The sequence below is a fragment of the Leucopleurus acutus genome (assembly GCF_964270905.1).
Source record: "Leucopleurus acutus genome assembly, chromosome: 5".
NCBI classification, from domain to species: domain Eukaryota; kingdom Metazoa; phylum Chordata; class Mammalia; order Artiodactyla; family Delphinidae; genus Leucopleurus; species Leucopleurus acutus.
The window spans coordinates 96,666,793-96,738,881 of record NC_139147.1 but is presented as its reverse complement, the minus strand read 5'-3'; the positions used below and the strand labels follow the sequence as shown (position 1 = coordinate 96,738,881).

The 72,089-nt window shown below is 40.8% G+C and overlaps 1 protein-coding gene across 1 annotated transcript; it reads left to right on the top strand.

The window, feature by feature from the left end:
* Nucleotides 1–36,918: 36,918 nt before the first annotated feature.
* Nucleotides 36,919–55,294, top strand: SAMD7 (sterile alpha motif domain containing 7; the record flags this gene model as incomplete). The annotated part of the gene is made up of 8 exons (XM_082839107.1): nucleotides 36,919–36,985; nucleotides 39,063–39,189; nucleotides 40,942–41,066; nucleotides 44,841–44,919; nucleotides 46,026–46,654; nucleotides 47,672–47,793; nucleotides 51,806–51,916; nucleotides 55,100–55,294. The coding sequence occupies exons 2-8, from the start codon at nucleotides 39,089–39,091 to the stop codon at nucleotides 55,292–55,294; spliced, it is 1,362 nt and encodes a 453-aa protein (XP_082695233.1). The 5' UTR covers nucleotides 36,919–36,985; nucleotides 39,063–39,088.
* Between the last annotated feature and the right edge of the window lie 16,795 nt (nucleotides 55,295–72,089).

Genomic DNA, 72,089 nt, shown 5'->3' with positions numbered 1-72,089 from the left:
GTTTGGGTATGGGAGCAAGGAAGGGAAAGTGTGAAATAGAACTAAATGCAAGTGATTTGGGGGTTATTTGGTATTATGCTATTTTTGTATGCATACTCAAATGAACTGTATTTGGATATTCAAAAAATTTTAGTTTTTCTATTAGCTTGTTATGGGTGCTCTAACCCTTTTGTTTTGAATACATACAATTTTCTTTTCTTTTTCCTTCCCCAATTTTATTGAGGTACATTTTATCACAATAAACTGCACATATTTAGAGTACATAATTTAATGGGTTTTGACCCACGTACATACCTGTGAAACTATCATCACAAGTTAATAAACATATTCATCATCCCCTCCAGTCTCCTTTTATAATTCACCCCCACTCCTCCACTCATCAAACACTAGTCTGTTTTCTGTTTAGTATAGATTAGTTGGCATTTTCTAGCATTTTATATAAATGAACTCATTGCAGTATATACTCTTTTGCAATATTATTTTGAGACTTAATCGCGTTGTATTTATCATTAGTTTGTCCATTTTTATTGCTGAGTAGTATTCTACTGTATAGATTCACCAAAACCTGTTTATTCTACTCACTCATTGATGGACACTGGGTTGTTTCCAGGTTTTGGCAATTGAAAACAAAGCTGCTATGTCCACTTGCGTACAAGTCCTTGTGTTACCAACCCTCCCCAGTCAAGCCCCAACAAGGGTCCTCCTGCCCAGTGTCGCCAGTGCCAGTAGAAGGAGACTGAGTTCGGTTTAGAAGCAAATGGAAGCTTTATTCTTTGATTAGAGAATGCAGAGATGAGAGCTCGGCCCGCAGCACTCACTCTCCCCAACAGGCCGACAGGCCCTGGGCGTGGCTGCTTTATCGGGATCTAGTGGAGGGGGCGGGGTGGGCGGGGTGGGGTGGGGGAGTCCTCACTGGGCAGGCGCAGATGTGCTGCTCGTGGCATTCATTCGTATCAGTGCCAGGTGCAGCTCCTCTGCACCCAGCCCACCACCGCCATCTTGGATTAAGGTGTCGTGCGCAGCGACTCTGCACACGGCTGGAGCTGAGGTGTTGGGTGCTGCCGTTTTGCAGTGGGAACTCTGCTGAAGTGCTGGGTGTGAGGTCTCTGCTCGCGGCTCCCTATGAACAAGTGGAACTAGACTAAACACAAAGGAAAAGAAAAAGGTGAGACTTTTTTTTATTATCCAGCTTCTGTTTTTATTTTCTGGGAATTGTTAATGGGCTTTGGCAGTGACGAAGCCCTCCTGTGTCTTTTGTCCTGCTCCTCATTTTTGAGGGACGCTTGTCTATCTTCTGTAACCCTTTTTATTACTGGAGTCTGGGAGGTTACAGCATATCCTGCCAGCCTTTTTCCCTCCCTCATAAAACTACTCCTGTCCATGAACCATTCCTCTTTAGGGTTTGGGGAGGCTTGCTTCGTAGGTTGGGGGAACTGGCATAGACTGTATCTATTGTTTCTACACAATCACGTTCCAAGGACTCTGTTTCTGTAGGTAGTAAAGTGGCAGGATTTAGTGTGTGGCAGGTTTTTATAGTAACCACTGGGTTGTCTAATGGCTCTATGAATGCCTGTTCTTGGGCCTTCCCTGTTACCCCCATAATTTTACAACTCTTTTTAAAACTAATTTTATTATATTTTATTAATTTTGAGGGAAAATAACTGTTGGCCTAGAATTCTACATCCAGGTGAACAATTTTTTTTTTTTTTTTTTTTTTTGCGGTACGCGGGCCTCTCACTGCTGTGGCCTCTCCCGTTGCGGAGCACAGGCTCCGGACGCGCAGGCTCAGCGGCTATGGCTCACGGGCCCAGCCGCTCCGCGGCATGTGGGATCTTCCCGGACCGGGGCACGAACCCGCGTCCCGTGCACCGGCAGGCGGACTCTCAACCACTGCGCCACCAGGGAAACCCAGCAATTTTTTTAAAAGTATAGTTGATTTACAATGTTTCATGTGTACGGAAAAGTTATTCAGTTATGCATATGTATATGTATTCTCGTTCAGATTCTTTTCCATTATAGGTTATTACAAGATATTGAATATAGTATATATTCAAGTATATATAGTATATACAAGGCCATATAGTAGGTCCTTGTTGTTTGTCTGTTTTATATATAGTAGTGTGTATATATTAATCCCAAAGCCCTAATTTATCCTTCCCCCTTCCCCTTTGGTAGTGAGTCAGTGAGTTTGTTTTCTGTCAGTGAGTCTGCTTTGTCAGTGAGTCTATTTCTGTTTTGTAAATAAGTTCATTTGTATCATTTTTTAAGATTCCATATATAAGTGATATAATATGATATTTGTCTATTGCTGTTTGACTTATTTCACTTAGAAATTTACAACTCTTGTAATCGAGTTTGCCTGATCTGGTCTTCAGAACCAAGTAAGTGACACTGGTGTCGACTAAGAATTTGACAGGCTTTCCCCTTATGTCCAGTGTTAGCCGGGGCTCCTCGGGGGCCAGTTGGAGCACCAGCTTAGGAGCCCCATGGCCCCATCATTCTTCATCTGTTTGGACCATCTGCCTTCAAGGGTAGTGGCCAGGATCTGCCATTTCTGTCTCCCTTTGGGAGTGGCAAGGGCATTCTCCTTCCAGTGTCCCTCTTGTTTACACGTGGCACACGGGCACTGATTAGGTCCTAGTCTCCTTGGCCTGTTATCCCTTGGTGGGGACTTGGGGTCACTCAATGGAGTCTGGGCAGTTAGTCCAGATTCCCGTGTGACCAGTTGACATTGAAGGGCAACAGCCAGGACATGGGCTTGCCTCCACACCTTTTTATCTTCTGACTTTTCTTCCCCTATATCTCAGTTATTAAACACCTGGTAGTCAACCTCGACCAGGCAAGGGGTAGAGGTATCTGGTTCTAGTTCCAGTTTCTGAGGTTTGCACCTAATGTTGGGGCATTTTGGGAAATGAAACACAACCTCAGGTCTGCGTTCCCTTCCAATGACCCAGGGTCAGTTGTAGTATATGTTCAAAGGCATTCCCTGAGGCAGTCTAGGAATGTCAAAGGGTTTTCCCATGGCTCTTGATTGATTTCCTTTATCTTATTCTAATTGACAGGTGTCTTTCCTGCTGCTTGGATTCCCTTTAGGATCATATTTTTATAATTGGTTAGCCTTTGCCTTCTACCCCCTTATCCATTGTCTCAGTCGTCCCAGTTGTGTTTGTTATCTGGGACCCCTTGACTTCCTGGTCTGAAAATAACATGACCTACATTGTTTCTATTCTTTGTCTGCTTCCTCTCAGGCTTTTTAAAAGACCATGGCCTTTTCTTCCCCCATTAGGAGTACATTGAGGAGGCTCTAGATGTCAGCCCATGTGGGTCATGGGTCTAAACGATTCCACTAATCAAATTCAGGAACCCCTCTGGATCTTCCCTCAACCCCTTACTATGACTTTTTTCCAACTACCATCGGGGCTCTTGGAGTGATTGGCATGCAAACGCCATAAGATTTGACCCAAATAAGATTTCCAGTTTGGGAAATTTGGAACCAGAAGCAAACTGTTAATGGATTCCTCAAGAGACCCAAATAGGAGTGAGCTCTTATGTGGGGGTTCCCCTTGACTTTCAGTCGGTGCTTGAGGATGGGACTGCCTCCAGGCCAGAGCAGCTTAGCTGAGGCGGGCGTCTTTCCTTCTTTCAGCTGGAAAGGAGTTTTAGACTTCCTGCCAAGTGAGAGCTAAACGCATGAGGGATTCCCCCCCAATCAGGGTACTCACCAGATCACGAGGGTTGATACCAGGAGGAGTGTCCGTGGAGCCTCAGTTGATAAAGACTCATCCAAGGCTTGCCTCACAAGCAGTAGGGGGAAGGAGCTTGGAAGATTAGAAGGAAGAGAGATCAGGGAGAGGTCAGACGGTGGGTGTTTCCTGTTCTTGCCAGCAGCTCACAGGGCTTCCTGATAATGGGGCTCCTGGTCTCGCGAGCCGCTCATGGGGCTTCCCAGCCCACTTCAGGGAGACTGTCACTAACCAGAAACGGTCAAGTCACCGGTCTTGTACCCAGGGCCCTTTCATACTCAGGCGTCCCTGGTGCCTGTTCTTGAACTCACATGCTGTGCCCTCATTCCGTTTTGTCAGGCAGTCTTTATTACCTGGGTGTTTTCCCCATCTAGCCTCTTGACTCACGCGGCAGGCCACTTTCCTTTACCAAACTGTGATGATGGAGAATGCATTGTTGACCCCTGGAGGTTGGCAAGGAGGGCAAGAAGCCCTGCTGCAGCTGCTACTGCCTTGTACAGGGGTCAGGAGGCCGGCACTACTGGCGAGACAGTGAGCAAGACTGCCTGGCTCCGTCTTGTCTGGTAATGTGGGAAGCCAGCCAGAGGCAGTGGGCAGACACGTGTGAGTTTCAGTCTCCAATCCCCAACACTGCCACAGTATGATCCCCTCAACGAGGTGCAGTCCAGATGACTCTGGGGGCCAGCTGTGTGCTTACCACACCTGGGTATTGGGTTGCTGGACAGAGTTGCTCTGAATTTGGCCAAAGGCTGCCGCCATTCTACCCCATCAGGGTGAACTCAAAGATCAGAGTCTGTCATCCTTATGCAAACCTCCCAAAACCTCTGCCATCCTCCCTCTGGAGCCGGGGTGAGCATGGAGCCTGGTGGATAGGTGCGGCTGAAAAGGCCACAGTCCATCCTTCGTGATCGCCAGAATTTGTTTCCAACCCTTTTCGGTTAGGTCTCCAAAAGGATCCTCGTGCCTGGTGTACTTCATGCCAGTAGAATGAGACTGAGCTTGGTTCAGAAGCAAAGGAAGGCTTTATTCTTTGCTCAAAGAATGGAGAGGTGTGAGCTCAAGCTCTAAAGTCCATGTTCTCTCTGAAAGGCCTTTGGCTGGGTTGCTTTCTGGGGTTCTCATGAGCAGAGGGAGGGCTGGAGTGCTTGCAGGTCGGGCGAGGTTCTGTGGCTCACGGCACCTCACACTGAAGTGCAGGGGCAGCATGTCTGCGCACGGTCCACATTCACTGTCTTGGATTGAGGTGCTGTGTGCAGCACTTCTGTACACAGCTTGCCAAGTTGGGGTGTCAGGAGCAGCAGTTCTGTGCTGGGAACCCTTATCCGATGTGTGAGGCGCAAGGCCACTACACACGGCCCCCAAAAGCAAGTGAAACTAGACTAAGCACAAAAGAAAAGGTTAGACCTTATCCCGTAGATACCATCTTATTTTTCTCCAGGGACCCACTGGGCTTTGCCAGTAACATATATATTTTTATTTCTCTCAAGTGAATACTTGGCAGTGCAATGGTTGACTCATATGACAGATGTGTGTTTAACTTCATAAGAAATTGCCAGACTGCCAAACTGTTTTCCAAAATGATCACACCATGTTACCTACTGACCAGCAGTGTGTGAGAGAGTTCCGCTTGTTCCTACATCCTTGCCAACACTGTATGGTCAGTCTTTTATATTTTAGGGAATTCCCTGGCAGTCTCGTGGTTAGGATTATGAGCTTCCACTGCAGGGGGCCTGGGTTTGACCCCGATCCAGGAACTAAGATCCCTCAAGCTGCAAGGCACGGCAAATAAATAAATAAATAAATAAAATTTAGCCAATTGAAGGTGCATAGTGATAACCTGTTACTTTTTCTCTATCTCCTTATGCCCTGTAACACCACTATTTTCCTAATTTTCTAAATATTATTCATCATTCGAGGCCAAGCACAATATAGTATGTCCTTCAATGAAACATTAAGCAATCGTAAATAAGAGTCCTCTGTTTATGCTGATAAGGAACAAACTCCAAGACATATTATGTGAAAATAGTAACGTCTAACATGTTACAGTGCTTTCTACATGCTAGGCAGTGTTCTCAGCATTTAATATACCTTAGCTCATTTAATCCTTAACAACCTTAAGAGGCAGATACTCATACTTTCCTCCATTTTAGAGATCGGTGAACTGTCTCAGTGACTTTTGCCCAAGGTCACACTGGTAAAAAACGACAGAGCCAAGACTGGAACACAGGCTCCAGAATCTCAGCTTTTTTTTTTTCTTCCAGTTTATTAAGGTACAGTTGGCATACAGCACTGTATAAGTTTCAGGCGTACAGCATGATCATTTGACTTAGGTCCATCGTGAAATGATCACCACAGTATATTCCGTGAACATCCATCATCTCATAAGGATACAAAAAAAAGAAAAAGAAAAAAAATGTTTTTCCCTTTTGATGAGAACTTTTAGAATATACTCTCTGAACAACTTTCATATATAACATGCAGTGGTGTCAATTATGTTAATCATGTTGTACATTACATCCCTAGGACTTATTTATCTCATACCTGGAAGTTTGTACCTTTTGACAACCTTCCTCCAATTCCTCCTCCCCCCATCTCCCACCTCTGGTAACCACAAATCTAATCTCTTTTTCTGTGAGTGAGTTTATTTGTTTCTTGAAGAATAATTGACCTACAACACTATGTTAGTTCCTGGTGCACAACATAGTGATTCAGTATTTCTGTACATTATAAAATGATCACCACAATAAATCTAGTCACCATCTGTCACCATGCAAAGATATTACATGATTATTGACTCTATTCCCCGGGCTGTGCATTTCATCCCCATGACATTTATTTTGTAACTGGAAGTTTGTACCTCTTAATCTCCCTCATCTATTGTTCTCAGCCCCCTACCCAGAGCCTCAGCTTTTGATAGCTTGCTACACCATACTACCTCTGTGTTTCAAGGCACAGACTAGCTACAATTTGTAACTCGAAAGGGAGAGAAAATATCTACTCACATTTATTTATATATGCATGAGATATCGCTGAAAAAATATACAAAAAGGCAGTAATGTCAATTGCCTTTGAGGAGGAAACTTGGAGTTGAACGATAGGGGAGAGAGGAAGATCTTTGAAACTTTGAATTTGGAATTTTGAATATTTTTACTCAAAACAGAAAATAAAATTTAAGTAATTAAAAAAAAAACCCCACAAGTCCAGCGTTTTTCCAGAGTGTCTCCCAGATACTCAATTCCAGATCCATGTTGTGTAACAACTGACATTTTTCACGTACTCACCTTTCTTTCCCAGGTTATAAACACTTTGAATGAAATATCACCTTCATACTTATAAGTCTTGGAGTTCCCTGCAGTACTCAGCACAGTACTGGACATTAGCAAATGCTTAATACAAACTTGTTTATTAACTGGTAAACCCATTCCCAAGAAACTGAAATCCTGACACGAATCCAGCTTTATGTAGCAAGTTGTCTTCTGTGACGAAAACACATGGGACTGGGTCAGCCGAGGGGAAGAAGAAGAGGCACATGCTGATCAGCAAAAAGAGAAGCAACAAAAAACCTTTTTTAAAAAAAATTTGATATTTTATATTTGAAAAATAAATTGAAGTGGTCATCATGGGAAATACAAATGCTTTGCTGGATTCCATACAAGTATTTTATAGTTTGAAATTGTTTTTACTTGTTTACATAATAGAGCACAGTTGTCTTTTCAACGTCTGTCTGCCCGCCCAGGGCCTCTAAGTACTTAATCCAGCTGGGAAATCACACAGAATAGATTTTTCCATGATGATGTAGTTTACTTGTGTCCTTTTTGGATAAATTAGTGATGGTGAGCATTTTTAGAGGTATTTTATAAATGAGGCAGTAAGGGTGGTGGGTTATCATCACGTAATTGAAGAGCTAGCCAGCCCTCCTGAAGGTGAAGGTGAAGGTGATTGTGACGAAATAAAAAGCTCAGGCCTTTTGTTTCCAACTTTGAGAACTGAACTTTTGGGATAGATCTCTAGTATAGATGCTAAAATTGGTCAAATTTTATTTTTCAGTAAGAGTGGTTGGCATTACAAAAACAGGGCTTAAGTGTTTGTACAGAAAAAAGTCAGTAGGTGAAAAAATTTCCCATCTCTTGAAGAGATTGTCACAAAAAATTTGCAAACTCTCTCTGCCTGGTCCCTTCAATCAGTAGGAAAACTGACTGATTCACCCAAAATGTTAGCAGTACTATATTCTGCTTCCTAGACATATTTGCATTCTTCTAGGGTTAGCAACCCTTAACTCATAGAAATGAATAACTTAGAGTAAAACTTCAGGTGATGAACCATTTAGAAGTTTCTGCTGCTTCTTAAAGATGATCTTACTCTCTCAGGTCCTTTCAGCTCTTAACTTTCTTTGCCACAATTGCAAATTATGAGTAAAATTCCATGTTCAAATTTAGAAACTGTCAAAGGAGAAATTTTTCTTTTATCCAGGTTTGCTTTTAAACTTTTACAAAAGAGAGGCAGGGAATGTGGGTACCATTTCAAAAGCCAGATGCTGTTCTGACTTTTTTAAATTGTTTTGGAGAACAAAAGATTGTTTTTGTAAATATCAGAGTTGATTTTATATTCAGACACCTTGAAGAGATAACAATAGGCTCCTTGCATAAACCACCATTACTTCCAACACCAGCCTTACTTATTAATGTTTAACAATTTCTAAACATGTTTCAGAGTTATTGACAAGCATGAAGGTTTGCAATTTAGTGGAATATCAAAACAATTTGGCAGTAAGAGAGTCCTCATAAACTGAATATCATAAAAGCACAACTGAGGAAATCTGTTACTCATGATGGAGCAAAATCTTTGAGTCTTTGAGAGTTTGTCTCAACCAGATTACTTCAAAAAGTCCTCTGTTTAGCAGCCTGAGTCATAAATATTTGTTTATCCTTTGGCTTTGTTTATCAGCATAGGAAGGCAATGAAAAAGTACTTTTCAGTAATTTGCTTTATCAATTCTTTTTAATCAGCTGATTCCTTTCTCAAAGGAAGTCATACTTTCTAACTTAAAATTTTTCCTTCTCGGAGAGTTGAATATGATTCTGTTTCCATATCTGTGAAGCCAGCCTGTGTGTCTCCTCTTCTGAACATTTACCCAACTCAGGCCTGCTCACCAGATTGTTGGACATTGAAAGAGCCTGGTGGGGTGCCAGGACACTTTAGGAATCTCAGCTGTGCTCAAGGCCAGACTCTTGGCAGGAAACTGGGCTGAGCTTTCCAGGCCCCAGTATTGGAGGCCAGCAGCCTGGTCTCTCTTATGATGGCTGGCTTTCACCAGACAAAGGTGGAGCGCTCTGCCATTGCCAGGATACTGGCTAAGAGAGCCATATCCAGTGATCTCGTAGGTGGCCATCATTTTTAAAACATTATTTATTTCAGCCTTATCTCATCCTTTAAATTTTCTTTTTGGGGTGTTATTATGCACATAATATATAAAATAATAGTACATGTGTATAATTTATAAATAAACATACATTGGTGATTCACACTTGAAAATATTTTATAATGGGAGTTAACAATAAAAAAGTTTGGACACCACTGCTCTATGAGTGAAAGTTCTGGAAAGAGTGTCTATGCCCTTTCCCCAAAAGTAGTTAAAAATCTTATGTGCAAGACTCAAACACCAGCTTGAAACAGCACCAACTGGCCAAAGATGGAACAATTTGAGCATTAAGACAAACATTAAGTAAATTTATTATAAAAGTCATAATGACATTTTAACAATAATCTCATTGGTCACCTTTGGAGAATGTTAGTGAACCAACTAAATATTTGGGAAAGAATAAAGCTTGAACCTGCCTTTCCTGTATGAGCTGTATCCTTACACTCAAGGAATAGTAGACTTAAAGTATCATCATCTGGCAAACCTCAAATGAAATAAGATCTAGGCTCTGACTATCAATAGCACTAACATCACAAGAAGAGAGAGAACTGAACATGATGTGCCTCCTGGTAGGAGATCCAACACCAGCTTTGACGAAATATCGAATCTGAATCAGATCAAGGATCTAAATCTCATAACAAGGTTTCAGGAAATACAGAGGCCTGTGAAACATATTAACACCACAGGAATGCAGTAAGCAAAACCAGACTGTGGGAGACTCGACAGAGATAACCTGTTTTCTTAAACAAATATATTTTGAAGAAAAAGAAGGGAGAGGAGAACCTACAGCTTAATAGAAACTCAAGGCACATAAACTAAATGCAACAAGTGGACATTTTTTGGATTCTCATTCAAACAAATCAACTTTTCAAAAAGTGATGAGAGGGACTTCCCTGGTGGCACAGTGATTAAGAATCCGCCTGCCAATGCAGGGGACACAGGTTTGATCCCAGGTCCGGGAAGATCCCACATGCCTCAGAGCAACTAAGCCCCTGTGCCACAACTACTGAGCCCGAGCACCACAACTACTGAAGCCCGCGTGCCTAGAGGCCGTGCTCCACAACAAGAGAAGCCACTGCAATGAGAAGCCTGCGCACCGCAACAAAGAGCAGCCCCCGCTCACCACAACTAGAGAAAGCCCGCGTGCAGCAACGAAGACCCAACGCAGCCAAAATAAATTAATTAATTAAATAAAAACAAAAACACTTTAAAAAAAAAAGTGATGAGACCGTCAGGGAAACTTAACACTGACTGGGCAATAGATGCCACTTAGACTTACTATTTTAGGTGTGGTAATGGGGTCATTGTAATTTTTGGAAGGTCTTTCTCTTTTAGAGAAATATTTGGGGATGGAATCATATCATAGCTAGCATTTACTTCAGTATAAAACAGTATGGGGAAGGAGAAGTGGACGGCATCACTGAAACGAGTAGGCACGAGTTTGTAATTGTTGTAGCAACATAATTGGTATACTCAGGATCATCCTTCTAGTCTGTCTCCTTTAGTATATGTTTGAAGTTATCCACAATAAAAAGATTTGTTTAGGGCTTATGTCCAACCACCATCCCCCTTTGTATTTCTAAACCACATACCAAAGAAAATGTTCTTCAGAAACAAGAATTTCAAAGGCTCTAGTGGAATCCAACAAAATTACATGAAATGGACCAATCTCACCTCTAAGGAAAAGCCAAGAAAAAGAGGCCTTGATTATCTTGATTATTGTTCTATACAGGATTTCCACTCTAGAAAGGGAAATCCTGTAGCACTCAGTGCTCTCAGTTAAGTATTCCATACAGGAACCATAAAGTGTTGTTGAAATAAATGAAACCTTGCCGTTCATCCAGATGTGCTGAGTCAGTGCCCCTCTCCATCCCTATCTGACCTCTGGAGGCCTGGCCAGAGCAGCAATGCTGGAGACAGGCTTCAATGGATCCATTCATCAGAATATTTTAAAAAGGAGACAACTGAGTGTTTAACCCAATTTTATTAGTCATGTTTTTAAACTGATAATGGTTGCTGAGCATATAATAGTGCCTGTAAGTGTTCATTGAATGAATATTTGTGTATATAGTATTTTACAGGATTTACACTTATACTTCAGGGGAGAAGACATTCTAGTCATTCACCAAAACACGGCCTAGACCGAGAACACAATTTATGGGGCATAACCTCATCGTGATAGTGAGAACTGCTGTCCCTTTCATTCCTTGATATTAATGTTCCAGTACCTGGTGCTCTGAGGGCTTAACTGGATGCATTAGTTTCCTACAGCTGCCGTAACAGATTCACAAACCGGGTGGCTTAAACAATAGAAATTTATTGTCAGTTCTGGAGGCTAAAAGTCCAAGATCAAGGTTTGGGCAGGCTTGGTTCCTTCTGAGGGCTGTGAGGAAGAATTGGTTCCATGTCTCTCCCCTAGCCTGCAGTGGTGTGCTGACAATCTTTACTGTACCTTGGCTGGTAGGAGCATCACTCTGATTTCTGCCTTCATGTTCACATGCTGTTCTCCCTGTGTACATGTCAGTGTCCCAAATTCCCTTTTTATGAGGACACCAGTCATTGGATTAGGGCCCATCCTAATGACCTCCTTTTAACCTGATTACTAGGCCCTGTCTTCTGGAAGGCCACATTCTTAGGTACTGGGGGTTAAGGCTTCAACATATAAATTTTGGAGGGATGTAATTCAACCCATAACATGGGGTGACTCTTATTTTCCCAGGCTCCCTGTCCTTGGGGATGAAAACTCTTGAGTTTTCCAAGGAAGCCACTGGACTCCAGGGCCCCAAGCTTTCCTTTCTTTTCCTATTAGCTATAAGGCAGGCTTCCTGGTCTTGCTCCTGAAGCTTTCTCAACAGATGAAGCTGTGGTTCATGTTGCCTGTTCCAGCTTTTGGTGGCCTGGGTTTGTGGCTGCTACTTCCCTGTCCCTGGAATATGATTCTCATCTCTCTCCTTTCACTGCAATAATCCTTAAAGCTATAGAAGAGTTTCTCCCCTGCCAGCAAACACAGTTTTTTTGGCCTAACTTCCAGTGGCCTGGTCTTATACTGGCTATTACATTCTTTAAGCCCTCCTTCAAAAGGTAGCCTACTTGTTTGAGGGACTTGGGATATATCTCCCAGATCTAGAGAAATGTGGGCCAGTAATAATGCACCTCTCCTCTATTGCCCTTGAACTCTTCTCCAGGGATCAGTTTTCCTTCCTTCATTCAAGACATGATACATCCTCTGCATTTCAGGGTACCGCAGTCCCCCTAAATCAAAGGCAGCCTTCATCACATCTTTGTTTAAGACTCATCTTGGTGTTCTAGGAGTTTGTAACTTCCCAAAATTCACTATCCCACTTCCCAAGACCCCAGGGGGGCCTCATGCAAACGGGAGTCCTAGTAACCGGCCAGGATATTCAAGATTTCCCATGGCCAATGTGCAAACCAGGTGTCCATTCAGCTTTCAGTGTGTGAACAACATCTTCACATAACCATCATTCCTGCTGTTTGGAATCTGTGCTCAGAGCAAACAGGCAAAGGAAAGCCTCACCCTTTCAGATATGTAAAGTTCCAGCTAGATTGGCTGCATTCTTAAATCACAGTGCTTCCAAAACTAGAGCTAGAAAGATGACAGCTATGGACTCATGTTCCTTTGGCCAAAGAGTGTCAAGCATCATTAGCAGAGAACTTCAAGGAATTTATGCTCACCTTGTGTTTTCAAAGAGTAGACGGTTATGCTCCAGGTCACCACACAATATTAATAATTGCATACTGAGACCTCAATTGCAAGAAAAAGATGAGTAACCTGGGGAGACAGGACCAGGGGCTGGATAACCAGGAAAAGGCCCAGAAATTCCAATGGCTCAGACCTGGGGGTGGAGATGGGGAGTGGAAGAGGGAGTTCTGCTCCAATCCACTCAACTCCCACCTAAGGCTGTGTGTGAAGGTGAGAAGCTTGTGAAGCCAGGCAGACTTGGGTTCAAATCCCCGTTCTCTTACTGGCAGTGGGAGCCTAACTGTATCCTTGCCTCAGCATCCTCATCTATAAATTGAAAGTAATAGTAGTACCTGCCTCACAGGTCTGTTGTGATGAATACATGAGATAATGTGTAAGAAATATAAAGCATAGGGCTTCAAACAGAGTAAGCACTCAGTAAATGTTAGCTGTCACCATCATTCTTGTATTAAGTCCGAGGCATCCTTGTGTCCTAAGGCTCTGTTCTGCTGAAGGAACATTGATAACCCTTTTGGCCCTAGCTGCCTGCATTTATGGACAAAGAATTTCCTCTCTCTAAACTCAGATTGGCACCTTGAGGTCAGTGTTTTCCATTGAAAAACACGCTGGCATATTTCTCCCAAAGTCCAGGGCAGAACTGCCAGATTTCTTTGGCATTTTGTAAGATGGGGGTGCTTTCTCCAATGTTACATTTCATAGTCACCCTCTTTTCACACCTCCCACAGTTTGACGAGTATGGCTAGCTCATCCGTCTCACCACATAAGACAGAACGTCCACAGAATTGGAGTTGTGTCCCAAAATGCACGGCTGGAAAGACTTGGATCCGAAGGAGCTTTCTCTAATTGAGAACAGGGACACAGGCAGCCTTTTACTCCTGAGTGATAGGGTGAAACACTAGCTGCAGATGCCCAGCTAGAAGGGCTGTTGCCATGGTTGCTGAGGCAGGCCTAGAGAAGCAATACCATTTTGCACTAATAGATGGAAACGATCATATCTCACCCTTGTTTCTCACAGTGTGTCTTTAGAAGGGCAACAGCAGTTGAATAGAAAGTAGGAAAAACTAGTAACAAGAAAAACTGATGCATTAACCCTAGGGACAAAAAGGCAAAATTACTTATTTTTCTATTATATATGTCATCCCAGAAAAAATCACTTGACATGCCAGCAGTTGCTTGTATTCGCAATTCACTTCTCCTCTTCTTGACTGACTGGTCTTGGCTCTCTGGCTGGTCCCTGATTGCCCCAGAGTCTCCTCTGGGCCCTCCCTATGTGGGGAAACTGGACGAAATCACGGTCCCTGGTTAATCACACGGAGACCAGCTGCAGCTTGTTTTCCCTCTGAAGCATATTTCTTTTTCCGTTTGAGAGCACCTGGGTTTATGACCCCAGGATATAGCACAAAGCACCTATCTTTGGTCAGGGGTTGTCCCTGTTGCGTCAAGGGTGATTTTGTTTAGATAAAAATTGGGTACATTTGATTATTAACTTTTTGGTGAACCTCTGCTGCATTTTTGACTGGAAACCTGAGAGGGGGACACTGCAAAGAAATGAAAACAGAACAGCGCTTGTGCAAAATGGTGACTAAGGTGTTTAAGTGTTTGTGTGTGTTGGTGATGGGGCAGGGGGTGGTGCCTGGGGAAGCTGCAGTGGTGTGTGTCAGCTGAATAATAATAAGGGCCAGGCTGTTTTTCCCTCAACGCTTCCTACACATGTTTTCAAGCATTTCGTCTCTAATCATTTTCCAAACCTACTCAAAGCTACAAAGTATTTAGAACCTTCCCTTAGGTGATGAATTTTAAAACCTCCCTTCTGTTGTAGGAGACACGGTTCTGACACGAGCAAGCAAGGACAGGAGGCACTAAAATGTAGCTTGATTCCCCTGCGGTCTGAGCCTCAGTTCTTAGAGCTACACCCAGCACCAATGACATTATTTCCTTTAGTCATTATTATCCTTCCAAGATACTGTCCTTATGACTATATTTAAAATTACATTGTAGGTGACATGTCAGGCAAGCTCTCGCTTTATTTGCCAAAATTTCTGTTGTGCTTTATAGTTACCATGATTTCGACATCCATTTCACCATGCATGTTGCTACCTGGCTTCAGTGTGCCTAATGCTCTCAGATTCAAGAGAACACAGACCCTATCCCAGGGGTGCAGGTGCTCTCAAGGAGGGCAGGAGGGCAAGCAAAACCCCACAGCAATGAAACAAGGGTCACAGCAGAGATAGAAACACTTGGAGTGATTGGAGCGATCTCATGTCTGTGTGGTCCTGCAGCTGCTGTGCTCACCCTCATCAGACCCGAAGCCCCCTTCTCATAACAAACATTTTGGAACACCCCTTAACATCCTGACGTGGAATTCCTAGATTATATAACCTGCTTACACACTTCCAGAAAACGAAGGTAATGTCCTAAGTGTAATAGGAAGGAGAAAAGCAAGGAAAATAACATTAAAAAAGTCATATGTATTTTAACATGCAAATACTCCAGCACAACTACCCTGTAAGATACGTGAAAAGTCAGCTGCTTATACCCACTTATATTGAAAATGTTTTATTTAATTTTTATGTGTGCTTACATTATTTAATACTTTATTATATCAACATATTTAAATTATATCTAATGTTATTTATAGTCAATGTAATATTTTTGAGTTTTTAAAGTACTCGACTTTTAGAAATCAGGACTAAGTTAGTATATTGTACAGATTAGCATGTTGTAAGATTTTATAGAGAGAGATGTAGACATATAATGACTAAGAATGCAGAATGATACGATGTGTTGATTTAGTGACTCAAATAGCATGAAGGACATTGCTGTTTATGATATGATTATTTTTGGAATGATGAACAACTCAAAAAAATTTGGAATGGAAGAAAGCAGTTTTCCCTCAACTTACATCCTAGTTGAATATCTGGAAAATTCAGTGTATGCCAAAAACCATATAAGAGAAAGTTCTTCATGTAAAGTGGAGTTCAGTTCGAAGTTCTGCTAATTATAATTCATCTTCATAAATTCCCAGCAAAACACTTTAAAATTGTGTATGAAACAATGTGATTCTTTGTTGAGCATGACTGTCCACACATTGCAGGATGTTGCCTATCCCTGGAACCACCCAGAAATGCCATAGCATTCTCTAAACAACCTAACAACCCAAAACCCTCCATTGGGTTCCACAGAACCCCTGAGGAGGTACCACTGTCCCCATTGAGAATCCCTGGTCTAAGATCCCTGCTAGCTCTGAAATTCAGTGGTTCTATTTATATACTTTACCCCCAAACTTAATCTAATTAATTATTTTTATTTCCTAGTGTGTGCCTTGTCAACGAGGTAGGCAAAGATAAACTTGTGTCTTGATCCTTTAGAAGGACTTTTACAAATTTATCCCTAATGCCTAGCATAGCCCGATATATGGTAGATGCTCAATGAATATTTTTGAGTATATGCATACATATAGGAAGGATACTCAGGAGGTATAAAACATGAGTCTTTTCCTTACATTCTAATCGAAGATGTTATACAGTTCCAATACATTCTAATTGGGAAATTAAGAACAACATGTGACAACAATAAAAGATCAGTACGAAATAATACTTCACTAAGAGGCGCGTCTTATGGTAGAAGCTATAAGTATAATAAAGTGGTAAGAGAAGTTACTGAGGTAGCCAGAGAATTCATAGAGTCAGTGGAATTGGAGCTGGCCCTAATGGAGGGATTGAACTTGTATGAGGATAGGGGAAGGCTTTCCAGAGAAACTGAGAGGATGCAGGGCCCAGAGTCAAGAATGTGCAAGGGCTGTGTGAAGACAGGGCTGGGAGGCACCCGGCTCCACTGGAAGTGCAGCAAGGTTCACGTTAACGAGGTGTGGGAACATTGTGGTTAGGTGTACAGGGCCCAGATTTAGAAGGACTTGGAATGCCAATTAGTTGAGACTTACTTGAAAGATTTTAAGGAAAGGCTAAAGTTATACACTGTTTTAGAAACCCAAACAAAATGCTTACATTGTTGGAGGAGGGAAGGACTCTGTTCATGGCTGAGAGCAGAAGTGGTCTAAACAGAGATGTGCTGGAGCCAGCTTGCACCAACTCACAATAGTGATTATTAAATTTGTAGGAATTTTCTAGGTTTGCTGTTAAGCATAGCTGTTATTAAAAATCAAGTTATGTACACACACTATTGAATCAATTATATTAAAAATAAGGTAATACGTACTCAAAACTTATCACTTGCTAATTATTTTACCACATTTTACTATTTTGTATGCTTCTGAGGTTGTTTACGTCTACTTATTAGAATGGTGGAAGCAATGTATAATGCTGCTGTGTGTCCCTTCAGAGATGGAGGTGGCTTGAAATCAGTGGTGGTGAGAGTATGAACGCCATGGAAATCAGAAAATGCTTTGTATCAGTGCTCGATATGTTTTGTTGATTGTAGACTTAATAAGATGATGGAGAAAATGTTGTTAATCCAGACGAAAACTTTAGAAGTGCACATCATGTCTCTAAGCCATTGCTTAGAGAATAGCATAAAAAATTGAGGGAATATTCTTTCAGTATTTATAAATGTTTTTTCAGCTTTATTGAGGTATAAAATTTCCTCAAAAAAAGTAAAAATAGAATTACCTTATGATCCAGATATCCCACTCCTGGGTATGTACCCAAAAGAATTGAAAGCAGAGTCTTAAGGAGATACTTGCACACCCATTTTCACAGTTGCATTATTCGAAATAGCCAAAAGATAGAAGTAACCCAAGTGTCCCTCAGTGGATGAATGAATAAACAAAAGATCATATATACGTACAATGGAATTTTATTCAGCCTTAAAAAGGAAGGAAATTCTGATACATGCCACAACACAGATGAACCTAGAGGACATTATGCTAAATGAAATAAGCCAATCACAAAAGAACAAATACAACATGATTCTACTTATATGAGGTACCCAGAATAGTCAAAATCCTAGAAACAGAAAGTAGAATGGTGATTGCCAGGAGTTGGGGGAAGGGGAATGGAGAGTTGTTGTTTAATGTGTATAGAGTTTCAGTTTTGCAAGATGAAAGGAATTCTGGAGACTTGGTTGCACAACAATGTGAATAACGTTGCTACTGAACTGTATACTTAAAGATGGTTAAGATGGTAGATTTTATGTTATGTGTATTAAACCACAATTCAAAAAAAGATATTTCATGCCATGTGGCACTCATAAAACTGATTCATTATTGACATCTGATATTGCTTTGAAACAGGATAAAATATTGACATCTGAGATTACTTTGAAACAGGGTACTGCTCAAGCCAGGAGTCAGAGCAGTAAACTGGAGGGGAGTCAGGGAACCCAAGACCGCTTCTGGTTTTATCAACGATACGCCATGTGTGAAGTACAGTTACTGCACCTTTGGAGGATTTGATCAAATGCTCTTACTGCCTTCTAAAAAAAAACTAGATGTTTTAAGTATGAATGGGGTAATATTTGTAAAACTACAGAGGCTCTTTACCAAAAAGAAGACTTTAAGAAAAAAAAAGTATCACTAGTGTTATTATGCTAATTCTATAAACATTGTTACATTGTTAAAAGGAATCTGTCCATTTAATGGTCTGTGCTAGATATCTATTAATGATAGGCCCTTTGTCACAGCAAGTAATATTTAGTTTCCAGAAACCAATCTTTAAAAGCCTGCTTTGTACAACTGTTGAAGTCTATCATTACGAGGATTTATTTTTGGCACTGGATCCTGGAGCTTTGGCTAATAGCAGTCAACTGAGGTAATTCTACCTTAATTTTGCAAGTGTTCTAATGGCAGTAAAAATATATTACCCGTGAATCATGGTGACACTCAGCACAAGAGCTCAACATTTTATAAAGTTATAAGAGCACAGTAACTGTAGTTCTCATTTTTCATGGTCATTTTTTGTTGGAAATACTTTTATTATTTAGAGAAATGCAAATAATTTGGGGGGGATCGAATTCCATTACAATTAATATCCACATAACAAAAATGTGTTCAATTCCAGAAGTGTTTGTGGTATGGTCAAGTAATCTAGATTCAAATTCCCAGGAGGAGTTTTTATCCTGTGTTCTTGGTACCAAAGAAAGTATCACCATCAACAAACAAGTGCAATTGTTTTAATGATCCTTTTAAGTTAATTTTCCTGTTTGAAGATGAAATGCCATTCCTTTCTGTTTCCTAGACTACTTTCTTTCCTATACCTTGGCAGTTATTTTTCATGCTTGTTCTTATGCTATATCAGTAGTGAAGAGGGAGGAACAGGGGACTCATGTAGCAAAAAACAAGGGTCTTTTGATAAAAAAAAAAAGTCATAGATTATAAGCCAGAAGCAAGAACCATGTTTCCAGCATACAATTCTCATCGTGTTTGTCATTTTATGGCCATGAAAAATCACTATTTAAGATCAAATGATATTTTTAAGGTACTTTGCAATGCAGGAGATAATATTTTAGTATTATTTTTATTTTCAGGGTTCATGGCTTTCTAAATCTTAGTAAGATTTTATGTAATAAGATAATAAGTAGGGGCTTCCCTGGTGGCGCAGTGGTTGAGAGTCCGCCTGCTGATGCAGGGGACGTGGGTTCGTGCCCCGGTCCGGGAAGATCCCACATGCTGCGGAGCGGCTGAGCCCGTGAGCCATGGCCGCTGAGCCTGCGCGTCCGGAGCCTGTGCTCCGCAACGGGAGAGGCCACAACAGTGAGAGGCCCGCGTACCGCAAAAAAAAAAAAAAAAAAAAAAAGATAATAAGTAATCTTATTTTTGAATGGGAATATTAAGGAAAGTGAGACTTTCTAAAATTAGGGTAATTGGGACTTCCCTGGTGGTCCAGTGGTTAAGACTTCGACTTCCAATGCAGGGGGTACAGGTTTGATTCCTGGTCGGGGAGCTAAGATCCCACATGCCTTGCGGCCAAAAAACCAAAACATAAAACAGAAGCAATATTGTAACAAATTCCATAAAGACTTTAAAAATTGTCCACATCAAAAAAAACTTTAAAAAAATAAAATAAAGTTAGGGAAATTAAGGAAAATAACAATTAAAACTAGTATTGAAAGAAGCAAAAACCTTTGCTGATTGTCTTTCTTATCTTACCATTTCCAAACTGTTACCCACTTGTATGATATACACGAGCAAGAGGTGAACCAAAGCTCACTGACTGAATGAAATTGCCATTATAAAAATAATATACTTTATTGATATGAGTATATGCAAATTGATGGAAAATGTTTGTTATTTCCAACTCAGTTATTTCCAGAAGCAAATACTTTCATTTATTCAAAGCTTATACCAAATACAGTATTCTATTAATTGTTAAAAGCATTATAAAGTAGCACATAACAATTTCAGAAGAACATATCTAATGCTATCTTTTTCTTTTTTTAAATTTGGCTGTGCCAGGTCTTCGTTTTGGCACGTGGGATCTTTAGTTGTGGCATGTGGGATCTTAGTTGCGGCATGCGTGTGGTATCCAGTTTCCCGACCAGGGATCGATCGAACCCAGGCCCCCTGCATTGGGAGCGTGGAGTCTACCCACTGGACCACCAGGGAAGTCCCAAGTCTCCATATTTTTAACAAAGAATCACAATCTTATTAAGCTAGAGTTTCCAGTTTTTTACAAACTCAGTAGATTTGAAGTTTTCACAATTTCCTTAGATCATGAAATAATCACTATAGAAGTTCTGGGCAAAGAAAGGGAAGAACAGATGAAGAAGGAATGTTTCCTATGCTTTCTTTATAAGTCTTTTGTTTACATGGAAAAAGTATCCTTGAAATTAATCGTATTACATTCTGTTTCTATACTTAGATGCTTATCTTACAGAAAAAGATCTCTCAGCACTACAGGAGGAAATAATTTCAAGTGCATGGTGGATCAGAAGTGTGTCAGTATCAAAACAAATGAGGTTATAAAATAGTTCTAAAGCAATCTTTATTTTTCAGTGTATCCTCACCACAATTAGATAAGTCACTGACAGTAAGTCAGTGAGAACTTTAGTAATAAACAAAACCTGAAAGCTAACTTTATATTTTTTTAAATAGATGGAGGTGATACAAAAATGTGAAGCTATAAAGCCAGCAGCCACTTATGACCCCTCAGCAGCAGAGTCATGAGGCTCATGGCCACAGGAATGGAACGTGTGTGAGAACTCCCATCACCAAAGAGGCTAGGGTGGTCTGGCTTTGAGTCCCACACTTCCTTTTTTCATCTACTTAGTTGAGATTTTTATCCTTAAAACTAGACTTTGTGGAGAGAGAATGGATAACTTAATTCCAGATCATCTCTGTTGGTTAGCATAACAAGAGCCAGGACTGGAGGACCTGCTCACGGTTGTATATCAGGAAAGTCACAGCAAGGCAGGAAGAGAGTGGCCTAGCTTTTGATTCTGGGAGCACCCAGAGTACTCTAGGGTCCAGGAGAGGAGAACAGTGTTGGATGAGTAGAGGGGAAGCTAAGCACAGAAGCACGCTTGCCGCACATCTCGTGTGGTTTCCTGGAAGAAGACTTTCCAGCAAGGTGCCCTCGAACAACCTCGGAGTGCCAAGAGGCCAGGCAGAGAGAGAGCCTGAGTTAGCTTTCCTGAGGAACCCAGCATGGTGTGGAAGGAGGTGCCTGCCTCCCCTTAGGCAACATTAGAGTAGCAGAGACTCTGCCTGAGAAGCTTGTTAGGGTGGGTCACCAATGCCAGGGCAAAAATAACTCTGTGGTCAAGGGCTATAGCGAGGGCCACCTAAGCCAGGGAAGGGACAGCCAAACCTCAGGGGCTCTGCTGTGTCAGATGTTGAGTCAGCAGGTGGGGAATCTGGGTGAGGAGACCATAGGATGGTGTCCACATGGGAAGCCAACAGAGCCTCCAGCCTGAAGCGGCATCAGGAGAACCAAAGGGCAGTATGTGGCCCTTCAGTACTCTCCAAGATCCCTCCCCCAATTCCTCCACCACAAGGACACTGCAAACTGTCCACTCCCGGACTCCCATGCCATCTCAAAGAAGAAAAAAAGAAAAAATCAGGAAGAGACCATTGAACTTGGAAGAAACTAAGCTACCGGAAAAAAAGAATTATAAAAGGTAACTCCATATTGTTTTTTTTTTTTTTTCATTTTAACATCTTTATTGGAGTATAATTGCTTTGGTAACATACAATGGTATGTTAGTTTCAGCTTCACAACAAAATGAATCAGTTATATATATACATATGTTCCTATATCTCTTCCCGCTTGCGTCTCCTTCCCTCCCACCCTCCCTATCCCACCCCTCCAGGCGGTCACAAAGCACCGAGCTGATCTCCCTGTGCTATGCGGCTGCTTCCCACTAGCTATCTACCTTACGTTTGGTAGTGTATATATGTCCATGCCTCTCTCTCGCTTTGTCACAGTTTACCCTTCCCCCTCCCTATAGCCTCAAGTCCATTCGCTAGTAAGTCTGTGTCTTTATTCCTGTTTCACCCCTAGGTTTTTCATGACATTTTTTTTTCTTAAATTCCATATATATGTGTTAGCATACGGTATTTGTCTCTCTCTTTCTGACTTACTTCACTCTGTATGACAGACTCTAGGTCTATCCACCTCATTACAAATAGCTCAATTTCGTTTCTTTTTATGGTTGAGTAATATTCCATTGTATATATGTGCCACATCTTCTTTATCCATTCATCCGATGATAGACACTTAGGTTGTTTCCATCTCTGGGCTATTGTAAGTAGAGCTGCAATGAACATTTTGGTACATGACTCTTTTTGAATTAGGGTTTTCTCAGGGTATATGCCCAGTAGTGGGATTGCTGGGTCATATGGTAGTTCTATTTGTAGTTTTTTAAGGAACCTTCATACTGTTCTCCACAGTGGCTGTATCAATTTACATTCCCACCAACAGTGTAGGAGGGTTCCCTTTTCTCCACACCCTCTCCAGCATTTATTGCTTCTAGATTTTTTGATGATGGCCATTCTGACTGGTGTGAGATGGTATCTCATTGTAGTTTTGATTTCCGTTTCTCTAATGATTAGTGATGTTGAGCATTCTTTCATGTGTTTGTAGGCAGTCTGTATATCTTCTTTGGAGAAATGTCTATTTAGGTCTTCTGCCCATTTTTGGATTGGGTTGTTTGCTTTTTGGTATTAAGCTGCATGAGCTGCTTATAAATTTTGGAGATTAATCCTTTGTCAGTTGCTTCATTTGCAAATATTTTCTCCCATTCTAAGGGTTGTCTTTTGGTCTTCTTTATGGTTTCCTTTGCTGCGCAAAAGCTTTTAAGTTTCATTAGGTCCCATTTGTTTATTTTTGTTTTTATTTCCATTTCTCTAGGAGGTGGGTCAAAAAGGACCTTGCTGTGATTTATGTCATAGAGTGTCCTGCCTATGTTTTCCTCTAAGAGTTTGATAGTTTCTGGCCTTACATTTAGGTCTTTAATCCATTTTGAGCTTATTTTTGTGTATGGTGTTAGGGAGTGATCTAATCTCATACTTTTACATGTAGCTGTCCAGTTTCCCCAGCACCACTTATTGAAGAGGCTGTCCTTTCTCCACTGTACATTCCTGCCTCCTTTATCAAAGATAAGGTGACCATATGTGCGTGGGTTTATCTCTGGGCTTTCTAGCCTGTTCCATTGATCTATATTTCTGTTTTTGTGCCAGTACCATACTGTCTTGATTACTGTAGCTTTGTAGTGTAGTCTGAAGTCAGGAAGCCTGATTCCTCCAGCTCCGTTTTTCGTTCTCAAGATTGCTTTGGCTATTCAGGGTCTTTTGTGTTTCCATACAAATTGTGAAACTTTTTGTTCTACTTCTGTGAAAAATGCCAGTGGTAGTTTGATAGGGATTGCATTGAATCTGTAGATTGCTTTGGGCAGTAGAGTCATTTTCACAATGTTGATTCTTCCAATCCAAGAACATGGTATATCTCTCCATCTATTTGTATCATCTTTCATTTTTTTCATCAGTGTCTTATAATTTTCTGCATACAGGTCTTTTGTCTCCTTAGGTAGGTTTATTCCTAGATATTTTATTCTTTTTGTTGCAGTGGTGAATGGGAGTATTTTCTTGATTTCACTTTCAGATTTTTCATCCTTAGTGTATAGGAATGCCAGAGATTTCTGTGCATTAATTTTGTGTCCTGCTACTTTACCAAATTCATTGATTAGCTCTAGTAGTTTTCTGGTAGCATCTTTAGGATTCTCTATGTATAGTATCATGTCATCTGCAAAGAGTGACAGCTTTACTTGTTCTTTTCCGATTTGGATTCCTTTTATTTCCTTTTCTTCTCTGATTGCTGTGGCTAAAACTTCCAAAACTATGTTGAATAAGAGTGGTGAGAGTGGGCAACCTTGTCTTGTTCCTGATCTTAGTGGAAATGCTTTCAGTTTTTCACCATTGAGGACGATGTTGGCTGTGGGTTTGTCATATATGGCCTTTATTATGTTGAGGAAAGTTTCCTCTATGCCTACTTTCTGCAGGGTTTTTATCATAAATGGGTGTTGAATTTTGTCAAAAGCTTTCTCTGCATCTATTGAGATGATCATATGGTTTTTCTCCTTCAATTTGTTAATATGGTGTATCACGTTGATTGATTTGTGTATATTGAAGAATCCTTGCATTTCTGGAATAAACCCCACTTGATCATGGTGTATGATCTGTTTAATGTGCTGTTGGATTCTGTTTGCTAGTATTTTGTTGAGGATTTTTGCATCTATGTTCATCAGTGATATTGGCCTGTAGTTTTCTTTCTTTGTGACATCCTTGTCTGGTTTTGGTATCAGGGTGATAGTGGCCTCGTAGAATGAGTTGGGGAGTGTTTCTCCCTCTGCTATATTTTGGAAGACTTTGAGAAGGATAGGTGATAGCTCTTCTCTAAATGTTTGATAGAATTCGCCTGTGAAGCCATCTGGTCCTGGGCTTTTGCTTGTTGGAAGATTTTTAATCGCCGTTTCAATTTCAGTGCTTGTGATTGGTCTGTTCATATTTTCTATTTCTTCCTGATTCAGTCTTGGCAGGTTGTGCCTTTCTAAGAATTTGTCCATTTCTTCTAGGTTTTCCATTTTATTGGCATAGAGTTGCTTGTAGTAATCTCTCATGATCTTTTGTATTTCTGCAGTGTCAGTTGTTACTTCTCCTTTTTCATTTCTAATTCTATTGATTTGAGTCTTCTCCCTTTTTTTCTTGATGAGTCTGGCTAATGGTTTATCAATTTTGTTTATCCTTTCAAAGAACCAGCTTTTAGTTTTATTGATCTTTGCTATCGTTTCCTTCATTTCTTTTTCATTTATTTCTGATCTGATTTTTAAGATTTCTTTCCTTCTGCTAACTTTGGGGGTTTTTTGTTCTTGTTTCTCTAATTGCTTTAGGTGCAAGGTTAGGTTGTTTATTTGATATGTTTCCTGTTTCTTAAGGTAGGATTGTATTGCTATAAACTTCCCTCTTAGAACTGCTTTTGCTGCATCCCATAGATTTTGAGTTGTCGTGTCTCCATTGTCATTTGTTTCTAAGTATTTTTTGATTTCCTCTTTGATTTCTTCAGTGATCACTTTGTTATTAAGTAATGTATTGTTTAGCCTCCATGTGCTTGTATTTTTTACAGATCTTTTCCTGTAATTGATATCTAGTCTCATAGCGTTGTGGTCGGAAAAGATACTTGATACAATTTCAATTTTCTTAAATTTACCAAGGCTTGACTTGTGACCCAAGATATGATCTATCCTGGAGAATGTTCCATGAGCACTTGAGAAAAATGTGTATTCTGTTGTTTTTGGATGGAATGTCCTATAAATATCAATTAACTCCATCTCGTTTAATGTATCATTTAAAGCTTGTGTTTCCTTATTTATTTTCATTTTGGATGATCTGTCCATTGGTGAAAGTGGGGTGTTAAAGTCCCCTACTATGAATGTGTTACTGTCGATTTCCCCTTTTATGGCTGTTAGTATTTGCCTTATGTATTGAGGTGCTCTTATGTTGGGTGCATAAATATTTACAATTGTTATATCTTCTTCTTGGATTGATCCCTTGATCATTATGTAGTGTCCTTCTTTGTCTCTTGTAGTAGTCTTTATTTTAACGTCTATTTTATCTGATACGAGAATTGCTACACCAGCTTTCTTTTGATTTCCATTTGCATGGTATATCTTTTTCCATCCCCTTACTTTCAGTCTGTATGTGTCTCTAGGTCTGAAGTGGGTCTCTTGTAGACAGCAAATATATGGGTCTTGTTTTTGTATCCATTCAGCCAATTTGTGTCTTTTGGTGGGAGCATTTAGTCCATTTACATTTAAGGTAATTATCGATATGTGTGTTCCCATTCCCATTTTCTTAATTGTTTTGGGTTCGTTATTGTAGGTCTTCTCCTTCTCCTGTGTTTCTTGCCTAGAGAAGTTCCTTTAGCAGTTGTTGTAGAGCTGGTTTGGTGGTGCTGAACTCTCTCAGCTTTTGCTTGTCTGTAAAGGTTTTAATTTCTCCATCAAATCTGAATGAGATCCTTGCTGGGTAGAGTAATCTTGGTTGCAGGTTTTTCTCCTTCAACACTTTCAATATGTTCTGCCACTCCCTTCTGGCTTGCAGAGTTTCTGCTGAAAGATCAGCTGTTAACCTTATGGGGATTCCCTTGTGTGTTATTTGTTGTTTTTCCCTTGCTGCTTTTAATATGTTTTCTTTGTATTTAATTTTTGACAGTTTGATTAATATGTGTCTTGCCATATTTCTCCTTGGATTTATCCTGTATGGGACTCGCTGTGCTTCCTGGACTTGGTTAACTATTTCCTTTCCCATATTAGGGAAGTTTTCAACTATAATCTCTTCAAATATTTTCTCAGTCCCTTTCTTTTTCTCTTCTTCTTCTGGAACCCCTGTAATTCGAATGTTGGTGCGTTTAATGTTGTCGCAGAGGTCTCTGAGACTGTCTTCAGTTCTTCTCATTCTTTTTTCTTTATTCTGCTCTGCAGTAGTTATTTCCACTATTTTATCTTCCAGGTCACTCATCCGTTCTTCTGCCTCAGTTATTCTGCTATTGATCCCATCTAGAGTATTTTTCATTTCATTTATTGTGTTATTCATCTTTGTTTGCTTCATCTTTAATTCTTCTAGGTCCTTGTTAAATGTTTCTTGCATTTTGTCTATTCTATTTCCAAGATTTTGGATCATCTTTACTATCATTATTCTGAATTCTCTTTCAGGTAGACTGCCTATTTCCTCTTCATTTGTTAGGTCTGGTGGGTTTTTATCTTGCTCCTTCATCTGCTGTGTGTTTTTCTGTCTTTTCATTTTGCTTATCTTACTGTGTTTGGGGTCTCCTTTTTGCAGGCTGAAGGTTCGTAGTTCCTGTTGTTTTTGGTGTCTGTCGCCAGTGGCTAAGGTTGGTTCAGTGGGTTGTGTAGGCTTCCTGGTGGAGGGTACTAGTGCCTGTGTTCTGGTGGATGAGGCTGGATCTTGTCTTTCTGGTGGGCAGGTCCACGTCTGGTGGTGTGTTTTGGGGTGTCTGTAGACTTATTATGATTTTGGGCAGCCTCTCTGCTAATGGGTGGGGTTGTGTTCCTGTCTTGCTAGTTGTTTGGCATAGGATGTCCAGCACTGTAGCTTGCTGGTCGTTGAGTGAAGCTGGGTGCTGGTGTTGAGATGGAGATCTCTGGGAGATTTTTGCCGTTTGATATTATGTGCAGCTGGGAGGCCTCTTGTGGACCAGTGTCCTGAAGTTGGCTCTCCCACCTCAGAGGCACAGCACTAACTCCTGGCTGCAGCACCAAGAGCCTTTCATCCACAGGGCTCCTTAATTTGGGATGATTCGTTGTCTATTCAGGTATTCCACAGATGCAGGGTATGTCAAGTTGATTGTGGAGCTTTAATCCGCTGCACCTGAGGCTGCTGGGAGAGATTTCCCTTTCTCTTCTTTGTTCTCACAGCTCCCAGGGGCTCAGCTTTGGATTTGGCCCCGCCTCTGCGTGTAGGTCGCCAGAGGGCGTCTGTTCTTTGCTCAGACAGGAGAGGGTTAAAGGAGCCGCTGATTCGGAGGCTCTGGCTCACTCAGGCCGGGGCGTAGGGAGGGTCACGGAGTGCGGGGCGGGCCGGCGGCTGCAGAGGCCGGCGTGACACCTCAGAGGCCTGAGGGGCACCGCGCGCTACCCCGGGGAAGCCGTCCCTGTATCCTGGGACCCCGGCAGTGGCGGGCTGCACAGGCCCCCCGGAAGGGGGGCATGGACAGTGACCTGTGCTCGCACACAGGCCTCCCGGTGGCGGCAGCAGCGGCCCTAGCGTCTCACGCCCGTCTCTGGGGTCCGCACTTCCAGCCGCGGCTCGCGCCCGTCTCTGGAGCTCCCCCCAGCAGCGCTCTTAATCCCCTCTCCTCGCGCACCAGGAAACAAAGAGGGAAGAAAAAGTCTCCTGCCTCTTCGGCAGGTCCAGACACCCCCCCCCCCCACTCCCTCCCGGCTAGCCGCGGTGCACTAATGCCCTGCAGGCTGTGTTCACGCCGCCAACCCCAGTCCTCTCCCGGGGCTCCGACCGAAGCCGGAGCCACAGCTTCCAGCCCCACCTGCCCCGGCGGGCGAGCAGACAAGCCTCTCGGCTGGTGAGTGCCGGTCGGCCCCGATCCTCTGCGCTGGAATCTCTCCGCTTTGCCCTCCGCACCCCTGTTGCTGTGGTCTCCTCCGCATCCCTGTTGCTGTGCTCTCCTCCGCGGCTCCAAAGCTCCCCGACTCCGCCACCCGCAGTCTCCGCCCGCGAAGGGGCTTCCTAGTGTGTGGACACTTTTCCTCCTTCACAGCTCCCTCCCGCTGGTGCAGGTCCCGTCCCTATCCTTTTGTCTCTGTTTATTTTTTTCTTCTGCCCTAACCAGGTACGTGGGGGGTTCCTTGCCTTTTGGGAGGTCTGAGGTCTTCTGCCAGCGTTCAGTAGGTGCTCTGTAGGAGTTGTTCCACGTGTAGATGTATTTCTGGTGTATCTGTGGGGAGGAAGGTGATCTCCACGTCTTACTCTTCCGCCGTCTTCCCGGAAGTCTCCGGTAACTCCATATTGAAACAAGCACTGCTATTACACTGTTAGACAGGTGCTTATGCCTTGGCTGGGAACCTAATTACCCTTTAGGAAGTTGCATGAATAGAAGCAAAGCATTTATAAGTTCCCACTGAACAAAGTATAAACAAGCCTTTCAGGGACAAGCTCTTCTAATTTTTTGAAAATATTTATTTGTTTTAGGCTGCGTTGGGTCTTTGTTGCTGCATGCGGGCTTTCTCTTGTTGCGGCGAGCAGGGGCTACTCTTCGTTGTGGTGCGAGGGCTTCTCATTGCGGTGGCTTCTCTTGTTGTGGAGCACGGGCTCTAGGCTTGGGGGCTTCAGTAGTTGTGGCACATGGGCTCAGTAGTTGTGGCTTGAGGGCTCTAGAGCGCAGGCTCAGTAGTTGTGGAGCACGGGCTTAGTTGCTACATGGCATGAAGGATCTTCCCGGACCAGGGCTTGAACCCGTGTCCCCTGCACTGGCAGGCAGATTCTTAACCATTGCGCCACCAGGGAAGTCCCTCTTCTAATTTTAAGACTACCAGAGTGATGAAAATCTATTGTTGGCAGAAACTTCAAAATATGCATATAGTACAATAAGAAAACACTTTAGTAAAGAAATCAAGGCAAAACGAAAATAATGTTAGGAAAAACAAGATGAAGCCGTAGATAATTTCTAGTTTTAAAATGCATGCTTAAAAGCAGGGCACAAATTTGGCCCTGAGCTTCCTAGCAGTTAATGCAAAAAAATAAATCACGTTACATGATTCTTGAGATTTTGTTTTGGCCGGATTTCTCAGGGAAAACTCAATTATTCCTAGTACTGTGGGCTGAGAAAATTGTCTCCCATGGATCCTCAACAGAGGACTTCATGTCATGTAGTTTTCTAATACAATGGCTAATGCTCAGCGGGAGCTATCCAGGTAATTTTTCTATTTTGTCACCTTCACATCTCAGAAAAACGCTATGAGGCCCTTCTGAGATAAGGAAACTGAAGCTCAGAGAAGTTTAATACCTTTGCCAGGTCATACAGTTCATACACGGTGGGCCTGGGACTTGACTGGGTCTGTTAGTTAGTCATTTTAAGTCCCTGTTGTTGATGACTGCTTCATGAACAATCACCCTAAAATGCAATCAATACGTCCCATGTGGTATTTTTTATAATGATCTCAATATCCAATGCTAAAAATGTGTGTCAACAAAGCAGCAAGTTATCGTCACACTAGAAGCCGAAAGCATTACTTGTAACTCAACTGTAATTTTTTCATACTGTATTTTTTTTTTAAAGAAGATGTTGGGGGTAGGAGTTTATTAATTAATTTATTTATTTTTGCTGTGTTGGGTCTTCGTTTCTGTGCGAGGGCTTTCTCTAGTTGTAGCAAGCAGGGGCCACTCTTCATCACGGTGCATGGGCCTCTCACTATCACGGCCTCTCTTGTTGCGGAGCACAGGCTCCAGATGCGCAGGCTCAGTAGTTGTGGCTCACGGGCCTAGTTGCTCCGTGGCATGTGGGATCCTCCCAGACCAGGGCTCGAACCCGTGTCCCCTGCATTAGCAGGCAGATTCTCAACCACTGCACCACCAGGGAAGCCTTTTCATACTGTATTCTTATTTCGTACTTTCCACCAGTAAAATTGTTAGAAATAGAAAAATATGGATATTCTTTTTCAAGGTTTCAACTGTTTCTTTAGTAAATAGAACAGGTCTATTTCAAAATTGCATATTTTCTCTTTTATATGGATCATAGCTCTCGCACAGATTATGAAAAGTTTCTTTCACTGTCTATAGGAATTAAAGTACAGTTGTCAATCCTAGAAGCTTCTTCCTTAAATATACTGCCATCTTTTGTTTAATTTTGCAGCTCTGTGGAAAATAACTTTTTTTTTTCTACTTGCAAAAGGAACTTTTCCACTCAAAATCTGTTGGAAATATAAAATAGTTCTATTTCTATCAAAGAAAACCTTATTACTTATACGCAGAGTATTTTACTTTTGTGTTAAATTGAAGAGTGGCATTAACTGAATGCCCACAAAGCATCTTAAAGGCTAAGGAAGGATTAAAGTAAAGGCTAAACTCTGAGACAGGTTTATGTACACTGTGGTGCACTTTCCTGGGGCTTAACGTCTTTTCTCCTATCTGTAGAGGATATAGAGGGCAGCGTTTCTGTCATGAAATAGGACTAATCAACTTAGTTGAGTTCGTATTTAAGGCAAGGTGAATTAATTAAGACAGTCTGACACAGTTGTCCGATGTGTTTTTCAGCCTGCATTCAGAGAAGCTTCTGCAATTGAAAGACAAAAAGTCTTTGGATGGTTCTTCTTTGAGCAATGTCTAAACCAGGAGGTCTTCACAGTGGATGTAAGTACACAAATCTACACGTTGATTAGTCCAAACTGAGGATAGTTACTTTCAGAAAACATGTTTGCACATAAAAATAAAGGGAAAATTTTATCTTAAAAGGAATACAGTTCTGTATGGGTCTAATGAAAAATGAAGACGTAAGGAAATATTCTTGTATTATTCTTGTGTAAATACCATCAACAGCATTCCTCCCTACTACCGGGTATACATTCCTCCCTACTACTGGGTATACTATAAAACATGATACTGGGCTTCCCTGGTGGCGCAGTGGTTGAGAGTCCGCCTGCCGATGCAGGGGACACGGGTTTGTGCCCTGGTCCGGGAAGATCCCACATGCTGCGGAGCGGCTGGGCCCGTGAGCCATGGCCGCTGAGCCTGCGCGTCCAGAGCCTGTGCTCCGCAATGGGAGAGGCCACAGCAGTGAGATGCCCGCATACCACAAAGAAAACAAACAAACAAACAAACATGATACACTTGGGAAAAATAAATATGTATAAAGAAATACTTAGATTTATCTATAAATTTTATTGGCTTCATTACTAACAGTATGTTAGCTAGTAAATTCTTATTTGGCTGAAGTTACTAAAGAGTAAAGATTTATTTGACAGTAAAGTAAAGATTTATTTGCCAAATAAATAAGTAAATACTGCCTTGCTTTAGTTTTTTTAAGTAAAAGGAAGTTTATTTGAAATAGTCATTTCAAAGTTGTTATATAAAGTTATTAAGTGTTTCATTATCTTTAAATAGATTAAGTACCTGCTTCTCTGTGTTACAGCTATACATTTACTCCCCATTCTTACTTTAATGGCCTCCCATTACTGCAGATAACTGTATGCAAAAAAATTGTCACGAGGTATGGACCATGAAATGACAGAGTAGAAAATTTGGGGGAAAAAAATTGAGGAACAATCAATGATAATCATGAAAAACATCTCATTTTAATATTTCTTCACTCTTTCTTTAAAAAGATCTAAGTGAAATATCTAAAATTCGGTTCAATTGAGCATTACTAGAATTTCACTTTAGTCTATGTACAGATTTATATATAATGGGTTTTGCTTCACAATCTTTGGAAGAAAGTGAACACAATGTATACAAACTGTGGTAGCACTTAAATTATGTTGATTTCAAGAAGAAAAGAAATTACATAATTTCTACTTGCTTATTGATGACAGAGGCTTATCCCTTTTCATTATAATACTTGCAAATAGACCTAGAACTTTTCATTTCAAGAAGACATGGGTGGATCTGACGACAATGAGCTTCCACAGTGAAAAGAAATAGGAGGTGAGGGAAGCACATGCAAGCCATCTGTCATCAACAACACTTTCTAGGGAATGTGCATTTAGATGCATTTAGAAGAGTGCTGAAGCATGTGCCTTCAGTAAAAGTGAAATATATTTTAGGGCCACTACCAAGCGCTTCAGTATTAACTGTCTTTGTTGTCAATACTACTTGCCACTGTAGTGCTAACTCATTTATAATGTGCTTGTATAACAGGGAAAGTGCTTATTGTTATTTAAAACCAAAATTAAGTCTAGCTGCCTTCTAAAGTGAGATGTTAGTGGTGTAATTCAAACAAGTAGAAATCTCTAAACTCCCCTACCCTCAGCAAAGATGGAGTTGGGGAGGAAGATATGAAGAGACCAGAGTCAAAGGCCCACTGAGGAAAGGCTAAGAGTGGACTCAGGGAGAGGGGCTAGAGTGGTCTCTGCAAAATAAAGTGGGAAGAATTGCTTTAGAGTTATTGGGGTAGCAGCTGAGAGAAGGTTTTTTTTAAAAAAAAAAAAAAAAGAAAAGAGCAAGAAGCCAGAGCCTGCATTGTCAAAATTGCCCAAAGGACTGTTTCACAATGGAAAAGTCTGATGTTCAGTTTTAAGATGTATTTGACACACACGCTCCCCAGTCGGCCAAGACCTTGGTAAAGTCAGCTACACAACGTGTTACCTTGTGTTAGTGGTTTTATATGGATATCGAGGGAAGTGGACTGCGTTCTGCGTCAGTGTAGAGCAGAGAGGAGGGAAAAGCTTAAGGGAGTAGACTGGGAGGCCCACAGTGGCGTAAACTCAGAGCCCGAGCACCCACGAAGATGAAATCTCCAGGATTGGGCAGAGCCTTGTAGAAGATGTGGGATAGGGGCTGAAGGTGATATCAGCTGCTCAGATTTTAAGGAGTAATGTCATTTGTCCTGTTATAAATGACCATGCTGCACATTTGGGTTGAAGATATTTTAAATGTAACTATTTCTTCCACTTGAGATAAGTGCTCGGATAATTTTAGAATTCCCGTGTAATCTTCTCAGGAAATACATGTATCTACAATTAGAAACAGTCAAATATTTTATGCCAGTTATGCATCTAGTCTTACCTTAAACTTTATTTCAATTAACAAATGTATTTTGAATATCAGTACAATTATTTTTATTTTATACAATTAACATTTATATAATTTTTAAAAACTTTTTTCTTGTAGGATATAAAAATAGACTTTTTTCACACTTCTAACTATAGCAATGAAAAACTGCCATGATGTCTCTTCTCACAGCTAGTTTTTCTGCTAAAAGTATTTGATCATGAAATGCTTTGGGGCAGCTCTCTTGGCCTTCCTAATTTAAAAAAAGATTTCCCATTTATTATTTTAAAACACTGAAAATATACTTAAGGACAAGTGAATTACACTTTAGCATTAACATGCTTTGGAGCACTCACATTAATACAGGATACTTAGAACAGTGAATATGTGAAGCTACTAAGGATTGTTTTATAACTGAAAAACCTTTAAGAATATCTCCCTCTAGTTTTAAGAATTTATTTTTCTCAGAATTATAGAAATGTTTAATTCTATTGATCTACCTTTCAAATGTAAAAACTTACCGAATACAGCAGTTACTTAAAAATTAATTTATCTTAATGAATATAATCCCAGAATTCATGCAGCATACGTGCAATAAGTATTCTATATATAATTGCTTAAATTCAGGGTTGGCCAAACTCAAATTGTACTGACTTTAATGTATGGTCATAGTAAAGCCATGTAAAGAAACGGAATGGAATTGGCACTTGGCTGCGATGCATAAGACAGGCAAGCGTTCTCCATAGTAGCAGTCGGTACTCAGTAAGTATCTGCTGATTCGGCAAGGGCTTTGTTTCATGGTTCGGCAAGTTCATGGAGTTCATGTCTTACTACTATTGCCCTAATCAGTTGAGACAGAATTAGCACTAGCTAAATCTTCTATGTGCTGCCTGGAAGGGTTTGTTGAGGGTAAGAGTCTGAAGACAGAGATTAAGGAGTCTTCATCCTCCTAAAGTGCTGGGCATCCAGGATCAGAGCCCTAGGTCAAAGAAATCCAGCCTGAATGCAAACCTAAGCACCAGTGCATTCCTGCATTGGGGATCACCAGACACGCTCTGCATTCAGAACGGATATCCCAGTCTACGCTTTGACTCAGGAGCATTTCATGTGCCACGGCAAAGTGACCTTGGTTCAAAAATTGTCTACATGTTTCTAAACATGTAGAAGAGGATACCCTGAAAATGTGAATGTTAATGTTTAAAGACTCACGGGTTGATCCATGACTGAGGAACTCCAAAACGGTGAGTTTGTAGAAACACACATTTGGAGCTTCAAGTATTTATCTACCTAGCTGGTAAAGTGAAAGGTCTGGTCAACCCCAGAGTACTTCCATGGAAGTGTCTGATGATATTTGCTTTAAAATATAATTTGGTTTAGGGCAGTGAAACTATTCTGTATGAGGCTGTAATGGTGGGTACATGTCATTATACATTTGTCAAAACCCAAAGAATGTACAACAGAAAGAGTGAACCAACCCTAAGGGAAGCCGTGGCCTTTCAGTAATAGTGAGGTGTCAGTGTAGGTTCATCATTGTAACAAATGTAAGACTGGTGCAGGATGTTGATAGTGGGGAGGCTATGCGTGTGTGTGGGAGAGGTACATGTGAATTCTTTGTACTGTCTACCCAGTTTTGCTGTGAACATAAAATTGCTCTTAAAAATAGTCTATTAAAAAAAAAAAGAACAGTATGGAGGTTCCTTAAAAAACTAAAAGTAGAACTACCATATGGCCCAGCAATCCCACTACTGGGCATATACCCTGAGAAAACCATAATTAAAAAAGAGACATGGACCACAGTGTTCATTCACTGCAGCACTATTTACAATAGCCAGGACATGGAAGCAACCTAAGTGTCCATCGACAGATGACTGGATAAAGAAGATGTGGCACATATATACAATGGAATATTACTCAGCCATAAAAAGAAATGAAATTGAGTTATTTGTAGTGAGGTGGATGGACCTAGAGTCTGTCATACAGAGTGAAGTAAGTCAGAAAGAGAAAAACAAATACCATATGCTAACACATATATATGGAATCTAAAAAAAAAAAATGTTCTGAAGAACCTAGGGGCAGGACAGGAATAAAGACACAGATGTAGAGACTGGACTTGAGGACACGGGGAGGGGGAAGGGTAAGCTGGGAATGAAGTGAGAGAGTGGCATGGACTTATATACACTACCAATGTAAAATAGATAGCTAGTGGGAAGCAACCGCATAGCACAGGGAGATCAGCTCGGTGCTTTGTGACCGACCACCTAGAGGGGTGGGTTAGGGAGGGGATATGGGGACATATGTATATGTATAGCTGATTCACTTTGTTATAAAGCAGAAACTAACACACCATTGTAAAGCAATTATACTCCAATAAAGATGTTAAAATATATATACATATGTATATATATAATTATAAAATATACATATATAAAATTTGGGACATTCAAAAGATAACAGGCACAACATTAAAAATTGCCTTCCTCCATTCAGGCTGCTATAACAGAATACTATAATCTGGGTGGCTTATAAGCAGAAATTAATTTCTCACAATTCTGGAGGCAGGGAAGTTCAAGGTCAAGGCACTAGCAGATTCAGTGTCTGGTGAGGACTTGCTTCCTGGTTCATAGATGGCCTTCGTCTCACTGTGTCCTATGTGGAGGAAAGGCTGAGGGAGCTCTCTGCTGTCTCTATTCTAAGAGTACTAATTCCATACATGAGGGCTCCACACTCATGACCTAAATCACCTCCAAAACGCCCCACCTCCAAATACCATCGCTTTGGGGATTAGGTTTCAACATACGAATTTTGAGAGGAGACAGTCTATAGCACAGGGCTATAATTTTTTTTTAAGAAAATTTGGGCACTAATAGATGTTGTGGTAAGTAAATAAGCACTTTCTCACAGGTGTAAAGATGAAAAGAAACTAGGGAAGCCAGGTGGAGCCCAGAACTGTAACATTCAGGTGTGGTAGGTGCCAATGACTCATTGTCCTTCCCAGGGACCTTCATGGCATAGGGACATTTCTGTAGACTTGGGAATAATTTACATTTTAGGAAAAAATTTGGTAGACTGATTAAAAATAATAAATTACCATGTCAGAAGTGTAACAGAATTTCATAGATTACATTCAGTTTCCCTGGCATTGCAAAAAGAAAGAAAGTCAGATTCAGGCACCATGGAATCCAGGACAGGTATGGTACCAAGGAGGGCTTTAATGGTCAATTAGATGAGGCTTGTCTCCGATGCCTCATTTCTTCAACTCCATTGGCTCAATAGCCTTAAGTCCCCCACTCATTTCACTGAACACATGAAAAACAGCGAAAAAAATCCAGCTGTGTTGTTGCAGACAGTGGACCCTACAGAGCCTCGTAGAAATATGCCTATGCCTGGCAAACCTGGTAGTCCAGAAGAAAGGCATTTGTGTCGATCAGTGGAATGACATTAGAAAGTAATCACGTGGCCTCAACAGTTCTTGCTGCCTTACCCATACCCCCTTTCTGAGTTCACCTGCAACCATAGAGGTCATTTCCCATCTCAAGCACGTGCATTTCTCTGCTTCCGACTGAAGGCTTTCTCCGGCACTGTAGGAGCTTGTTGGATCTAGCTCCGGCATAACCCAGACGCAAGGGAGAACGTTGCCCTCCACCAGTGGCTGACAGAAATCAGTGGGTACATGGCCAGCTCTGTGTCTTCCACTGGGACAGTTATGAGATGTGTACTACAAGTTTTCTTAGAGGGTCCTCAGAAGGTTGTCCATAGTGGTAACTCACAGATTAGCTCACCCCTTATTGGCTTTTTTTCCCTTCCTGGTCTCACCCACTCCCTCATGTGGGCTTCCTGGGATTACCTCCCAAATAAATTACCTTCATTCAAGTCCTTGTCTCAGGCCTGCTTTGGAGGAATCCCAAAGTAAGATAGTCTCATCCACTCTTGGTGAGTAATCTCCACGGTACTTCCCTATGGTGACATGTGAAGTAGCGGGGTGGTCAGCCTCTAGGCAATGCTTGCTCTGGAGGGATTCTGCACTCCTTTTCTTCCTTCTCCTTCCTCCAGATTTGTTTCAGGCATCACATAAAATGCAAGATGAGCACTATATGTCACAGCTTCAAAGTTTCTCTCTCTCTCATAGGTAAGTTCAAACTTCTACCAGAGACTGTCAATTCATGACACAAATCAAAGTTCAACAGTATTTCAAAAGGAAACCCCACGTTGTGTCCCACACTGTTCTGTTGTGTAATGGACGAGGTGAAAAAAGGTGGCTGTGCACTAAATCTCAGATGCGGAGGACCTGAGGTTCTAAGCCAAGGAGCAGTGTCCTCACCAGAGATGCAAGCCCACAGCTGACACACCTGGCCTGAGTTCTTTCTTGGCATCTCACCCTGGCTGGCAGGCATCTGGCAAATAATTTTATCCTGATTCTGACTGGTCACTACTCTGAGGCCACTATCAGGGAAGAAATTATATCGACCTCACAGAAATAGTGAAAAGAAATCCACATTCAAAACTTGAAAAAAATGTATATGAATGGTGAAAGCCAATGCTAGGTGACCTGTGGACTTGAATTTCGAAGTTGATCCGTAGGTTTAGGCCTGGAAAAGAAGCTAAAGAAGTGACTGCTTATTTAAACACCATTGTATTTCTAGTTTTGGAACCATATGAATGTATTAACTCTTTTAAAAATTAAATCAAATATGCACACGAGAAAGAAAAAAACATCACTACTTTGAAAAGCAGAACATTTTCTTCCTGATTTCCTTTTTTTTTCAAACATAGTTGTAGTTATCTCAGTTTTTTTTTAAGTAACTATTGAGGATGAAGAAGCTAAAGCGACCTGTTTGACTAACACTCATTTAATATTTAAAATTATTCAAAAGATGTTAATAATTAATAAGAAAATATAAGACAAAATTTTACCCCTTTTATAATGGTCCCTTTTTCTGATCACTAGGTTCTAGATAAAGTTATGAATGCTTGTGTTTATGTATGTTTGGATATAACTTGGTCACTTGTTCTAGTTAGACACATGCAGTCAGCCTGTATTCACTTTAATTAGATGTATTTTGGGCCATTAGGAAGATTTTCCTCCTCTTTTCTGTTTTAATCTTATCAACTAAATAGGAATATTTTTCCAAAAACTTAACATATGGGAGCATACGTGCATTTGTACTTCTGGAAATATAAACATCAAAATAAGTTGTAATAAAAGAAGATGGTATTTCTGGAATCTTGCAAAACTGGTTTAATTTTATTAGTGTTGCTTGTAGTGTGGTATGGTATTACCTGTGGACTCTCCAACAAATTCCAAAGGCACACGGAGTTCTACAGTTGTATCTGGGTACTTAACAATGGAGGGGTTTTTGTGTAACTGAAATCTTGCTGTAGTTAGTCTTCCCAAGTGTTGGGAAAATACAAAAGGTGTTCATCGTGTTCAAGAAGAATTCAAATAGTTCACAAAAAGTAGAGGTATTTGTTGACATATCTATCTGGTTTTTTTTAGAACTCCATCAGTGGCGAGAGATATTGATGATAAATCCAATGATGGCCGTGAACCCTTTATTGGCAGCATCAGGGCATCAGAGGATTCCACTGGTTCCCTCACCATTTGAACCTCCAAGTGTGGACAGGTATTTCTCTTCAATACGATATTCCAGTCAAAGGAGAAAATGGATATTATTAAGGTTTCAAATGCTGTTAATCCCAGTGTTGTTTTATTGTCTAATGTTACTTCAGGGAACTGTGGTGCAATAAATCTGCCGGCCACATCTTCAACAAACTTCTCATCACTTCCCCTTTGAGGCCTGCTTGACGTCCTCACTCAGCAAATAGCTAAGGAGCACTTTCTATGTGACAGGCATCGCATAGGTGCAAACGTGGATGTAGTCTGCTAGGGCTGTGGTAGCAAAATACCACAGACTGGGTGGCTTAATTTTATTTCTCACAGTTCTGGAGGCTGAAAGTCCTAGATCAAGGTACTGGCAGGTTTTGTTTCTCCTGAGGCTTCTCTCCTTGGCTTGCAGACTTGGCTGCCTTTTTCTCTGTGTCTTCACGTGCTTTTTTCTCTGTGTGCAAGCACTTCTGGTGTCTCTTCCTCTTCTTATAAGAACACCAGTCCTACTGGGGCGCCACCCTTAGGACTTCATTTAACTTTAATTACCCCCTTAAAGGCCCTGGCTCCAAAGACAGTCGCATGGTGGGGCAGGGGTTAGGAACACAATTCAGTCCATAACAATTGGGTATCCTGGATTTCCTGTGATAGAGCAATTCTTTCTTTGCAATAAAAGTGAAGTTATCAGTATTTTGGTTGTACACTCTGGCAGTTTCCTGACTTCCCTTCTTTTGAATATATTGATATAGTCTGACATTCCGAGGAGAAAGAAAAATTCAGTATTTATGCTTGTTCATGGAGCATGAACAAAAGAGTTGGACTTCTAGAGACCACTGAAGTTTGGAGAAAATTGTGCACCCAGGTAGTCACTGATCCTAGATGGCAAAACTCAAGCCACAGTATGTTTATCAAATGAGGAAAGAATGTTGTGGTCAAGAATGGAAAATCAGACATTGGTACTGATTTGATTGGATCTTTTTTTCCCCCTGACATCCCTAAAACTTCCCTTTCCTGCTTTCTCTGTTGTGCTGGCAGCTGAGTTAGTCCTTCCTTAGTAGAGCCCTTCCTCCTAAGCTTTCTCATCATATTTCTACTTAAGCCAATAGAGACTGCAGGACTTTTGTACTTCATTTTGGGAAGAGATGATAGAATCCCATATGGCAATAAAAAAACCTCACTGTCTATGTAATGGAAATTTTGTACAATTCCATTTTCATTTTACCTAATTTGTATCTTTTTTTTTTAACATCTTTATTGGGGTATAATTGCTTTACAATGGTGTGTTAGTTTCTGCTTTATAACAAAGTGAATTAGTTATACATATATATAATGTTCCCATATCTCTTCCCTCTTGCGTCTCCCTCCCTCCCACCCTCCCTATCCCACCCCTCCAGGTGGTCACAAAGCACCGAGCTGATCTTCCTGTGCCGTGCGGCTGCTTCCCACTGGCTATCTACCTTACGTTTGGTAGTGTATATATGTCCATGCCACTCTCTCGCTTTGTCACAGCTCACCCTTCCCCCTCCCCATATCCTCAAGTCCGTTCTCCAGTAGGTCTGTGTCTTTATTCCTGTCTTACCCCTAGGTTCTTCATGACATTTTTTTTTCTTAAATTCCATATATATGTGTTAGCATACAGTATTTGTTTTTCTCTTTCTGACTTACTTCACTTTGTATGACAGACTCTAGGTCTATCCACCTCATTACAAATAGCTCAATTTCGTTTCTTTTTATGGCTGAGTAATATCCTAATTTGTATCTTTTTCCCTAGAGATTTACTGCCTCCCACTGTAGCTCCAACTGACCCAAGACAGTTTTGTGTTCCTTCCCAATTTGGATTCTCTGCTCTACCAAATGCAAATATGCCGAACGTGCTGTCCAGTCATGTCTACTCAGGTATGAGCAACAGATGGCTCTTGTCTGTGGAGCCACTGTGAACTGGATTGCTGCATTAAGCTTGCCATCAAATTTACTGCCAAATTTTAGAGGCAAAACTGTATGGTGATTATACTTGTAGTTTCTATAATTACTACCTAGGTTTAAATCATGGTTCCACCACTGTGTGACCAAGTGTAAGTCGCTTAACTCCTCCAACCATCAATTTACTGATGAATAACATGAAAATCTACAATTACTATCTGTCTTATCTTACAGGCAGGAACTGATGAGGTCATGAGGAGATGAGGTCTGAGAGTTAAAGGCCCTGGGGCAGTTTACATATGGCCTGATAGGCCATAGTGAGGACCTGCCTTTTATTCTGGGGAAGAGGGAAAGCTTTTGAGGAGTTTGAGCAAAGGAGTGACATAGTCTGACTTACATTTTACCAGGATCACTCTGGCTGCTGTGTTGGGGACAAACTTGATAGGATTAAAGTTTTGGAGTTAAACTGATGGGAGTTAATGGGCTATTAGAATAGTCAAAAGATTATGATGGATTGGCCCTGCGTGGTGACAGTAGGAATGGTAAGAAGTGGCTGGATTCTGTAAATACTTCGAAGGTAGAAACAACAAGATTTTCTCAGAGTTTAGATATGAGATGTAAAAAGAGGAGAGGTGTTAAGGATGACATTAGAAATTTTGGCTGAGAAATGGGAAAGGTGGAGTTGCTCTTCACTGAGTTGAGGAAGACCATGAAAGCAAGAGTTCTTGGGGCGGGAGGGATATCATAGGCATTTGAGATGCCTAATAGACAATCAATGGGGGGATGTCTGGAAGGCAGCTGAAGTCCAGGGAGGACTTCTGGAGACAACCTGGAGATATAATTTTGGAAGTCATCGGGATATATGAGACTAGATGAGATCATCCATAGAGTGGGTTAAAAGGATGAGTTACAAGTTAAAAGGATGATCCCTGGGACATACCAGCAGGGTCTAGAAGATAAACGGAGATATAGAAAAAGCAACCACTGAGGTGGGAGGAAACCCAGGAGAGGACGGAGGCCTGGAAACCAAGGGAAGAAAGTGGTTTAAGGAAAGAGTGAGCAACTGTGTCAAGTGTGCCACTCAGAGGCCAAGTAAGATGAGGACCAAGAATACATGATTAGATATAGCTTTGTGGAGGTCATTGATGATCTCGATAAGAGCAATTTCAGCAGGGTGGTGTCAGTGAAAACATGAGTGTAGGAGCTCAAGAGAGAATAAGATTGAAGATCAGATTGATGCATCTTATCTCCCCCAAACTATATTCAGTGAGTTTCTGTTTGTCCCTGCTCTCCAATTCCAACAACTCTTAATACTGAGTTAGCCGAAAAGTTCATTCGAGTTTTCCATGTTACAGGAAAACCCAAATGAACTTTTTGACCAACCCACTAGATATGAACAATGTAAGTGAAAAGCCTGAGACAGAAAGAAATAAGATTGGTGCCAGGGCCAGTGAAGACACTGGCCTGCCTGGACTTAAGCGTGTTGTCTGCCGCAGGGCATGTGGATCCACTTCGATGAGATTGAGCAGGGGCCAGGTCTGAAACTAGACACACCCACTGGAGTGTGACAGGCCCATCAGCTGAACCTGGATGGTAGCCCCATCTGGCAGCAAGAACCAGGTTAAATCTATAGCCCGAAGTTACAGGCAGCAATTAAGCAGACCAGTGAAATAGCTGCATTGCTGACTCAGAAAGAGCTTCTTACTGATGAAGAATCCAGAAACTGCCAATAGGTGGATACAAACAGGCAGGTTGACAACCTGTCCCAGGAACAGAGGTCAGTCTCCCACCTCAAGGCTGACGTGTAAGAGAGTAAGCAAGGGCAAGGGTAGGCCCTCAGTCCTATAGAAACCGAGCCACTAAGTAAGTTAGCAAAATAGGGATTAAAACAGGGATCTGTTTCAAAATTTGGGATGTTAGGTAGGGAGTGGATTATTACAACAGGACTAGCACTAAGTTTGATGTCAACTATTTGGGAAAGAGAAAGAAACTTGAAATAGGTTTGATGAGTCCACATTTCATAGGGTGCTAAAATCCAGGTAATGAGAATTGTACCCTCTACACTGATCTTCTCACATGGACATTCTCTGCATCCTTGGGCATTACCCCATGGGTTGGCAGTCTTATGCATGCCAGCTGTCTCAAGGAGAATATCTCAAAGGCCCTGAACTATAAAAATATAGAGGTTTAGAGTCAGAAGGATTTTTAGAGGCCACGTCATCTAACCTCTGAATTTTACAACTGAGAGAGAATCTCTTAAAAATAGATACAGTATGGTGTATTTCAAGATAGGTTATTATTAATAGGAGTTTAACGAGCTCTGCTAGCTTGGTACAAGGCAAGTATAAAAACAGTTCTAGCCTTCATGATACTTGTCCTCTTGTTGGGGAGAACAGATTTACACAAGTAAAACTATCATTGAACAAAACTCTGTAATAAGTATAATTTGTGCATCTGTTATTGTTACAGTGTGGTCTGTAGACCTATGCTGGTCTGAGAAGTGTTTGTACAAATAAATGCATAAACAGAGAGTAAGGCTTAGAAACTTTCACAGCAACCTGACAGGGTAATTTTATGTCTGTTAATCTAATCGTTTTAAATTGTGCTTGTACTTGTTCTTGCTTTCATTTCAATTTTCTAAAATGTCATTTTATGTATTTTTTGAAAGTATTGGTCCATGATGGGTTGGAAATTTTAAAAGAAAAAAATAGTCCTTCACCAAGGGATGGTTTGAGAAGCACCAGCATAGACTCTAAGTGCATTAGGAGTCCAGAGAAAGAAAAAATCAATATAAGCATGAAGTTACCAGGCAAGAATAGAGCCTTGAATTCTGACGATGCTGTCATTACCTTAAGACATATTGGAAGGTTGACACAGAATGTAATTGCTGTTCAACTCCATTGAAATTGTTTTGTAAAAAGTATTTTCCTCAGCTACACCCAAAAGTCCACGTAGAGAGCTTCATATTTTATCCACTTAAAACACTGTATTTGGGGCTTCCCTGGTGGCGCAGTGGTTGAGAGTCCACCTGCCGATGCAGGGGACACGGGTTCGTGCCCCGGTCCAGGAGGATCCCACATGCCGCGGAGTGGCTGGGCCCGTGAGCCATGGCCATTGAGCCTGCGTGTCCGGAGCCTGTGCTCTGCAACGGGAGAGGCCACAACAGTGAGAGGCCCACATACCGCAAAAAAAACAAAAACAAAAAGAACCCACTGTATTATTTCCAGAGATTTCAGTGCATAAAGAAGCACTTAGTTACTTTTTTTTTAAGGTCAGCTAATTCTTTTCTTCCAAAAAAAAATTAGCAATATTTACTGAAAAAGCAAGTGATCAAGAGATCCACAGTTAATTTCATCTTTTTCCTTTTGAAGTATGGTAGGGAAACATTGCCAGTCATGAGACCCATACTTAAAGAAAAAAAGTATCTGGGGAATTCCCTGGCAGTCCAGTGGTTTGAACTCGGTGCTTTCACTGCCAGGGCCCTGAGGTCAATCCCTGGTCAGGGAAATAAGATCCCGCAAGCCGCAAGGCGCAGCCATAAAAAAGAAAAAAATTATCTGGTGTTATCATGCCATCACCAAAGTGACTCTTAAGATTCTGAACAGCCATGAACTGATACCATTTCCAACACCGTGCTCAGTTGGTGGTTTTTTGCAGATACTGTTTTAAATCATTATATTTTCTTTCATTATTTTCAAGTGGATATTGTTAATTTGTTTGTGGGGTGGGATGGTGGTTTTCTTGTTTAAGGTTGGGGCATTTTGCCACCTGAATCCATAAAGGCAATGGCTAGAAGGAATGAAATGATTCAAAGGCAGCATACTGCCAGGTAATGTAACAATGTTGTTTTATTTTCTATTCATTCACTTGTTTGTTTATTCATTTGTTATATATATACTTTTCTATATATTCATTCATTTATTGTATTTGTGTATTGTTTTTGTATATATTGTTATATTTGTGTATATGTATTCACTGATTTCATATATATATATACACACACACACACACACACACACACACTGATTACTTTCAAAAAGTATTCCAGGAATATTACAAAAAGAAACATATACAAACATGTACACAGGTTGTTTAAGGATAAAAACAAGATTAGAAATTACACAGCGAAGCTAAGTCTACAGATCACAGTAGCTTGTCAGTGTCTCATAATTAAAATGCCTAGCTGTGATTCTTTTGAAATTCATACTGGCATTTCTGTCTTAAATGACTTCAGTTCTGCTCAAAGACAGGAGCCAAGCTTGCCAATCCCACTTCAAACTATGCCATTAGAGCCCAGACAGCCCCGTCAATCTAAAAGTGGCCTTCAACAGCCAGGAGAAACACACAGCAGTAATGACTAGGTTATTGCTGTGGGCAAGAGAAAGCATCAGTCAACTTTTTCATTGCTGAACATTAAGGGGTCCAGGTGATGACCAATAAGCAAAGTAAAGTAAGCAAAAATACCAGCAAGTCTTCCCCCCTTCTCCCTTCCCCAACCCTTACCACTGGCATTAACTTTAACAGTTGAGACTTCTGTGTTTCTTGAGTCTCACTAAAATTGTACTGTAAGGTTTAAAAACTTCTTCCCAAAACTTTAATTTCTTTGAGGATTAATCTCTGGCAAGAAACTAATGCTGTGCTGCATTCTCCCCATCCCTGCTAAGATTGTCTCATCCATTAAAGACAATGCTCTAAAGACTGGCCTTAGACTTCCATTGTGAGATTCAGCCAAACCCTTCACCTCTGATCTTACTCCAGACTCTCCTTCCCAGTGGCTCTCTGGGAGATTCGTGTTTACACCTAACAGACTTCAGATAAGTAGCATAAGGACTCAAAAGAAAAGCAGAGGTGCTACAATAGGGAAGGCAGAGGGCCATTAAAATGATATTTCTAATGGTTTTGTTGGGTTTATAAAATATATTGTTCTGTTTTTAGGATGGAAATGGAAATGCATGCCATTTACCAACAAAGGAGAATAGAAAAAGTTAATTCCAAGGGACTAGCAGGCCTAGGGATACCATTCCTTTATGGCTTCAGTATCCCAGCTGGCCCAGCCACCGACCATGGCAGGAGCATGCTCCCTGCCAGTGACCTGCATGCTCACAGAAGCGCCCTGAGAAACTTTCAGGGAAACCCCATGCTAGTGGCAACCGGTCCGCCCTTTCTAGAGAGCTGGGGGCAGAAATGTCGTCGTCTCAGGAGAGGTACAGGGAATCAGAAAGTTCTAGACAGTGACACCGAGAGTTCTAAAAGTGGAGTAGAAGAAAAGCCCCTAGGCCAAACCCGTGCAATTCCCTGTGAAGAGAATGAGTATGCAAAAGACCCAGAAACAGACACTCTCAACAGTCACAAGTTGGGTGAAACCAAAGAAAAGCCATCTACAGCTCTTGCCCACACCTTTGGAGAGCTGGAGCGCGGCCATGGAAGACCCTGGGGAGCTCATGGCACTCCCCTGGAAGAAAAGGCCTGGGACAATGGGAAGGAGAAGGCTTCAGAGCAGGTTTTGGCAGCCTGTGGTGAAAAGAATGAGGTTTACCCGCCAGTTCCTCGACCATCTCTGCCAGGTAGGTGTCCAGGGGCTAATCCTCAGGAACCGCAGGTCATCAAGTCCCTGAAGTTATTACATGGTGAGCTGTAACCACTGTGTTTCTTTTTATCCTCCTTTTTCTTGATCCTACTTAGAATTACCTCCTCTTGAAAAATTTATTACATTAGTTCCAATCAGCCATAACAGTGCAATGTATCTGTGTTTATATATTTGCTATATAGGGAATTTTCAGCAAAGGCTAGGAAGGTAAGTATGAGGAAGGATGGGAAAGCCTACCAGAATTTTTAATTAACATTTTAATTTAATTTTTGATTTAATCTAATCTCTTCAACACAAAACAGAGGGGCTTCTTGCTTAAAAGTATGAATTCAATCTCCCCTGTATTTAAGTGTAGAAAAAATAAACAATTAAACAGAAGCTCTTTCAGTGCTCACTACTGCTATGATACTCTCTAACCTAAGAGTATTAACACACTACCCCCTGCCCCAAAAAGACACACTGAATAGTTTTCAAGAAATTCTTTAGATAAAAAATAGTTTAAAACTGGAACTTCTTTAGATAAAAATATTTTAAAACACAGGGATTTGGATATGTGTAATCTAGCCACCTACCAACTGCTTCCCTGACAAAATATTAATTTGCCATTTTGATGAAGATGCAGCTAAATTCTCACATGGCTTAGAGCGCATGATAAATCATGTAACATCATAGAACATGGTAGTATTAATCTGGAGAATGAAATCCACAGGGTATTTCTATTGGAATCTGAGAGAAGCTGGAACTTTGTTTTTATTTATGATAAGGTTGTCATTAAAGATCCTTTAGAGGAAGAAAAGAAAGGAGGTAGCTAAGCTTTTTTAGAAATCATCTCTCAGTAACTCTATCTCTTAAGGGGGTTACGTGTAGATCTATGTAAAGGGACTGCTCTGTGGTAATAGAACATGAGGAAATGAATGTAACTATACATGAAACTGTACTCTTAGCTTCCCCCTTTTCCCTTTTCCCACAAAATAATTTTCTTTCTGTTTTAAAGGAACACATGTGCTTCTTACAATCAAGGAAAATCTATCTTTGGATGAAGATATTCAGAAATGGACTGTGAATGACGTGTACAGCTTCATTAGTGGCCTTCCAGGTTGTTCAGACTATGCTCAGGTGACGCAACATTTAAGTATTTTCTCAAAAGTTAGACACTTTGAAATATAGTTCCTTCATAATGAGTTCTGTTGAACTTGATTTTGACCCCAGAGAGCATTCCTAATAATCTCTCCCTTTGTATGTCATTGGCTCCCCTGGAACAGAAGCCTCTGATTGGTGGAGCTTGGGTCATGTGCCCACCGCAGCCTCAAGGGAGGCTGGGAAAGCCAGTGTCTGGCTTTAGTTTCTGTCCCATCAAGGCTCCTGAGATGTGGAATTCTCCCAGAATTAGGAGGTTCAGAGGCCAAACATCCAAGAAGAATGAGAGGTATCTACTGTATTCCCTGCTCATCCATTTAGCAAACATTTGGAGGCATGTACTTCTGTATCAGAAGTTTTAGACTACTCATCATACATAACAGAAATATATACTTTATTCTAAAAAGGACAAGAAGGAAATACATCTGAAAAGTTGGAAATTAACTATTTTAAAATTCCATTTTTATTATGGGGCAATATATAAAAACGCCTACACACATAATTTAATCTGGTAGATAAATACTATTTTTTAAATTATAATGAACTATCAGGACAGTTGAAAAGTAAAACTAGCCTCACTTATATGGGAAAATTGGAGATAAAAATGGTGGGTTGCCAAGTTTTTGAAGTTTATGTCAGTGCTACATTTTCATGCATATAATTTACTTTTTCAAGTGATTTAATAACACAATTCCAAGCAACAATGTGCCTGCTAAATCTGGTATAACTATCTTTGGTTTATATTTTAAAGTAAAAGAAAGCAAGAAAAGGACATTATGATTTAACTACATCATAAGTAACTGATGTTAGAGATAACTTTTTTCAGATCTCATTTTGTGATATTTTCTTCAGTGTAATGCTGTTAATTTTTTTTTAATTTTCCTTCCTTCCTTCCTTCCTTCCTTCCTCCCTCCTTCCCTCCCTCCCTTCCTTCCTTTCCCTTTCTCTTTTTCTTCCTTTCTTCTTTTTATTGGACCAATGGAAAAGTCATATAGAGTAGTGATTAAGAGTATGGCTTATGAAACCAGAAAGTACAAGTTCAAATCCTGGCTTTTCCACTTTCTGGACATGTGACCTAAGACAAATTGCCTCCCTCCTCGGTGTCTCGGTTTTTTCATCTGTAAAATGAGGATAATAGTATAATACATTTTCAAAGGATTGTTGTAAGCATAAATGAGTGCCTGGCACTCAGTAGATTCTAATTTCCTCATTACCTCAGAGGCTTCTAGAGAAAGCAGAATCTCAAGTTACTTATGAGGCAGGTTGTATTCTTCAAGTCACCTACTTTGTCCTTTTGCATACCTGCTAAAAAAATTTGTTCTATTTTTGCCTATTCAATGAGTATAACCTTATTATTTTATTACTAGTCATTAACCGTGGGTAAGTCACTTTTTAAATGTATCTATGCCGCTTTTCAAGTGGTACAATGAAGTTACCAAATTCTGATAACCATAAAGAAGCAACCCCATGTATAACGAACATTTGATTACTGACTTCTGATGGATTGAATCTGTTTGAACTCACTATTCTTAATCAGTCAGTGATTCACAGTCATAAAAATGCAGTTTATAATAACCACTCTTGTAATAAATAATGTTACATGTGTTTCATACTTTATAATCCCAGATGTCCCCTTATGGGTATAAAGAAGTCACATAAACACGAAGACCCCAAACTTTGCTGACTCATTACCTCTTAGCAACAGGATGTTGGTGCTTCCTTCCCCACCCCAAGAAGTGGTACAGTTATTTCTAGCTGTTTCTCAAATGTGTTTAGGATCAAGTCCTGCTCTTGTTTCCTCACTAAAGTCAGTTCCCCTCTTAGCAATTGCTGGTGACCTCAACAGCAAGGATGCCACACCCTGCTGGGCATGACCAGGCTGTGTTCGGTGACGGTGTTCTGTACAGAAATGGGGAGCACCCCCCTGGATGCAGCTGGGTGCCGTCTGAGCGCAGCAGGCTCTGAAGTAGCACTGCTTGTGCACAGCTCTCACAGGAACCCTTGGCTGCAATGTGCCATCCGCTTTTACTCACAGCCCCTGGGACTACTCAGGGCCACACCCCCTGTCCCCTTCTCTGTCCTCTTCTTCCTCACCTCTGCCTTAGGTGCAGCAACCTCCAACCACCCACCTTCTGCAGGTAGAAAAAGGAAATTCAGGAAAAAATAACCGCAGTGAAAATCCAAAGCCCCTTGCAAATGAAATCTTTTAAATAGCTGTGAAGAGAGGATGGGTGGTTCAGCCATTTAGGGACATCCAGGATACCCTGTAACACATTTTATTTGTTCAAAGTCAATGTCTAGTTCAAATAAGTCAGCAGTGAAAGTATTCTCTCTAAAAATAAATGAAATGATTAAAAATACATGCATATTTATATCATGCACTTGGCCCAGACTGCTCTCGTGAGAATGAAGTGAGGATCTCTTCTGAATGACAGAGGCATGTTCTGCATCCTTGCCTCAGGCCCAGGGTCCATCCACCATGACTGGAGGTTAGGCGCTCATGCATTTCAGGCCCTGGGTGCCAACCTACCTCTGTGTGAAAATTTATCTCTGTGATTTCTCCTTCTTTGGATGATCTCTCATGGTCCCTTCACTGCTCAATGGAATCCCTACAAAGGAAGGAGAAATTAGGTAAATTTTCTACCATAAATATAGGTAACTATTTTTATCAGCACTCCTTTTGCTGATTGGCAGTGGGGTTAAGCAGGGAAAATTCTGGATCAGAATCATGAACTATACATTATTTTACAAGTTCTCTAACAGGCAAGCTATGATTTTTGGGCAACTCACTTAACCTTTTCTGTGCTGGTTCTCTCATTTACAAAAAATCATAATAATAGCGCCTACTCTTTATTGGCAACAGACTATGTGCCAGTCACAGTACTAAGTAAATTATTTAGATTGTCTTTTAAATTTAATCGACACCATACTTCTGCAAAGGAGATATTAGCTCTATTTTGCAGCTGAGTAAAGCTGAACTTCAAGGTGGCTAGAGGACTGCTTAAAAAAATGTGTGTGTGACTCCAAATCTAGCTCTTTCCATCATAATTACTCTACGTTGAGGATATTGGGCCGTATGATTTTCGGCCAAGGGTACCTGGGGCCCTAGGAATTCTCAAAGGTGGTAGAAGGTATGCTTAAGTTATTCAAAATATTTCAAAACAACAGACAACCTAAGAAATATCATACATTTCCCCAAAATAAGGCTACATAGACTAACCCAAACTGTCCACTTTTTTGCTTTGGCCCAAATTAAGTTACTTATATTAGCCATTCTACAATTTGATCAGTTAAAATAGGAAAAGAAATAATTACTTAATAAATATAGTTTGTAAATAACTAAAATCTGTTAGAACACAAAGTCCCTGGTACAGAAGTTTCCCAAGAAGAATCTAATTTTCTGCTGGTCCTGAGGCATGCCCTCCGAGGCACGGAACACACAGTGGAAATGGGACAAATATGGTTCCTCTTCTCACGGAGCTTGTAGTCCAGAAGAGGGGCACCGTAAGGGATTCCACGTCAGCGTGACCATGCTGGAGAGGGCAGCTACGGGGCATGGTAGGAACACACAGGAGGGCCTTACGGTTTCCTAGAGGAAGAGGCATCGAAAGTGAGACCTGACAGTGAGGAGTTTACCACCTGAGGGGCAGCAAGGTGAGAGGGAGGCAAAGGAGGAATTTCCAGGTGAGGACCAGAAGCCAGAGAGAACTTAACATGGTTGGGATTTGAGAATAATTTTTAGTGGCCAGAGGCCAGGGCCAAGGTGGGAAAGGTGAGGATGGCAGGATAGGGGACTGAAGAGGGAGAAGGGATCAGGCCACAGAGACTTGAAGGATTGTGACTTCATCCCGGAAACAGTCTAGGTTTTAAGGAGGAGTGGCGTGCTTAGCTTTGTGTTTCAGAAAGGTCGCTCAAGTTGCTTTCATGAAAATAGGTTAGGTCTTAAAAAAAAGACATTTAAACAAAGCTGACATCTTTTGTGTTTAATAAGGTGTTTAAAGATCATGCAATTGATGGAGAAACTTTGCCATTACTCACAGAGGGGCATCTTCGAAGCACTATGGGCTTAAAGCTGGGGCCGGCATTAAAGATCCAATCGCAGGTAGTGTGATTTTTCGTAACTAAACATGTGTTAATGGTATGAAGCTTAAGAGAAATATGTTACCTTTATCTTGTTGTAACATTAACAATACCTCTTTATTAAGCTTTTTCTCTCTGTGGTTGGGGACATGATAAAAGTGAGGGAACCTGAGGGCTTCCCTGGTGGCGCAGTGGTTGAGAGTCCACCTGCCGATGCAGGGGACACGGGTTCGTGCCCCGGTCTGGGAAGATCCCACGTGCCGCGGAGCGGCTGGGCCCGTGAGCCATGGCCGCTGAGCCTGCGCGTCCAGAGCCTGTGCTCCGCAACGGGAGAGGCCACAACAGTGAGAGGCCCGCGTACTGCAACAAAAAAAAAAAAAAGGGAACCTGAAAACTTTGGACGGGGCATTGGTACACGTTCCTAGTTTTGGTTGGGAAGGCACAAAGCAGTGGTGTGCTGGCCAATGTTTAACAATCTGCTGTCTTTAAAAATGAACCCCAATTCGTAGCATTTGTCAATTTCTGTGGTGTCAGTCCTCCCGCCATGGCTGACAAACTCCACATGCAGCGTCACTGAATACAGAATTGGGAAGAGATGCACAGCAGCTCCCCATTTCAGACTATCTTCACCATGTGGATAGCACAAGGGTAAACAACCTCAAGAGCAGAGATAATAATAAACAATTATAATAAAATAAGTAGGTAAAAATAATTAAGTGATAGGTTTGGGGTATTTAATACTTTAGTTTGCAATATAATATATCTAATTGTAACTTTATATAATTTAATTTTTAATAATGGCATTTTTAGCAATTAGCTTGCAAATTTCCTAAAATTATAACAATTGGTCTCAAGAGCTGGAACAAGCCAGCTCCAGAGCACCACTTCTCATCACTACCTCCACTGCTTCATTCTGGTCTAAGGCACTGTCTTCTCTCTTTGGATTACTGCGTTAGCCTTCTAACTCTTCTCCCTGCTCTGCCCTTGCCCACCCAGAGCGTATTCACACAGCAGTAAAGAATGATTCTTCTAATACATGAGACAGATCATGTCACTCTTCTGCTCGAATGTCTGCAACAGCTCCCCATTTCTTTCAAAGTCCAAGTCAAAGTCCTATATTATTTGCAGTCCTCTCCACCCATCACCACCCTTGCCTTCCTGACCTCATCTTCTAAGTCTCTCCCTGCCAGTTACTGCTTTTGTCAACTCACCTCTGGATGCTGTTCGAACATCTAGACAGGTTCCACCTTCACACTGTTCCCCCCTCTGCCTGTGATGCTCTTCCCCCAACATCCTCATGCTTTGTTCCCTCATCTCCTTCATCTTTGCTCCACCAAACCATCTCAGTGAGGTTTGATTGGTTTACCTTACTTAAAATTGCACACGGCCCAGCCCCCATACATACTACTGCTATCCCTTTTTCTGGTCTTCTCTTTTTCCCCATAGCACCCATCACGTTCAGTCACACAATATAATTTATTTATTTGTTATATTTATTTTTGATTTCCCTCTGCCCCCACTAGAATGTAAGCTCCATTAGAGCAGAGATCTTTATCTGTTTTGTTGACAGATACAACCTTAGAACGTGCAAAACCCATAATAGGTCAATAGTTATTTGTTGAAAGAGTGAGTTTCCTAAAAGTCAAACCAAGAAGCCTCAACTAATTCTTTCAGAATTTATACAGTACTTTACTTATTCACAATACATGCTTAGACCAGGAGCTGAGTTTCCAGAATGTTCTTCAAAACCCTTTTTATTTTTCCTAAACTTTTCAGGGTAAAGAAGTTCTTTATTTCTAATGCAAATACTTCAGTGTTTCCACTGATGTTCTTTTTTTCAACTTCTTATTTTGGAATAACTTTAGATACAGAAAAGTTGCCAAGATAGTACAGAGGCTTCACCTAGCTTTTCCTAATGTTAACATAATACATGACAGGGCACATTTGTCAAAACTAAGAAATTAACATTGGTACAATGTAATATTCACTTTTAAATGATTGATTTTTCTTTCGTGAGGAAACTGTACCTCTTGGAGTACTTACAATACCACTGCAGTGTTTTCTCAAATCTGATTTTCTTTGGCTTTGGTCTATCACTTTCGTTGCACTTTTTGTTCTGCTTTGTCCTTACAATGTGGCCAACCCCAAGTCATTCTTAATCTTCTCCTCACTTGCTGCTAGCATTGTTATGCTCCTATCTGATACATATAAGTGCTTCCATGCAGCCCAGCTGAGCTATTATATCTCAGGCCCCATCTACCAGCATAACAGGACAGGACTCCCACAGAAGCTGGGGGTGGGGGGGAGGTGGAGGGGGAAGGTCCAGCTGATGCCAGATGTTCAACCAAGCAGAACAGTTGTAGAGTCCTTGGGATTGGGAATTTCCAGGGGTCCCATTGAAGCAGGAAAATTGGAAGGTTCTGAGTAACATCTGAAAGTCCCAGAAGGTGAGCAGGCAGGAATCAGTGGATAACAAAATCTCAATCTCCAAAATGGGAATCAAGGGCAAAATTCCATTACAGCAAGAACTGCTAAGAAGAAGGAAACCTACCCTCCAGAACAGAAACGTAGAAGGTAGACCGGGACTGAGCACACAAGGAAAGGCGTAGGAGAAGAAAAAGTTACTGGAATTTGAGAAAGATATTATTAGAATGGAGGGAGCTGGGGGTTTGAGCTGTAACAATGTGAACAATATAGAAATCTCCTGGGTCCCACTCGGCATCAGGTTTGTGTAGGAGCCCGCTGGTTAGTACCAGGGCACCAGGTCCCAGCGCAGCCTTATTTATGTCTCAACACTAAGCCCACTGAAGGCCTGTTGTGTGCTAAGGTTCTAAAGAATTCCAGCCTCACCTGGAGAAGGACGGGCTGGGTGTTGGTGAAGGTGAAGTAGGGTGTCTGGGAACCCTTGTGGGACCATTGGGAAAGGAGGAGCTAGAGTGAACTCAGAGTAAAATAATTGTGTGTGCAGATCAACCACAGCAGAACCAAGGACAGGAACTGGTAAGCTCCTACCACCTTGATATCCAGTTTTACAATGTAAACACTATGATTCTAAAAGAAAAAGCCCACCACATCCTAGAATTGTGTCCTTCTAGATGTCCCATGCCTGAAATTACCTCAGCCTCCCTGCCACCTGTGGCTTAGCAGAATATGCTGTGTTATTGAAAGAATTCATAGATGTAATTACTATATTTTGTCTTCTAAGGTATCTCAGCATATGGAAAGTATATTCTACAAGAAAAGTCTTTCACTTCCTACCCACACGAAACAAGCATTCAATCAACCAACAGATACAAACCCCCTTTTGGATTTTCATTCCTGGAGTGATACACTGGACGTTCCTTGTTCCCAGGACATGATCATTCCTAAAAGAAATGAGCGAGATACTATGAGAAATTAAAACCCTCACAGAGCAAGAACAGTCTTAATCGGTTTTCTGAAAAGTCTGGCATATTCTGAAGGGTGTGCGGGGGTTTCCCAGGACCAGATGACGGATCAGAGGGAGAGAAAGCCCACCCTCCTGAGCTCTCTGGGAAGAGGCCTTGCCCAGGCTTCCTGAGGTGACCATATCACAAAGTGGCTGGAGGCGTATCCTTGGAAGCAAATACTAAATGAAGGATAGAATTTGCGAACATCAAATTTGTATATATAAAGAGGTGTATTTCTTTTTTTTTTCTTCCAGTTTTATTGAGATACTATTGACGTAACAGCACTGCATAAGTTTCAGGTGTACCACATAATGATATGACTTAAATACATCATGAAACAGCTATCACAATAAGTTTAGTGAATATCCGTCATCTCTTATAGATACAAAATGAAAGAAAGTTTTTCCTTGTGATGAGAACTCTTAGGATTTACTTACTTAACAGCTTTCATATATAACGTACAGCATGTTCATTCTATTTATCATGTGGTACATTGCATCCCTAGTACTTACAGCTGGAAGTTTGTACCCTTTGACGACCTTCATCAAAGAGGTCTATTTCTGATTTTCAAAAAAAAAAAAAAGAAAGCTATAGTTGGATGTTTCCACGAGGATATCTGTGCAGAAGCCAGAAAAACGGACACTGAAAAACAGAGCTCCTAACTGTCTTCACTGGCTTCCCATCCCCCAGCCCAGAGAGAGACAGAGGCAACCCAGTGGAGCCAGAAGGAGGAAGAAGAGAAAGTGAAGTACAAAATAGAGAAATAGAGGAGCTGAGCACAAGGCCCCAGCTTTTCTCCTGGCAGACTTTCAGCCTGAAGGAAGCTGGAGAAAGGAACGGGCAGAAGCTCGAACCTTAAAGTTCAGAGTTCCACTGTTACTCAGCTTTTTCCTTCTGATACGAAACCATGTTATGACTAAAAACTGGAGGACTCCTTATGACCTGAGAGGGAGAGGAAAGGGCATAGTGACCACCTCCTATTTCACCGAAGAGGTGGGGAAGAGTTACCTCCTCAAAGCAGTACTGAACTGGCAAGCTCGAGGGGAGACGATGACGGCAGCTTCTGCGCGTGCCCTGTGGAATCCCATTCTTTCAACTTCACATTGAACAGAAAGACTGTGAAAGGATCGGCAGGGAGCTGATAAGCGTTTGCTCAAAGGAGGGTATTGGGTGACAGCAGTGTGAGGGAGACTTCTTACTATATATCCTCTGGTACATTTTAAATTTTTAACTATGAGAACGTATTTTCTGTTTTTAAAATTTATATTTAAAATAAACAAACTGGGACTTCCCTGGTGGTTCAGTGGTTAAGACTCTGAGCTTCCACTGCAGGGGGCACGGGTTCAGTCCCTGGTCAGGGAACTAAGATCCCCCACGCCATGGGGGCGCGGCCAAAAAATAGAAAAAATAAAATAAAAATATAAACTGTGGTAGGCAGCTTCTAAGATGGATGCCAGTTACCCCTGCTTCCTGATGTTCATACCTTGTGTGATTCCCCTCCCCTTTGGGGTGGGCTGCAGTTATGACTCTTTCTAAGGGATAGGAGATGGAAGACATGACGGCGTGTCACTTCTGTGGCTTCTGTCACAGGTCCTCTCTCTCATTCTCTTTGGATTGCTCGCTCTGGAGGAAGCCAGCTTTTCTGTCTCCAGGCGGACCTGTGGAGAGGACGGTGTGACTGAACTCGGCAATAGATCTTCTGAGGCCTGCCAACAGCCACGTGACTCTTCCCCAGGTCAAGCCTTGAGATGACTATCCAGCTTCTGCCCACAGCTTGACGGCAGCCTTGTGGCTGACCCTGAGCCAGAGGCCCCCAGCTAAGCCGCTCCTGGGTTCCTGACCCACAGAAACTGTGATAATAAGTATGTGTTGTTTCCAGCCACTAATGGAATAATTTGTTTTGTAGCAATAGATTCCTAAAACAAACAAACAAATTGCATTGATAAACATAGGTAGCGTGCTTCCCATGTTCACTTTTTGATTTGGAAGATGGGCTTTTGAAGTCATTTCCCCACAAGCCATGTTAATTTAGTTGATCTTTGCTTTCTTTAATTTTTAATGTGAAAACAACAGGGTTTTTTCCTGACATAAAATTATATTATACTATCAAACATGCTTGTGGACCAAAGAGGGAGTATTGGTAACTTTGAGGGGGGAGAGAGAGAAAGAGAGAGAAAGGCTCAGAGAGAGAAATAATACTTTCAAAGTTCAAAATTTTAAGAACTATTTTGTTACATAACCTTTCACCTGCTGTTATTCCCAGCATATAAAAGTTTCACAAGGTGCCAAACGTGAGTTAACAGGTGTTATGGTGTGGGATAAAAAGAACGCTTAATTAATACTTTTAGTGGCAAAGGGATATCCATATGATGGCTTTTGAATTTCTTTTCCCTGCTAAATGAGTCAATTGAGTTGGTAACTGATTCACTTGAACAGATGTGTCTCAATGTTACTCTAAGGAAAATGTCCTTATGTCATCCTGGCGTGTACTATCACCAAAAAAAGCACTGTGCTTAATTTTAGAACCATGCATAAAAAGAGAACCACGTAAAGGAGCCTCTCCCCAGCTCTCAGCACTCTTCTTTGGAAGAAAAGGAGACTGAAGTTGCTTGTCCACACTAAGATTATTCTTTCCAGATTCATGACTCTAGGGTCCTTTTAACAAAGGACCCACTTTAGTAATCAAAATTATTTTGAAGGCTGAAAACTTTACTCATATTATCATATAGAAACAGTTTTTAACTCTTCTGCAAATTCAACTTTAGTCTTGATTGTACTGTGTACCCTTTGGGAGAATAAAATAAAGAACAGCAAAAACAACAACAAAATTCTCTCTCATGTTTGAAAAACAATCACAATAAAAATGTGTTTGCTAAATAGGCTCTTCTGACTTATGAAACATTCTGTTTAGACAAGGGGAATAAACATCCATATAATGGAGTACTATGTAACTGTTCCTCTATGGAAGTATTAAACAGCTATTAAAAAGCAATAATAGAATTCAAATATCACCACTTTGCACCCCTAAAAACTAATGGACCTAAACAGTGATCATATAACACCACAAAAAGAGAAACAACCAGACATTATATGCCTCCTCATGGAAGCTTATGAAACTGTTATGAATATAGCAAAATCCAAACTGGGGGAAACTGTATAGTAGAAATGACTTGATTTTCTTCAACAAATAAATTGCAAGGAGAAACAGAGAAAGGGAAAAGGGAAACCAATAGATTAACAGATACTAAAGATTTAAATCACCCAGATGTAAAAGTTTTAGGAACAGGTGGTGATGATGGTGGTGCTACATTGTGAATGTTGTTATTGCCACTGAACCGTACACTTTAAATTGGTTAAAATCACAACTTTTATGTTATATATATTTTACCACAATAAATTTTTTAAAGGTTCACCAATACAATTATTTGGATGCCTATTGAATATGTTGTTCAAAAAAAAGAGAAATGGGGAAATTTGAACATGATTGATGATATTCACTTCTATTAAAGAATTATTGTCTGTTTTTTAGATGCAATAATAGTGACATTTTTATTGTAAGAACATTTAACACGAAATCTTTCCTCTTAACAAATATTTATGAGCACAATACAATATTGTTAAGGCACAATGTCGTGTAGCAGATCTCTAGAACTTAGTCATCTTACCTAAGTTGTTTTTTTTTTTTTTTGAGTTCTTATCTCTTAGAGATGTATACTGAAATATGTGCAGATGAAATGATATATATTGGATCTGGGATTCGATTTTACTTGACCTACAATCTAATAAATTATCCACTTCTTATTTTATGGAGTCTGGCAGAATACTCAAGACCCTTGGGTCAGAGACAAAGAACTTTATTACTCAGGACACAATAAGCAGCACAAACATTAGCGTATTTGTTTTGGGTCCCCTTGCTCTCGGTGCCACCGGGGTGACACAGATGGATGGCTGCACGTGCAGTGGGTTGCTTCACAGCTGTGGAACACTGAGTTTGGGGAACTCACTAGTCTTACAGCAAACAGTAAGAGCAAGAAAGACCTACTGTTTGTCCAGGGGTGGGAGTGGAGGGTGGAGGGGTGGGGAGATGTTACCTCATTTCTTAAAGTTACTGAGCACACAATCAACCTTGAGCAATGGGCCTGGTGAAAGCAGTCAGGGCCTTGGCATCTTGGTCCATCCAGCAAGATCTGTAGGAACTTAAGAGGCCCAGAGAAGAGTCTCTCTCCCAACAATACCATGACATGAATTTGCTTCAAAAAATCCATTGAGAAATGAGGGTTTGGTAAGTCAGTGGGAGTATAGTGAAACAAGTTTGGCCATGAGTCGATACTTGTTGAAGCTGGGTTGTGAGTATATATGAGTATATAAGGTCCACGGTACTCTTCACCGTTTTTTGGTATATGTTTGAACTTTTCCACAATAAAAGTTTTTTAAAAATCTGTTTACTAAAGAGTTATACGATGTGTATGGATTCCAATATTTTTTAATAAAATAGAATATGCAAAAATACATATTTGTTATTTTTAATTTATGGAATATTTTGTTCTGCCCAAGACTAAGAATATACTTCAAGCTAATGCTATTCCTCATTATGGTAAATATATACATTGTCATCTCATTACAAATATATGAAAGGTCTGTTTTATAGAGAGTTGTAGTCAATTTACTTTTCCAGCCTGTCCTCTGCCAAGTGAATGTGTCTTCACATAAGCCAACAACATGAGGTCCAAGGTCTTCGATGTATCTGCTAAGAATCCTGAGATGTCATTGTACAGCTGTGAAAAGTTAATCTCCCCAGGAAAGGTAAGAGTTCACTTGAACATCATTGGGTGCCATTTTGAAAAAAATCAGAATGCTTTTAGGTTGTGCATATATATTTTTTAAACTAAACTTCTAATGTATTTCACCACTACCACCCTCATTCCCTAAGGAATGGCTCATTCCCTAAGGGGTGGATTTTATTTTGCTAGTTAGAGTGACAAAAAGTTTACTGATTGTTTAATTGAATTAGATTATTATCTCTTTCATTTTGCTAAGAAGTTATTCTCATCAAATAAAACAAAAGCAGGGACTTCCCTGGTGGCACAGTGGTTAAGGATCTGCCTGCCAATGCAGGGGACACGGGTTCGAGCCCTGGTCCGGGAAGATCCCACATGTTGCAGAACAACTAAGCCTGTGCACCACAACTACTGAGCCTGTGCTCTAGAGCCCGTGAGCCACAACTACTGAGCCTGCGTACCACAGCTGAAGCCCGCACGCCTAGATCCCATGCTCTGCAACAAGAGAAGGTCCACTGCATGGACCTAAAGTCTGTCATATAGAGTGAAGTCAGAAAGAGAAAAATACTGTATGCTAACACATATATATGGAATCTAAAAGAAAAAAAAGAGAAAAAGAAAAAATGGTTCTCATGAACCTAGGGGCAGGACAGGAATAAAGACGCAGACATAGAGAATGGACTTGAGAACATGGGGAAGGGTAAGCTGGGACGAACTGAGAGAGTAGCACTGACATACATACACTACCAAATGTAAAATAGATAGCTAGTGGGAAGCAGCCGCATAGCACAGGGAGATCAGCTGGGTGCTTTGTGACCACCTAGAGGGCTGGGATAAGGAGGGTGGGAGGGAGACGCAAGAGAGAGGGGATATGGGGGTATATGTATACATAAAGCTGATTCAGTTTGTTATACAGCAGAAACACAACATTGTAAAGCAATTATGCTCCAATAAAGATGTTTAAAAAAAAGCCACCGCAATGAGAAGACCGTGCACCACAACCAAGAGTAGCCTCCGCTCGCTGCAACTAGAGAAAGCCCGCACGCAGCAGCAAAGACCCAATGCAGCCAAAAATAAATAAATACATACATAAATTAAAAAAAAAAAACAAGAACCAAAAGCAAGGATCTCAAATACCTTGTTACTGTAAACAAATTTATCACCTTTTTTCCTAGTTCAGGCTGCTATAATAAAATACTACAGACTGGGTGTCTTATAAGCAACAGAAGTGTATTGCTCACAGTTCTGGAAGCTGGAAATCCAAGATCAGGGTGCCAGCACGGTCAGGTTCTGGTGAGAGTCCTCTTCCAGGTTGCAGACTGCTGACTTCTTATTGTATCCTCACATGGTAGAACTCAGAAAGCAAACTCTTATGACCCTTCTTAGAAGGGCATTAATCCCATTCTTGAGGGCTCTACCTTCATGACCTCATCACCTCTCAAAGGCCCTACCTCCTCATACCATCACATTGGGGGTTAGGATTTCAACATAATTTTGGAGGAACACAGTCTATACCACCTTCATAGGCCCATTTTCTGTTAGTCTTCTCTCAACATTCTTGGGTTCTTTGATGTCTAAAACATTAGTCAGCAATCTCAGATGCCCCTCTGTGTCTTTTTGGGGTAGGGGAAATAGCCAAATTTCTTAACTTTTTTTTCACAGTTCCACTCCTATATAGAGAAGAGCTAATTTCACTTCAAAAAGGATGTTTCTCTCCTAATAGGCTGGGCCATGAACTGCCTTGAATCACAGACTAGAAATGCCTTTCAACTGCTCTTTGAACACTGCATAATGTCCTGTGGAAGCTAGAAATTTCAGTGCTTTCTATATGGGACAGGTAGATAATTTGTTGAACGCTCAACTTGTTTCTTGACATTTGTGAGACTAACCCAACCAGTTTTGTAAAAGGAAGCACAATATTTGTTGGAGTTATGTCAAATGCAGTGCTGTGTTTTGCCTTGATAACAGAACTCTGCTGCAGTTGTTTTTTTTTTACTTTCAAAACAGGTATGATAAGTGTTTATGAAAAGCATTATTTAATAAATAGTGGGAAACAGTTCCCTGATATTTTCAAAACTTCAGTTGCAGACCTCTACTAGGGCAACACCTTTTTCATACATTCAGGTCCCCAGACACTGAATAAATAGAAACAGCTTCATTCCAAGCTGCAGAAAGAAATTTGGTCCATGTTAGGTTTTTTTTTTATGAATTAGATGATGATCAGGTGGTTCATTGTGTTAATGAGATTGGAGTTATTATTGTAGTCTAATAGTTGGTTTAGAATCCTTTAACACTCAGCTTTTCCTAAATTATCATCTTGGCTCTTCGTGATTTAACACCAGTGGCTACCACTAAAACCACTCATTTAATTGAGTAAGCAAATAAATATTCACAGCACAGGAATCAGAATGAACCATCCCAAATCTGGTTGTATAGGCTGTATATAAGAAAGATATCAACAATTCCAAAGAATAAATCTATAAGAGGCAACATTTTTAGTCCTGGGAGAATATGAAAAAAAGTCTTTATTCCAGGCCTGATGACTGCTGCCATGCTAGAGGCATAAAAAAATCATTACTCACCAGCCTTTGTCTACACTCACCAATAAATCATGTACGGAATAGATTCTAAGCATTGCTTCCCTCATAGAGAACTTTCCAAAGTGAATGGTCTGTTTAGGTTACTTCTTATAATTACTATCCCTAAAACACTTGTTAATTCATAAATCAGGGCTTTCTTTTAAAATTTAGGATGAAGAATAACAATAAAATGCAAGTATTCTTGTGAAGACTCACTTTTCATGTTTGAAATCTTTAATTTGAAATAATTTTTCAATTATCTTATTTGAGGGTGGTGTATCAATTAGGATATTCTATGATGCAAATGACAGAAAACCCAATTCATACTGGCTTAAACTATAAAAAGGAGCTTGTTGGATCTTGTAACTAAAAAGTCTAAATGTTCGGCTTCAGGCGAGGCTTATCCAGCGGTTCAAATGATGTCAGCGAGGATCCAGTTTCTCTTTGTGCTGCCTTCCTTTGACTCCAATGTTAAGTTCTATAGAAGTGGCTTCTGAGCAGTTTCAGGGCCTCTTCTCCTGATAGTGAAATGCCTCTAGCAGTCAAGACCTAATATTCTCAAATCACAGGTTAGAAAGGAAGAGCATGTCTCTTCTAATAGATGCAAACTCCTGGGTGTCACTCAGTTTCATTGATTCCTTTGGCTCCTGTGCCCAATACCTATGAGCTAGATACAGATTGGTTCATCCCTAAAGCCTGAATTTGTACATATATTTTAGCCCCTTAATTTTGTTTTTCATTTGTAATATCTCATCTCACTCTTTTGGGTATTAGCCCCTTGAAAGCAACTATGGAATCTAAATTTCTTGCACTATTTCAAAGTATCCACAACAATGAATGCTCAACAAATGGAACTGAATTATATGTAGCAATGATCATAATGATCATTCTTTTAGTTATGCACTGTCTCTAACATCCCAAAGTGCTTTGTAAAAAATATGTTAGAGTCACAGGATGACGAATGTTCTCCATTGGGAGTGGGAGGAAAGATAAGTTAGAGTGTTTATTTATTCCTTGGGTTACTTTCCTGCAAGTCTGCTTTCCTCATAAAGCCCACAGCTCCTGTCAGGCAGCCCTCTCTAGAAACAACAGCTATGGCCCTTCCTAAGTTCCGGATTGTGGGAAACCAGCCCCTCCTCTTGTCATTTCAGGCTGGGGGATGAAAAGGTTTCCTGCTATTGCTAGTTCTTGTTGGTTTCCCTTAACCCCACTCACACCTGTGTAATTGGTCCTTCATTAAACTCTCCTCAATTATCTGGTTTAAGTGTGCCATTTGTGTCCTGCCAGCATCCTGACTTACACACACATACACTATTAGAAAATCAAACTCAAACTGCCTTAAATCATCAATGGAATTTATTGAATCATGCAGCTAAACAAAAAAGATGTCTTGCTTCAAGTCAGTGCAGTGGCTCAAATGACGGCATCAAGGCAATTAGAACTGGAAGAAACTTTATTAATCAGATTGTTATCTTGATTATAATATAATTAAATTTGTGTGCAGGAGGGACGAAAGGGTTTTTTTGTTTTGTTTTTTGGGTTTTTTTGCTCCATTTTGCACTAAAGAATAAGGAAAATAGTTTACTGGCCCAGTTGTTTCTGAATCCTATGTTAGCACTCTGTAAACATTTGAGATAAATAAATGAGAACTTTCAGAGGCCAAAAGCAAAACTAACTCCACAGAACTATATGGAACCTAAAGGAAAAATAATTGCTTCATCATTTTTATTCTTGCACATCATTAACTCTTTTATTCACAGTACCTGACACAGTCCTTACAGGGTAGGTTCAGTAAACTGATGGATGATGGAAAGTAGTGACTAGCTCTTTTCTCTCAATGTGATGCTGGAGATGGTATAGCAACTGATGTACCTCTCTGTTCCCAAACGCTTGCTGGCCATTCCTGCCGATTTCATATAGTGGAGAGACTGCGGAAGACCAAGGGCACTACTAGTAAATGATTTATAGTAACCAAGGACAGCGAAACATGCACTAGTTTTAATTTTTTCAAATAAAAAGACTTTCACTCTGTACACAGTATTTCCAATAACACTATAATGTCAAAGTTAAAGAACAAGATAACATAAAGTATGCTTAAAAGTTTCTCGTTGTTTCAAGCACTTTGTTTTTCCCTGTGAACAATGGACAATTGTGCCTTTAAACTGAAATACTTGTATGAGATTTAACACAGCTGACTTTCTCTCAAAAAAAAAATTCATCTTTTACACTTTCTAAGTTAGGAAAAGATTATTTAAATGTTTTTGATTCTTTCATTTATTTCTTTTTTAGGTAACCAGTGAGTGTGTCTCTGTTGTTCCATGCGATGCCAGTGACAGCAGTTTGTCCCTTATTTAGCATGGACAAGTATAACAATCAAGAGAGTAATGTGACCATGAGAATTAATGCAAAGCACTTGCTGCCCAAGAGGCAGTAGCTGGGGTAAGATAGGGCCATGGGAATACAAGAACAATGCCCTCCTCGTCCATGCTTCCACCCAGCCAGGGCTTCCCAGAAGCCAGACCTTTGGGGGAGGTGAGAGACCACCAAGGACACTTCAACCATAGCCCACTTGGCTCTCTGGAGAACCCACACAGCATGTCTTAGTCAATTTTTTAAATTAAAAATAACTTTTTTCCCTATTCCAAAAGCAGTGCATGTTTATTATGCAGAATGTAAACATTTAAGATTAACAAAAAAAGAAAGAAGAAGGTAGGAGAGAGTAGCCTTTAATTACCTCTCTTAGGAATGACCATGGTTAACATTTTGGTGTATACGCAAAGCTCACTCACTCCTTGTCTCCCTCTCTCTCTGGGATTTTACTATAAATATCCTTATACACCATTAATTTTATTCATCTTCTATTCCTCACAGAACCTAACACAGTCCTGCATGAGGAGGTATTCAATAAAAGGATGAATGGCTGAATGTCCGAATCAGCTCCTTTTATTCCTGTGCTGCTGGAGGTTAATACAGCAACTGCTGCACCACTCTGTTCCCATGTGCCTGCCAAAGGAGTACCAGGTATTGGGACTTACCTGAAACCATCAAGGAATCACAGTATTTGCTAACTCCACTAGAAAACCCCTCCTTAAAAGGAATGCTTCACAAGTGACAGAGCCCTTAACTTGGAGCTAGAAGATATAAGTTTGAATTACAATTGGTCATTTTACTTCTCATTTTACTTCTTTAAGCCTCCATCTTCTAATCTGTGAAATGAAGGCATTGACCTATGATGTATAGGATCCCTAGCAGTTAATATTCTATGTTATCTATATATGTCTGCCTATCTGTCCATCCATCCAACCAAACATACATACATACATGTATGTGTGTATATATTTTAAAAATTTTTTTAGTGAAGAAAGGACCCAGGTGCTAGGCCTTGAGATGCTAGTATGACAAAATCTGGTTTTGTTTGCCTGTTTTGTAAAAACTGAAAGTCTTATAGGAAACCCAGCCAACATGCTTTTCCATGCCCACAAACACTCTCTGTGGCTAAACTGGGAAAATCAAAAGCATGAAAACCAAAAAGAAAAATAGAAAATAATGAAAGTGTCTCTCTACATGTGGCTTTTATTAATTCTCAGATTCTCAGATGATTGTTGTATTCTGTCTGAGGCTCCCTTTCTTGTTTCATAGCTTTACACTCTGTTGTGTCATTTTCAAAATACTCCCTCCCCCCATTTCCAAGGTTACAAGCAGAGAATAGCTCTTCACTGATCTGTGAACAATGAGCTCTGTTTGGTAAGAGAACTTGACAGCTGAAGCAGAAGAAATCCTAATATCAAAACAGGTTGAGACAGGAAAATGATTAGTAACTCAAGTGTCTGGGTGGAAAGGGAGTATGAACTATCACCTCCTACCCATTCCTTCCCATCAAGCTTTGAGCCATTTTAAAACCCCATACCGATTCCTGAGAGCATTGAAGAAATAATGTGTTTCCAACATGTTCTGGCTGATGCTGAGGGCTCCTTCCCACATGTACCTCTTCACCCTGCCTAAGCAGAGGGGATGTTAAGCATGGTGGAGGGGACCAGAGGGAACCATACTTAGAAAACCCTGCTGCTAGAAGTTTGTCCATGCAAGCGCACCGAGGCTTTCGGAACTCACCACCTCCAGAGTGTTTGCTTTTTCCAATCGGAACAGGTTTGTTCATTCCTAATACAGGTGAAATGCACCCAATTCTTACTTCCTCTAACTTGGGATATTCTGCCCCTATGCTTGTAGCACCACCATGCCAAGCCTGGCTGGAAATGTTGTCTTTGATTCCTAGGGTCTAGGCCAGGCCTTGCTGACCCAGCTATCACTGCTGTGGCCCCCAAATGGGAGGTGTGCTTAACACCTGGGCCCTCCTATCCCTGCAGTGGTGGGGAGCCACTGCTGCTTCCACCTTGGCTAATAAATGCTGCTCCTCTTCCCCCTTCTTTTGCTTTTTTTTTGTTTGTTTGTTTGTCTTTGGGTTTCTTTTGCGGTATGCGGGCCTCTCACTGTTGTGGGCTCTCCCGTTGCGGAGCACAGGCTCCGGACGCACAGGCTCAGCGGCCATGGCTCACGGGCCCAACCGCTCCGCGACATGTGGGATCTTCCTGGACCGGGGCACGAACCCGTGTCCCCTGCATCGGCAGGTGGACTCTCAACCACTGCGCCACCAGGGAAGCCCTTCTTTTGCTTTTTAAACTTAAATTTTTTAGTTTAAGAAAAGTAGTGCATAGGGTCACATGGCTCAAGAGGGTAAACCATGAAAAACCTGTTCCATCCCTGTCCTCCAGCCACTAATTGCCCTCCTGTAACAAGCAAAAATGTACATCTATTTTTTCACCCTCTTTTTACGCAAATATTAACATACTACATTTGAGAGGGTTTTTTTTTCATGTAACAAAATATTACACTGTTGCCAGCAATGAGTGAGTGCCTGTTATTCCAGCTCTCAACAACTTTTTTTTTTTTAAGTTGAAATACAACTGATTTACAATGTTGTGTTAGTTTCAGGTGTACAGCAAAGTGATTCGGTTTCATATATATATTCTTTTTTAGATATATATTCGTTTTTAGATTCTTTTCCATTATAGGTTATTACAAGATAATGAGTGTAGTTCCCTGTGCTATATAGTAAGTCCTTGCTGGTAATCCATTTTATATATAATAGCAAGTATATTTTAATCCCAGGGTCCTAATTTATCCCTCCCACACACACAGTTCTTTTCATTAATACACTAAGCAACTTTTACCAAGAGTCACACTAAAGCCAGAGGTCTGTGTTCTACATCAGAGGTAAGTGCTACATCAGCGATCTAAAATCTATACCTCCTCTGAAGCTAGCACTCTGTTTGGGTCTGACTTACCAGATCAGGCTCCTTTTTCTCTTATCAGGAGCTCCCATTGCTCTCATGCCCCACATTGTTCCTTCCGAAACTCTGGTCCCCATGAGGACCACATCCATCACACATGTTGTATATGCCTTCACAGAGTTCAAGGTCTTTTTCTTGGAAAGATGTTCAGCCACAGTGCAGATCCATGGATGCAAACAGATTCATAGTGAGAGATGAATCTTCTCAATGATCCTCTCTACAAAACCATACAAGTTCTTTTCCAGATCAGCCCCAATTAAAAAAAAAAATCAGCTCCTCAGATATCACAAAAGGAAGGAGTTCTTGGGGGGGTGGGGAGGGGGAATGGAGATTATAGTACCCAAAGGTCGTCATATTAATTCTCATTCACAAAGCATTCCTAACTAATGGTCTCTAGAGAGTCAAGCCAAACTGATCATTTTAAAAGTAAATAAATAGTGGCTGTATCAATTTACATTCCCACCAATGGTGCAAGAGGGTTCCCTTTTCTCCACACCCTCTCCAGCATTTATTGTTTGTAGATTTTTTTTGATACAGCCATTATGCAGAACAATATGGAGGTTCCTTAAAAAACTAAAAACAGAACTACCAGATGATCCAGCAGTTCCACTCCTGGGCATATACCCCGAGAAAACCATAATTCAAAGAGAGACATGGACCACAATGTTCATTGCAGCACTATTTACAATAGCCAGGATATGGAAGCAACATAAGTGTCCATCAACAGATGAATGGATAAAGAAGATATGGCACATATATACAATGGAATATTACTCAGCCATAAAAAGAAACAAAACTGAATTATTTGTAGTGAGGTGGATAGACCTAGAGTCTGTCATACGGAGTGAAGCAAGTCAGAAGGAGACAAACAAATACCGTTTGCTAACACATATATATGGAATCTAAAAAAAAAAGGTTCTGAAGAACCTAGGGGTAGGACAGGAATAAAGACGCAGACATAGAGAATGGGCTTGAGGATACAGGGAGGGGGAAGGGTAAGCTGGGATTAAGTGAGAGAGTGGCATGGACATACATACACTATCAAATGTAAAACAGATAGCTAGTGGGAAGCAGCTGCATAGCACAGGGAGATCAGCTCAGTGCTTTGTGACCACCTAGAGGGGTGGGATAGGGAGGGTGGAAGGGAGATGCAAAAGGGAGGGGCTATGGGGATACGTGTATACATATAGCTGATTCACTTTGTTATACAGCAGAAACTAACACAACATTGTAAAGCAATTATACTCCAATAAAGATGTTAAAATAAATAGTAAATAAATAATTGAATGAATAAACTATTTCTTACAATATTATCCCAATTAATATATGTAGAAGGAATGTTGACAATAGAAAATCAGCATTTAGCAACAGAAATAATTATTTCAGGCAAAGATAATTAATGAGTGGGCAAAAGTATGATGAAAAGCAGAATATTTACATAAAGTATCCTCTCTTAGATGCTAATTAATTTCAAAGGGAAGAACTGTAACTTGACAGCAGTGAAACCTGGCAAAATGCCATCTTAACTAAGTGATCAAGGTTAGCATCACCAGTGATGGAACACGTCAACTATATTCCTCCTGATAGAATGTACTGAGCAGGGCACGATGTCACTTTTGTGACATTCTTGCCAAAAATTCATAGCCTGAATATAATCATGAGGAAACATCAGACAAACCTAAATGAGCAACATTTTACAAAATAACTGGCCAATACTCTTCAAAGAGTCAAAGAAAGGCAAAGAAAAACTACTGTTTCATTGTCATGAAAGACAAAGAAAAACTGAGGACTGGCCCAGATTAAAGACTAACAAAGCATGAAAACTAAATGCAGTCTAAGATCTGGGATTGAATCCTGAGCAAAAAAAGTAGTAGGACAGGACAAAATTTGAATAAGGTCTGCAGATTACTTAGTAGTACTATGTCAAGTTAATTTCCTGTTTTGAAAATGGTACTGTGGGGCTTCCCTGGTGGCACAGTGGTTGAGAGTCCGCCTGCCGAGCAGGGGACGCGGGTTCGTGCCCCGGTCCGGGAGGATCCCACATGCCGCGGAGCTGCTGGGCCCGTGAGCCGTGGCCGCTGAGCCTGTGCGTCCGGAGCCTGTGCTCCACAACGGGAGAGGCCACAACAGTGAGAGGCCCGCGTACCGCAAAAAAAAAAAAAAAAAAAAAGAAAATGGTACTGTGGTTACACAAGATGTTAACATTTGTAGAAGCTGGGTGAAGAGCACATGTGAATTCTTCTATTTTTTTCTCAACTTTCTCTTAAGCATGAAAATATTTCAAAATGATTAGTTGAAAAAATTAAAAATAAATTCTAAAAAACATGGTTGAGAAAAATTCATTTATTATAATATTGGTTTGTGGACAGAGTAAAAAATACATATTAATTAAAAGAAATATCTTCACTCTTGAATTTAAGACTAGACAAGCAAGCTTTTTCTTTGATTAGTCATGTGTAGAATTATTCAGGCATTTCTTAAAATCACTCTAAACTCTCAGCATATACTTTATTACCAAAAGTTGAAGTTCAGTATAGCAACTGTACGTAAAAGTACTTAGATAATCTTGGTCTGTCCTTGTCACAATATCAATAGACCTCTGCTGGGAACTGTTTTATTATGACAACCGAGCACTAAATTCTCTAATCTTCAGGTCAGCAATTTCTGGGTGTATAGAAGAAGAAAGTTTTCCATTTGGCAGATGAAAAATCAAGACCCCCAAATCCCTCTCCTTAGGAAGTAGAGCTTAGGAAAAGAGCCTAGTACTTTTTTGCTGTTTGCTCTGAAATATAGCACTTTAAATGAACTGAGTTCATTTCCAGTGGGGTTAGGGGTGACCCTGCATAACTCAGAAGCAACCTGTAGGGGGAAAAAAAAAGGCAAGTACAGTCATGGGAAGCAGAAGATTTTACATGTCACATAGGAATATAAAATGTTATATTTAGTAGTTTCTTATATAGATATACAAAAAAATTGAATAACTACGGGGGGGGGAGGTAGACCCATAATTACCACAGCCTCCACCAGATCATTTAGATAATTACCTAAAAGTTAACATATCTACTCCGTAAGATTTACTGGTCTTTTGTTCTTTTCATTTCAGAGAAATCAGCATTACTGGACCAGTTCTTGACCACAAGTGCTGTCTGAAAATTTTCTGAGGCCAATATAATGTGAACAAAAAATTAATAGTTGATCTAAAAAAGAAATGGAAAATTTTATTCGAGCCAAACTGAGGATTATAACCAAGGAGACAGTCTTTCAGAAAGCTCTGAAGACTGCTCTGCCCATTAGAGATCAAAACACAGTTATATAAGTTTTTGAGACAAAGGGTTATATGTCAAATGACTATTGACAATTTACATAATCCAGATCTACACATACAAAGCAAGTAGTGGGTCATGCTAACTAGTTTTTTGTTTTTTTAAAATCTATTTTTGGCTGCATTGGGTCTTCGCTACTGCACACGGGCTTTCTCTAGTTGTGGTGAGTGGGGAGCTACTCTTCGTTGTGTTGTGTGGGCTTCTCATTGTGGTGGCTTCTGTTGTTGCGGGGCACAGGCTCTAGGCGCACAGGCTTCAGTAGTTGTGGCACGTGGGCTCAGTAGTTGTGGCTCATGGGCTCTAGTGCACAGGCTCAGTAGTTGTGGTGCATGGGCTTAGTTGCTCCGCGGCATGTGGATGTTCCCAGACCAGGGCTCCAACCCGTGTCCCCTGCATTGGCAGGCAGATTCTTAACCACTGCGCCACCAGGTAAGTCCCATGCTTGTTACAAGATTAAGAAGGAATATTATTTCCTAAGGAGGGCTGGTTAATGCAGATCCACAATACACACTAAAGGGAAGGTAGGAGGCCCAAACCAGCAAAGAAAAATTTTTATGTTTAAATTTTTCTTGTCTTGACATAAAACATGAATTTTATTTTATCAACAAGAAGAAAAAACATTAGGATTTTTCTCCCAATCTGCATGTGAGGTCCAGGTCTAGATGCCCTGGTTTTCTTGGCCCTCCTGACTTCAGGTTCCATGAATTCTGTGCCAATTGAACTTCTGTTCTCACCCTTG